We start from the raw sequence: 71,535 nt of genomic DNA on the forward strand, positions 1-71,535 counted from the left end.
CTAGTGAAGAGTTTGAACAACAAGGAAGACGGTGTAGAGTCTTATAATGTTTACAATATGTCTTTTATGTGAGTTTTGCTGCACCGGTTCATCCTTGTGTTTGTTTCAAATAGCCTTGCTAGCCTAAACCTTGTATCGAGAGGGAATACTTCTCATGCATCCAAAATCCTTGAGCCAACCACTATGCCGTTTGTGTCCACCATACCTACCTACTACATGGTATTTCTCCGCCATTCCAAAGTAAATTGCTTGAGTGCTACCTTTAAAATTTCTATCCTCTATCTTTGCAATATATAGCTCATGGGACAAATAGCCTAAAAACTATTGTGGTATTGAATATGTACTTATGCACTTTATCTCTTATTAAGTTGCTTGTTGAGCGATAACCATGTTCCTGGGGACGCCATCAACTACTCTTTGTTGAATATCATGTGAGTTGCTATGCATGTCCGTCTTGTCTGAAGTAAGGAAGATTTACCGCTAGAATGGTTAGAGCATGCATAATGTTAGAGAAGAACATTGGGCCGCTAACTAAAGCCATGATCCATGGTGGAAGTTTCAGTTTTGGACAAATATCCTCAATCTCATATGAGAAAATTAATAATTGTTGAATGCGTATGCATAAAAGAGGAGTTCATTATCTGTTATCTATGTTGTCCCGGTATGGATGTCTAAGTTGAGAATAATCAATAGCGAGAAATCCAATGCGAGCTTTCTCCTTAGACCTTTGTACAGGCGGCATAGAGGTACCCCTTTGTGACACTTGGTTAAAACATATGTATTGCGATGATAATCCAGGTAATCCGAGCTAATTAGGACAAGGTGCGGGCACTATTAGTATACTACGCATGAGGCTTGCAACTTGTAGGATATAATTTACATAACACATATGCTTTATTACTACCGTTGACAAAATTGTTTCTTGTTTTCAAAACCAAAGCTCTAGCACAAATATAGCAATCAATGCTTCCCTCTGCGAAGGGCCTTTCTTTTACTTTTATGTTGAGTCAGTTCACCTATTTCTCTCTATCTCAAGAAGCAAACACTTGTGTGAACTGTGCATTGATTCCTACATACTTGCATATTGCACTTGTTATATTACTCTATGTTGACAATATCCATGAGATATGCATGTTACAAGTTGAAAGCAACCGCTGAAACTTAATCTTCCTTTGTGTTGCTTCAATACCTTTACTTTGAATTATTGCTTTATGAGTTAACTCGTATGCAAGACTTATTGATGCTTGTCTTGAAGTACTATTCATGAAAAGTCTTTGCTATGTGATTCATTTGTTTACTCATGTCATTTACCATTGTTTGGATCGCTGCATTCATTACATATGCTTACAATAGTATGATCAAGGTTATGATGGCATGTCACTTCAGAAATTATCTTTGTTATCGTTTACCTGCTCGGGACGAGCAGAAACTAAGCTTGGGGATGCTGGTACGTCTCCGACGTATCGATAATTTCTTATGTTCCATGCCACATTATTGATGATATCTACATGTTTTATGCATACTTTATGTCATATTTATGCATTTTCTGGCACTAACCTATTAACGAGATGCCGAAGAGTCAGTTGCTGTTTTCTGCTGTTTTTGGTTTCAGAAATCCTAGTAAGGAAATATTCTCGGAATTGGACGAAATCAACGCCCAGGGGCCTATTTTCAGACGAAGCTTCCAGAAGACCGAAGATGATACGAAGTGGGGCCACGAGCTGGCGACACACTAGGGCGGCGCGGCCCAAGCCCTGGCCGCGCCGACCTAGCTTGTGGGGCCCTCGTGTGGCCCCCTGACCTATCTCCTCCGCCTACTTATAGCCTTCGTCGCGAAACCCCCAGTACCGAGAGCCACGATACGGAAAACCTTCCAGAGACGCCGCCGCCAATCCCATCTCGGGGGATTCAGGAGATCGCCTCCGGCACCATGCCGGAGAGGGGAATCATCTCCCGGAGGACTCTTCACCGCCATGGTCGCCTCCGGAGTGATGAGTGAGTAGTTCACCCCTGGACTATGGGTCCATAGCAGTAGCTAGATGGTCGTCTTCTCCTAATTGTGCTTCATTGTCGGATCTTGTGAGCTGCCTAACATGATCAAGATCATCTATCTGTAATGCTATATGTTGTGTTTGTTGGGATCCGATGGATAGAGAATACTATGCTATGTTGATTATCAATCTATTACCTATGTGTTGTTTATGATCTTGCATGCTCTCCGTTATTAGTAGAGGCTCTGGCCAAGTTTTTACTCTTAACTCCAAGAGGGAGTATTTATGCTCGATAGTGTGTTCATGCCTCCATTAAATCTGGGACAGTGACAGAAAGTTCTAAGGTTGTGGATGTGCTGTTGCCACTAGGGATAAAACATCGATGCTATATCCGAGGATGTAGTTATTGATTACATTACACACCATACTTAATGCAATTGTCTGTTGTTTTCAACTTAATACTGGAAGGGGTTCGAATGATAACCTGAAGGTGGACTTTTTAGGCATAGATGCATGCTGTGTAGCGGTCTATGTACTTTGTCGTAATGCCCAATTAAATCTCACAATATTCATCATATCATGTATGTGCATTGTCATGCCCTCTCTATTTGTCAATTGCCCAACTGTAATTTGTTCACCCAACATGCTATTTATCTTATGGGAGAGACACCACTAGTGAAATGTGGACCCCGGTCCATTCTTTTAATCGAATACAATCTACTGCAATTGTTCTACTGTTTTCTACAAACAATCATCATCCACACTATACATCTAATCATTTGTTACAGCAAGCTGATGTCTACGCCCCCTCCTTTTCCTGTAGACAGTGTTGGGCCTCCAAGAGCAGAGGTTTGTAGAACAGCAGCAAGTTTTCCCTTAAGTGGATCACCCAAGGTTTATCGAACTCAGGGAGGAAGAGGTCAAAGATATCCCTCTCATGCAACCCTGCAACCACAAAGCAAGAAGTCTCTTGTGTCCCCAACACACCTAATAGGTGCACTAGTTCAGCGAAGAGATAGTGAAATACAGGTGGTATAAATAAGTAGTAGCAACAGCACCAGAAAAGTGCTTTGCCCAGGACAGTAAACAAGCAGTAGTAACGCAGCAGTAGTAACGCAGTAAAACAGTAAACAAGCAGCGATAGCAGTATTTAGGAACAAGGCCTAGGGATCATACTTTCACTAGTGGACACTCTCAACATTGATCACATAACAGAATAGATAAATGCATACTCTACACTCTTTTGTTGGATGATGAACACCACTAATTGCGTAGGATTACACGAACCCTCAATGCCGGAGTTAACAAGCTCCACAATTCAATGTTCATATTTAAATAACCTTAGAGTGTAAGATAGATCAACACAACTAAACCAAGTACTAACGTAGCATGCACACTGTCACCTTCATGCTAAGAAAGGAGGCATAGATCACATCAACACTATCATAGCAATAGTTAACTTCATAATCTACAAGAGATCATAATCATAGCCTACGCCAAGTACTAACACGGATGCACACACTGTCACCATTACACCGTGCAGGAGGAATAGAACTACTTTAATAACATCACTAGAGTAGCACATAGATAAATTGTGATACAAAACACATTGCAATCATAAAGAGATATAAATAAGCACTTCACTATGCCATTCATAACAGTGAATAAGTATTCTGTGAAATATAGCCTAAGAGACCCACACGGTGCACACACTGTCACCTTTACACACGTGGGACAAGGAGTCTCCGGAGATCACATAAGTAAAATTCACTTGACTAGCATAACGACATCTAGATTACAAGCATCATCATATGAATCTCAATCATGTAAGGCAGCTCATGAGATTATTGTATTGAAGTACATAGGAGAGAGATGAACCACATAGCTACCGGTACAGCCCCGAGCCTCGATGGAGAACTACTCCCTCCTCATGGGAGACGGCAGCGGTGATGAAGATGGCGGTGGTGTCGATGGAGGAGCCTTCCGGGGGCACTTCCCCGTCCCGGCGGCGTGCCGGAACAGAGACTCCTGTCCCCCAGATCTTGGCTTCGCGATGGCGGCGGCTCTGGAAGGTTTCTCGTACCGTGGCTTTTTCGTATCGAGGTTTTAGGTCCAAGGGCTTTATATAGGCGAAGAGGCGGCGTGAGGAGGTCGAAGGGGCGATGACACTATAGGGGGGCGCGGGCCCCCCCTTGGCCGCGCCGGCCTAGGGTTTGGTGGGCCTGTGCCCCCTCCCTGGCGGTTCTCGTGTGTTCTGGATGCTTCCGGGCAAAATAGGAACCTGGGCGTTGATTTCGTCCGATTCCGAGAATATTTCGTTACTAGGATTTCTGAAACCAAAAACAGCAGAAACAAAGAATCGGCACTTCGGCATCTTGTTAATAGGTTAGTTCCAGAAAATGCACGAATATGACATAAAGTGTGCACAAAACATGTAGATATCATCAATAATGTGGCATGGAACATAAGAAATTATCGATACGTCGGAGACGTATCAGCATCCCTAAGCTTAGTTTCTGCTCGTCCCGAGCAGGTAAACGATAACAAAGATAATTTCTGGAGTGACATGCCATCATAACCTTGATCATACTATTTGTAAGCATATGTAGTGAATGCAGCGATCAAAACAATGGTAAATGACATGAGTAAACAAATGAATCATAAAGCAAAGACTTTTCATGAATAGTACTTCAAGACAAGCATCAATAAGTCTTGCATAAGAGTTAACTCGTAAAGCAATAATTCATAGTAGAAGCATTGAAGCAACACAATGGAAGATGAAGTTTCAGCGGTTGCTTTCAACTTGTAACATGTATATCTCATGGATATTGTCAACATAGAGTAATATAATAAGTGCAATATGCAAGTATGTAGGAATCAATGCACAGTTCACACAAGTGTTTGCTTCTTGAGGTGGAGAGAAATAGGTGAACTGACTCAACAATAAAAGTAAAAGAATGGTCCTTCAAAGAGGAAAGCATCGATTGCTATATTTGTGCTAGAGCTTTGGTTTTGAAAACAAGAAACAATTTTGTCAACGGTAGTAATAAAGCATATGTATCATGTAAATTATATCTTACAAGTTGCAAGCCTCATGCATAGTATACTAATAGTGCCCGCACCTTGTCCTAATTAGCTTGGACTACCGGGATCATCGCAATGCACATGTTTTAACCAAGTGTCACAAAGGGGTACCTCTATGCCGCCTGTACAAAGGTCTAAGGAGAAAGCTCGCATTGGATTTCTCGCTATTGATTATTCTCAACTTAGACATCCATACCGGGACAACATAGACAACAGATAATGGACTCCTCTTTTATACATAAGCATGTAACAACAATTAATTTTCTCATATGAGATTGAGGATATTGTCCAAAACTGAAACTTCCACCATGGATCATGGCTTTAGTTAGCGGCCCAATGTTCTTCTCTAACAATATGCATGCTTAACCATAAGGTGGTAGATCTCCCTTACTTCAGACAAGACGAACATGCATAGCAACTCACATGATATTCAACAAAGAATAGTTGATGGCGTCCCCAGTGAACATGGTTATCGCACAACAAGCAACTTAATAAGAGATAAAGTGCATAAGTACATATTCAATACCACAATAGTTTTTAAGCTATTTGTCCCATGAGCTATATATTGTAAAGGTGAAGAATGGAAATTTAAAGGTAGCACTCAAGCAATTTACTTTGGAATGGCGGAGAAATACCATGTAGTAGGTAGGTATGTTGGACACAAATGGCATAGTGGTTGGCTCAAGTATTTTGGATGCATGAGAAGTATTCCCTCTCGATACAAGGTTTAGGCTAGCAAGGCTATTTGAAACAAACACAAGGATGAAGCGGTGCAGCAAAACTCACATAAAAGACATATTGAAAACATTATAAGACTCTACACCGTCTTCTTTGTTGTTCAAACTCAATACTAGAAATTATCTAGACCTTAGAGAGACCAAATATGCAAACCAAATTTTAGCATGCTCTATGTATTTCTTCATTAATAGGTGCAAAGTATATGATGCAAGAGCTTAAACATGAGCACAACAATTGCCAAGTATCACATTATCCAAGACATTATAGCAATTTACTACATGTATCATTTTCCAATTCCAACCATATAACAATTTAACGAAGCAGAAACTTCGCCATGAATACTATGAGTAGAGCCTAAGGACATACTTGTCCATATGCTACAGCGGGGCGTGTCTCTCTCCCACAAAGTGAATGCTAAGATCCATTTTATTCAAACAAAACAAAAACAAAAACAAATCGACGCTCCAAGCAAAGCACATAAGATGTGATGGAATAAAAATATAGTTTCAGGGGAGGAACCTGATAATGTTGTCGATGAAGAATGGGATGCCTTGGGCATCCCCAAGCTTAGACGCTTGAGTCTTCTTAATATATGCAGGGGTGAACCACCGGGGCATCCCCAAGCTTAGAGCTTTCACTCTTCTTGATCATAGTATATCATCCTCCTCTCTTGACCCTTGAAAACTTCCTTCACACCAAACTTCTCACAAACTTCATTAGAGGGGTTAGTACATAATCAAAAACTCACATGTTCAGAGGTGACACAATCATTCTTAACACTTCTGGACATTGCTCAAAGCTACTGGAAGGTAATGGAACAAAGAAATCCACCCAACACAGCGAAAGAAGCAATGCGAAATAAAAGGCAGAATCTGTCAAAACAGAACAGTCCGTAAAGATGAATTTTTAATAAATACTTACGTTGCTCAGATCAGAAAACTCAAAACTAATGAAAGTTGCGTACATATCTGAGGAACACGCACGTAAATTGGCATATTTTTCTGAGTTACCTACAGAGAAAACAGCCCAGATTCGTGACAGATAGAAATCTGTTTCTGCGCAGAAATCCAAATCTAGTATCAACCTTCGATTAGAGGCTTCACTTGGCACAACGAAACACAAAACTAAGATAAGGAGAGGTTGCTACAGTAGTAAACAACTTCCAAGACACAAATATAAAACAAAGTACTGTAGCAAAATAACACATGGGTTATCTCCCAAGAAGTTCTTTCTTTTTAGCCGTTAAGATGGGCTCAGCAGTTTTAATGATGCACTCGCGAGAAGTAGTATTTGAAGCAAAAGAGAGCATCAAGAGGCAAATTCAAAACACATTTAAGTCTAACATGCTTCCTATGCATAGGAATCTTGTACATAAACAAGTTCATGAAGAGCAAAGTAACAAGCATAGGAAGATAAAACAAGTGTAGCTTCAAAAATTTCAGCACATAGAGAGGTATTTTAGTAACATGAAAATTTCCACAACCATATTTTCCTCTCTCATAATAACTTTCAGTAGTATCATGAGCAAACTCAACAATATAACTATCACATAAAGCATTCTTATCATGAGTCTCATGCATAAAATTATTACTCTCCACATAAGCATAGTCAATTTTATTAGTTGTAGCGGGAGCAAATTCAACAAAGTAGCTATCATTATTATTCTCATCATCAAATATAGGAGGCATATTGTAATCATAATCAAATTTATCCTCCATAACAGGTGGTACCAAAAGACTACTATCATTATAATAATCATAAATAGGAGGCAAAGTATCATCAAAGTAAATTTTCTCCTCAATTCTTGGGGGACTAAAAAGATCATGCTCATCAAAACCAGCTTCCCCAAGCTTAGAATTTTCCATATCATTAGCAACAATGGTGTTCAAAGTGTTCATATTAATATGTTCCATAGGTTTTTTAATTTTCGGATCAAACCATCCATGTCTTAAATCAGGAAATAGAGTAAAAAGCTCATTGTTGTCCATTATGCCTTACTAGTGTAAACAAGAAACAAAAAGATGCAATTGCAGGATCTAAAGGAAATAGCTTCGAGTACTTACAATCGCCGGAAAATAGCTTGGTAGCCGAGGTCCGGAGTGTGAGTACCTTTTACCTTTCCTCCCCGGCAACAGCGCCAGAAAATAGCTTGATGTCTACGCCCCCTCCTTTTCCTGTAGACAGTGTTGGGCCTCCAAGAGCAGAGGTTTGTAGAACAGCATCAAGTTTTCCCTTAAGTGGATCACCCAAGGTTTATCGTACTCAGGGAGGAAGAGGTCAAAGATATCCCTCTCATGCAACCCTGCAACCACAAAGCAAGAAGTCTCTTGTGTCCCCAACACACCTAATAGGTGCACTAGTTCGGCGAAGAGATAGTGAAATACAAGTGGTATAAATAAGTAGTAGCAACAGCACCAGAAAAGTGCTTTGCCCAGGACAGTAAACAAGCAGTAGTAACGCAGCAGTAGTAACGCAGTAAAATAGTAAACAAGCAGCGATAGCAGTATTTAGGAACAAGGCCTAGGGATCATACTTTCACTAGTGGACACTCTCAACATTGATCACATAACAGAATAGATAAATGCATACTCTACACTCTTTTGTTGGATGATGAACACCACTAATTGCGTAGGATTACACGAACCCTCAATGCCGGAGTTAACAAGCTCCACAATTCAATGTTCATATTTAAATAACCTTAGAGTGTAAGATAGATCAACACAACTAAACCAAGTACTAACGTAGCATGCACACTGTCACCTTCATGCTAAGAAAGGAGGCATAGATCACATCAACACTATCATAGCAATAGTTAACTTCATAATCTACAAGAGATCATAATCATAGCCTACGCCAAGTACTAACACGGATGCACACACTGTCACCATTACACCGTGCAGGAGGAATAGAACTACTTTAATAACATCACTAGAGTAGCACATAGATAAATTGTGATACAAAACACATTGCAATCATAAAGAGATATAAATAAGCACTTCACTATGCCATTCATAACAGTGAATACGTATTCTGTGAAATATAGCCTAAGAGACCCACACGGTGCACACACTGTCACCTTTACACACGTGGGACAAGGAGTCTCCGGAGATCACATAAGTAAAATTCACTTGACTAGCATAACGACATCTAGATTACAAGCATCATCATATGAATCTCAATCATGTAAGGCAGCTCATGAGATTATTGTATTGAAGTACATAGGAGAGAGATGAACCACATAGCTACCGGTACAGCCCCGAGCCTCGATGGAGAACTACTCCCTCCTCATGGGAGACAGCAGCGGTGATGAAGATGGCGGTGGTGTCGATGGAGGAGCCTTCCGGGGGCACTTCCCCGTCCCGGCGGCGTGCCGGAACAGAGACTCCTGTCCCCCAGATCTTGGCTTCGCGATGGCGGCGGCTCTGGAAGGTTTCTCGTACCGTGGCTTTTTCGTATCGAGGTTTTAGGTCCAGGGGCTTTATATAGGCGAAGAGGCGGCGTGAGGAGGTCGAAGGGGCGACGACACTATAGGGGGGCGCGGCCCCCCCTTGGCCGCGCCGGCCTAGGGTTTGGTGGGCCTGTGCCCCCTCCCTGGCGGTTCTCGTGTGTTCTGGATGCTTCCGGGCAAAATAGGAACCTGGGCGTTGATTTCGTCCGATTCCGAGAATATTTCGTTACTAGGATTTCTGAAACCAAAAACAGCAGAAACAAAGAATCGGCACTTCGGCATCTTGTTAATAGGTTAGTTCCAAAAAATGCACGAATATGACATAAAGTGTGCACAAAACATGTAGATATCATCAATAATGTGGCATGGAACATAAGAAATTATCGATACGTCGGAGACGTATCACAAGCCGGTGAGATTGACAACCTCACTGTTTCGTTGGGGCAAAGTACTTTGGTTGTGTTGTGCAGGTTCCACGTTGGCGCCGGAATCCCTGGTGTTGCGCCGCACTACATCTCGCCGCCATCAACCTTCAACGTGCTTCTTGGCTCCTACTGGTTCGATAAACCTTGGTTTCTTTCTGAGGGAAAACTTGCAGCTGTACGCATCACACCTTCCTCTTGGGGTTCCCAACGGACGCGTGCTGTACGCGTATCAACCTTTTCTAAATACTTGTGGAGCTGTTATAGATTGCAAGAAAAGAGAAAATTTTGACTAAATTTGCTGGTGAATCTTATGAGTTTAATTTCTCTAAATTTGCCAAAACTCCTTATAAAGCTGATTCGCCTAATAATGATTTTAGAGTTGAACAGTGTGCATCTATTGCTCTTGCTCCTAATAATCATTTGCAGCAACATTTGGAGAATAGTGAGAGTGAAGTTTTTAGGGAAGAAAGAAATGAGCTTGATGAAATTTTCCTTCGTCAACCTATTATTAAACATGATTTACCGGTAGAAGATCTAGGTACAACACCACCACCAAAGGAAGATCCTGTTTTTGATTTAAAACCATTGCCTGATAATCTTAAATATGCTCATATTGATGATAAGAAAATATATCCTGTTATTATTAGTTCTAAGCTTTCAGAGATTGAAGAAGAAAGGTTATTGGAAATATTGAAGAAACACCGAGGAGCTATTGGCTACACTCTTGATGACTTGAAGGGGATTTCTCCCTCTATTTGCCAACATGTCATTAATATGGAAGATGATGCAAAGCCTGTTGTTGAACATCAGCGTCGTCTAATTCTTAAGATGAAGGATGTGGTAAGAAATGAGGTATTAAAACTTCTTGAAGCTGGTATTATATATGCTATTGCTGATAGTAGATGGGTTAGTCCTGTGCATTGTGTTCCTAAGACAGGAGGAATGACTGTTGTGCCTAATGATAATGATGAGCTCATACCTCAAAGAGTAGTTGTAGAGCATAGAATGTGCATTGATTACCGAAAAGTTAATAAGGTTATTAAGAAAGATCATTACCCTTTACCTTTTATTGATCAAATGTTAGAAAGGTTGTCTAAAAATACTCATTTTTGCTTTCTTGATGGATATTCTGGGTTTTCACAAATTGCTGTTAAAACTAAGGATCAAGAGAAAACCACTTTCACTTGTCCCTATGGAACTTATGCTTATAGACGTATGCCTTTTGGTTTATGTAATGCTCCTGCTACTTTTTAAAGATGCATGTCTGCTATTTTTCATGGCTTTTGCGAGAATCTTGTGGAGGTATTCATGGATGATTTTTCTGTCTATGGGAATTCTTTTGATAATTGCTTGCGGAACCTCGATAAAGTTTTGCAGAGAAACTAACCTTGTTCTTAATTGGGAGAGATGCCACTTTATGGTTAATGAAGGAATTGTATTGGGACATAAAATTTCCGAGAGAGGAATTGAAGTTGATAGAGCTAAGGTTGAAGCAATTGAGAAGATGCCCTATCCTAGGGATGTTAAAGGTATTCGTAGTGTTCTTGGTCATGCTGGGTTTTATAGGAGGTTTATTAAAGATTTCTCGAAGATATCAAAACCTCTTACTAATCTTCTTCAAAAAGATGTACCTTTTGTTTTTGATGATGATTGTAAGGAAGCTTTTGAAACTCTAAAGAAAGCCTTAACAACTGCTCCTATAGTTGAACCTCCTGATTGGAACTTACCTTTTGAAATTATGTGTGATGCTAGTGATTTTGCTGTAGGCGTTGTTCTTGGACAACGAGTAGATAAAAAATTGAATGTTATTCATTATGCTAGTAAAACTCTTGATGCTGCTCAAAGAAATTATGCTACAACCGAAAAGGAATTGTTAGCTGTAGTCTTTGCTTGTGACAAGTTTAGATCTTATATTGTTGATTCAAAAGTTACAATTCATACTAATCATGTTGCAATTAGATACCTAATGCAAAAGAAAGATGCTAAGCCAAGGCTTATTAGATGGGTGCTTCTGTTGCAAGAATTTGATTTGCATATTGTAGATAGGAAAGGTGTTGATAATCCTGTTGCTGATAATTTGTCTAGATTGGAAAATATTGCTTATGATCCTGTTCCTGTTAATGATAGTTTTCCAAATGAACAGTTGGCTGTAATAAAGGTGAGCTCGTGAGATAGCCCTTGGTATGCTGATTATGCTAACTTTATTGTTTCCAAGTACTTGCCTCCAACCTTTTCAGCCCAGCAACGGAGGAAATTCTTTTATGACTTGAGGCATTATTTTTTGGATGACCCACACTTATATAAAGAAGGAGTGGATGGTATTCTGCGAAGATGTGTTCCCGAATATGAACAACAAGCTAGAGATATTGAGTAAATGCCATGGTAGTGCTTATGGAGGACATCACACCGGAGATAGAACCGCGCAAAAGGTTCTACAATCAGGTTTTTATTGGCCAACTCTCTTCAAGGATGCAAGGAAGTTTATTTTATCTTGTGATGAATGTCAGAGGGTTGGTAATATCTCCAGACGCAATGAAATGCCTATGAATTATACTCTTGTTATTGAACCATTTGATTGTTGGGGATTTGACTTCATGGGACCTTTTCCCTCTTCAGAAGGTAACACTCATATACTTGTCGCTGTTGATTATGTTACTAAATGGGTGGAAGCCATACCCACAAAAAGTGCTGATGGTGAGACCTCTCTAAGAATGCTTTTAGATATTATTTTTCCTAGATTTGGAATTCCTAGATATATTATGACTGATGGAGGTTCTCATTTTATTCATGGTGGTTTTAGAAAAACTCTTGCTAAATATGGTATTAATCATGGAATTGCTTCTGCTTATCATCCTCAAACTAGTGGGCAAGTAGAATTATCAAATAGAGAGATCAAATCTATCTTGCAAAAGACTGTTAATAAATCTAGAAAGAACTGGGCTAGTAAATTGAAGGAAGCACTATGGGCTTATAGAACTGCTTATAAAAATCCCATGAGTATGTCACCGTATAAAATGGTTTATGGAAAAGCTTGTCATTTACCTTTAGAACTAGAGCACAAAGCTTATTGGGTTGTAAGAGAACTAAATAAAGATCCTAAACTTGCCGGTAAGAAGAGATTGCTACAACTGAGTTCTCTAGATGAATGGAGAAGTGAAGCTTATGAAAATGCTAAACTCTTTAAAGAGAAAGTTAAGAAATGGCATGATAGAAGAATTATCAAAAGAGAATTTAATATTGGGGATAAAGTCCTATTGTATCGGTATCGTCTCAGATTCTTTGCAGGGAAATTACTCTCAAAATGGGAAGGACCATATGTCGTTGAGGAGGTATATCGTTCAGGAGCAATTAAAATTAGTTCTCTCCAAGGTGATGCCACACAAGTGGTGAATGGACAAAGACTCAAGCATTATATCTCAGGTGATTCTTATAATGAAGATGTTGATGTTATTCGAGTGGAAACTCCGGAAGCTTTCATCAAAGGACAAATTGACAGTCCGGCAGAATTCGACTTTGAATAGGTAATGATCGGTAATAAAAAGTTCGCGTTTTACTTTCCGAACAATGTTTTTGCTGTTTTTGGAAAATATGAAAAATTACGAGATAGAAACGGAGTGGAGGAGACGCACGAGGGCGTGCCCTCATAGGCCGGCGCGGCCCCAGCCTGGCCGCGCCGCCCTATGAGGTGGGTCCCTCGTGGCCCCTCTCCGACTCCGGTTCGACCTGGTATTTTCCTTGTGTCGTAAAAATTCCTGCTATATAATCCCCCGGACTCCTGGAGGTCCGTATATCGTTTTCTCGACGTGTTTTGTTTCGAGCTGTTTCTGCCAGGATCTGTTTTCAATCTAGAAGCACCATGGTCTCCAACAACAAGGGCAAGGGGCTTTCGGATGAAGATATTCAAGATCCCGAGTGGAAAGAGGTGGACGAGAGCGTCAAGGAAGAAGATGAAGAAGAAGTGGAGGAAGACTCGCGTGCGTACCCGCGTGCTGCCATCGCAAGCATCGAGGTGGTGGAAAACCCTTTCAGTGCCAAGAGGAGCGCAAGAATTCGCACCGGAGGAAGGGTTCCACGTCACTACCTAGCTCCAAAGACATCTTCTCCAGGCACTTACCATCCCTTCCGCAATCTAATTTGCAATAGTCAAATTGAAAGGACTCCCAAGGCAGCATTGCCTAGCAATTGGGATATAGATCGTTCTAACACTGCAGGAAGGATGAAGCCTGAAGCTGAAGAGTGGGGGAATAACTCCAAGAGTTGGGACTCGCCGTCGGACATACTTCTTAGCTGCGTCGAGCACAATTCGGAGATGATCCGCAACCTCATGTACAAGATTGATGAGTTTCAGGAGCTTGTTGAGAAGCTTGTCAAGAATGCATCACCACCACCGCCGAAGGAGTAATTCATCATCGGTATTGGCATCCCCTTGGTTTGTTCCAAGCTTGGGGGAGTGCCGCGGTATCACATCATCACTATCTTTTACTTATTACTATTAAGTAGTGGCATATCATGAGTAGGGAAGTTATCATATAAGATGGGTTGAGGTGTGGAAGTATCTCTCCTTTAGTTGGTTGTCTATGTATCCCTTGGTGTGAGTTATCGTTATGGAATATTAATGAGAAGTTTTATCATTTACATATTGCACATCTTATTTTAGTTTGCAATTTCTATTGTATGATTGATCTTGTTATTAGTATTGGTATCACTTTGGGAGCATTGAATAAATATATTTGGTTTTGGCAAACTTAGCATTGGTCAATAGCAACAACACTTCGAGGTTTAGTAGAAAAGAGAAATACATGTAGTTGTTTCGTTGTCTTTCTTTCTTGTTAGCTCTTAGCTTATTATTCTGAAGTTAAAATTGTTTGTGCTTACAAGGAAGATGCATGATTGTTTCTATCACATGTATATTTATTTGTTTCCCTCAAATCTTATGCTTGCTAATTAACCTTGCTAGCCAAAAACCTGTACTGAGAGGGAATACTTCTCATGCATCCAAACCTTAACCCAAACCTATGCCATTTGTGTCCACCATACGTACCTACTACATGGTATTTCCTGCCATTCCAAGTAAATACTTCGTGTGCTACCTTTAAATAATTCAAAATTTATCATCCCTTATTTGTGTCAATGTTTTATAGCTCATGAGGAAGTATGTGGTGTTTTATCTTTCAATCTTGTTGGGAAACTTTCAACAATGGACTAGTGGCTTTGTCCGCTTATCCAATAATTTTGCAAAAAGAGCTGGCAATGGGGTTCCCAGCCCCGATTAATTAACTTTCATAATTTTACAAATAGACACTCCTCCATGGTATGTGATTGTTGGAAGGCACCCGAGGATTCGGTTAGCCATGGCTTGAGAAAGCAAAGGTGGGGAGGAGTGTCATCTAAATAAAACTAAAATAAAAAGGTACTCCTTCATGGTATGAGATTGTTGGCAGGCACCCGAGGATTCGGTTAGCCGTGGTTTGTGAAAGCAAAGGTTGGAAGGAGTGTCAACCAAAAATAAAACTTTATGGGAGCCGCTCTTCGAGAGTTTGTCTGGCAAGGGGGTTATAGTACCCACTACCATTCGTTGACAACAACAAACACCTCTCAAAATTTTACTTTTATTCTCTTTATATGATTTCAAAACTGAAAAAGCTCTAGAACATGATTTAATCCCTGCTTCTCTCTGCGAAGGGCCTGTCTTTTACTTTATGTTGAGTCAGTAAACCTATTTCCCTCCATCTTAAGCAAGCTTTTGAGTTGTTATGATCAGACCATTTATATTGTGATTTACTTCATCATGCCTTTTACTCTTCCTTGTTTAGTACAAGTTTTATCTGAATGAATATAGCTTTGAAAGTTATCAATGATTATGAGAGATTATTATGATTGAGTATGCAAGTTGTGCCATATAAACTTTAACATGAGAGCGCTGCTCGATAGATAAGTACAATCTGTTAATTATTCTCTGACCAAGAACGAAGTTTGCCATCACCAATTATGATTTCTTATGCACTTTTATTTGTGATTACCTTCTACTTGTTCCAAGTTGAATTATATGAGGAAGTTGTTCACTAGAATGTCTTGTGTGAATTAATATGATGCTTCTTGTCCGTATTTTATTTATCGACTCTTCACTACATAAACATGTGGTCCTGTTTACCGAGTTCAGTTTCGCTTGGGGACAAGCGAAGTCTAAGCTTGGGGGGAGTTGATACGTCCATTTTGCATCACTATTTTATATCATAATTTACTGTTATTCATTGATATATTTCATATTTAGAGGTGATACTTATGTTATTTCATCTATTTTGCATGTTTCATGATTATTGGAGGATCGCGCACCGGAGTCAGGATTCTGCTGGAAAAAGCGCCGTCAGAATGCAGTATTTCGGAAGATCAACAATTGACGGAAATTATACGAAAAATCCTATTTTTCCAGAAGACGAAGAGAGCCAAAAGGGGGAGCCGAGGAGGGCCGCCATGGGCCCCCCTCATAGGCCGGCGCGGGCCCTGCCCTGGCCGCGCCGCCATGTGGGGAGGGGGCCCACAACCCCCTCTGGCCTCCTCTCCTTCGCGTACATCTTCGTCCCGAAAACCTAAACTCCAGAGGATAGTCGCGAAGAGTCACAGCCGCCTCTGCGGGGCGGAAAACACCAGAGAGAAAAGAGCTCTCCGGGAGGCTGAAATCTGCCGGGGAAATTCCCTCCCGGAGGGGGAAATCGACGCCATCGTCACCGTCATCGAGCTGGACATCATCTCCATCACCATCACCATCATCTCCATCATCATTACCGCCGTCTCCACCGCTGCACCTCGTCACCGCTGTAACAATTTGGGTTGGATCTTGATTGTTTGATAGGGGAAACTCTCCCGGTATTGATTTCTACTTGTTATTGATGCTATTGAGTGAAACCATTGAACCAAGGTTTATGTTCAGATTGTTACTCATCATCATATCACCTCTGATCATGTTCCATATGATCTCTCGTGAGTAGTTCGTTTAGTTCTTGAGGACATGGGTGAAGTCTAAATGTTAGTAGTGAATTATGGTTGAGTAATATTCAATGTTATGATATTTAAGTTGTGGTGTTATTCTTCTAGTGGTGTCATGTGAACGTCGACTACATGATACTTCACCTTTATGGGCCTAGGGGAATACATCTTGTACTCGTTTGCCAATTGTGGGGTTGCCGGAGTGACAGAAACCTAAACCCCCGTTGGTATATCGATGCAGGAGGGATAGCAGGATCTCAGAGTTTAAGGCTGTGGTTAGATTTATCTTAATTACTTTCTTGTAGTTGCGGATGCTTGCAAGGGGTATACTCACAAGTATGTATTAGTCCTAGGAAGGGCGGTGCATTAGCATAGGTTCACCCACACAACACTTATCAAAATAATGAAGATTAATTAGCTATATGAAGCGAAAGCACTAGACTAAATTCCCGTGTGTCCTCAAGAATGTTTGGTCATTATAAGTAAACAAACCGGCTTGTCCTTTGTGCTAAAAAGGATTGGGCCACTCGCTGCAATTATTTCTCTCGCACTTTACTTACTCGTACTTTATTCATCTGTTACATCAAAACCCCCTGAATACTTGTCTGTGAGCATCTACAGCGAATCCTTCATCGAAACTGCTTGTCAACACCTTCTGCTCCTCGTTGGGATCGACATTCTTACTTATCGAAAATACTACGATACACCCCCTATACTTGTGGGTCATCAACTGCCACATCATCTTTTTTGCATGCATGAAATACATGATACTACCTATAATACTCCCATTGTGAATAATCTAAGATCATCACTACCAGAGAAAAATGTTGTGACTGCTATGGAAGGAGGATACATGGGAGGCAAGAGTCTGGAACATCCGACTATTATTGCTTTTCGTGCATCAACGTAACTTTAACTGCAATGCCTCATGTAACAATTGTTTATATGGGGAGTAAAACCTCTGTCTCTGTATCAACTGATGCAAGTTTTAAGAATATCCAGTTTACATCTACTTTATACACCCCACACCAGCCTCCCATGTCCACGGCGTTGCCGGGAGAGCAAAGACGGGGAAGGTTTTCGACTCTCAAGAGGTAGAAGGGAAGAGAGAAGGTGGGAGGAAGAAATGAGCACTCCAAAAAAATTACACTTGAATGACACATAGATAATGAAGATAAATTATGAAATGACCGCCCCTCACCCAAATTACACAATTCAAGTGTACCGATTATTAAATGTCGCACCCAACATCCAATTAGACTAATATAAATTCTTAATAACAGTGTACTCCCTCCGTTCCAAAATATAAGACGTCTAAGGATTAGTTAAAAATCAATGTTTTTAAAGTTTGACCAAATTTATACATAAAAATATAAATATTTACAATACTAAATCATTATCAATAGTTTCACCCTAAAGTATATTTTCTTAATATGCCAATTTGATATTGTAGATGTAAATATTTTTTTCTAAATATTTGGTCAAAATTTGTAAGGTTTGACTTTTGATCAATTCTTAGAGATCTTACATTTTGGGACGGAGGGAGTATAATTTTGTTGTACTAAATGCTTAGCTATCAAAGACATGACAAATAAGATGGTGTAGTGACTCGTGGGCAAACTACAGCAATGTGGCTGATAATGAGAGTGGCCTAACCGCCTAAGCTTAAGTGCACATGCACCGGCAGGACCCTTTTGTTAATTACGAATTAATGTTTAATAAGAGCTATGATCCAAAGCTGCTTTTATAATGCTAGTCTGTACTGTCAACAACGCGTTTGCTGGCCCTATGATCCAACCGAGTTCGCATCAGGTCGGCTGTGGTCTGACTTTAGGAACGTAGTACCTCCGTCGTGCAAAACCGATCGTCGCTCACGCTGACAGCATCCGCACGGCGGCCGGCGGCGAGCACACAGTGACACAAGGCACACGCAGCGCGGTGGCGGGTGGGTGCGCCTGCCCCGGCGATGGGGTGAAGCGAAAGAAATCTACTCTGTCGACTGACGGGAAGTGACCGGAGCGGAAGCAAAGAAGCGGAGATCCGAGATTCCAACCCGAGCGGCGGCGACCCGCTCGCTCATGCCCACTGTTGTATCCGTTTCAGAGAAAACAAGGCGCATATTTTTAGTGAAAAGTTAAAGTATATTAAATTTGACTAAATCTTTACACAAAAATGACACTATTTACCAGTGAAAGAATACAATATGAAAATACATCTTATGGTGAATTTGTTGATACATAATCCTATTTGATATTGCAGATACTATTTTATTTTGTCTCTATACTTAGTCAAACTTAAGCAATGTTGACTTTGACTAAATCTATATGCCTTGTTTTATGGAATGGAGGTAGTATAAGGAGATGGCCAATTCGTAAAGACAAAAAAATTACATAACTCTTCTTATTAATTACCGAGCGCACCAAGAGGAAGAGATAAAATTCAAATGCATTAGTGGAGAGAGGACAAGGAATAAGATAGACCTTATACTAGTTCCTAACAAAATATAAAAACTCTTCGCCCTTATAATCCCAAACGGAGGGAGCACTTTCTTCTTTTGAAAAAAAATAACCTAAATTTATCTAGATACGAGTATATATAGATATTTCTTTTTGCAAAAAATTCACCGATCTATTAATAATCATCAACAATAGTACAAAAAATTCTAAAAGTAAGAAAATACAAATAGTTCACCGGACCACCTAACGATGACTACAAACACTAGCGCGGGCCAAATGCACGCCACCGTCTTCGTCTTTCTATCACCGGAGCCGGGCAAATATTATCGTAGTAGCGCTTGTTGTATGAGACAAATAGGAAATCGTCGTGCTAAGACCTCAAAGGATCAACACACGAGAGAAACCATTGCCAATTCCGACAAACTTAGATTGGAAAAGACGGGCTTGAAGCCACACTAACAAACAAATACGAAAACCGGGTTTCAAAAAAAAAAAACGAATACGAAAACCGACTGGGTCTAGAAGATCCGCCGGACACACAACTCCACGTGCCCACTGCCAGTGATAGGCGGGGCACCACCGGAGCAAGGATATGATGATAAGGATCTTATTCTAACTTCAGGATGTCGTCGATGTCTCCATACCCTCCCAAAGAAAACACATAAAAACCCTAAAACATGAAACAGAAAGCCTCCTACCGATGAGAGACCAGGGTATGTCGTACCTCCAAGGCTCAGGGACGGAGAGAAGGGGGACGAGGGGGGGGGGCTTAGCCACCCCCATGATTAGGATTTTATGAAGAATACTACTCACTAGAGCTCTAAATAAAGTTGAATCATATGTTGTAGGTGCCATTTCACGCGTCTGCGGGTTGTTAGGACTCTGAACATGCGTGTCACCGTCGATGGGTCGATCATGTACGTGGTGTTTCTCTCGTACAACGGCGGTGGGTGGCTGACAACGGGAACGCCTTCCCGGAGACGTTAGCTAGCTACCTCTTTGTCTTGCAGCTGCAAGGCGGAGTACGTGTTGTGTCAACCTTACGCGTGACAAGCACGTACACGGCATGGTGCAATGGCCCGTGCTGGCTGGTGTGGCGTAAAGATCAGTTGGGCGTGGTAGGTTAGCAGCTTGTTGTGTGCTTTGCGATCGTCAAATGTTGTTATCAGCTTCCGCGGGATGACTCGATCTAGTGTGTACGAGCGCTAGCTGATGACTTGTGAATAACAGTGTGTTTTCCACGATGATGCAGTACACTGACGCTGACGCATTTGTCTGTCATAAGAAAACGAGGATTGTTGCCTTTAAGTGATGATACCAGCTTCGTAAAGTAGAGCAAATGATTATAGAAAAAAAAGGTGCAGCAAATTTTACTTAAATACAGTATAGTATGATGAATTGCCCAGAATATTTGAACCAAAACGGTGATCAATGTACACCGAGAGAAAAATGAAAAAGGATAAACTCATGTGGATTTTTTGAGGGGGTTTTAGTGGGTTTTGTTTCTTTTCTCCTCTGGTTCCGGCAACATAGATTAAAACTCAATTGGCAACTTTAGGACAGAGTAGATTGATTTTCTTTCGGTGTTAGGGAGTTTATGATTTATTGGTTGAGTTTACAAAAAAAGAATCATGCATGTAGATATATGAACATTTTTACAGTTTGCAATAAGACCTTGTATGGAGGTTTAAAATCCTGTTTTCGCCGATTCGCGATGAGGTCGAAGCTGCTTTAAAATATTTTCCACTTACACTAAATAGTGCTAGCTATAGCTTCTTTTGGTGATAAGCCAAGTAGTGCATACAGAACAATGGAGCAATCTGTCATAGCATAGCTTTTAGGATATAGAAAAAGCTATAGCGATGAAATCACATCTACACATTTAGTATAGATACAAAATAATATAATATAGTATGTGTTCTTACATTTGAAAAATCTGATGAATTTTGCGAGGATATCAATGTCAAATAGAATGTGAAATAAGAAACGAAATGGGTGATTGCAACACCGCGTACACGAGTGGTGAAGCAAACAAATTATAAACACCATAAACCTAAGGCGTGAATGAGTGCGCTCGCATCACCTTTCCATCGGGCTGGATTCAAGAACCTAACGTGCCTCTTCCCCTGTTCGCATGAGATGGCGAGAAGGAGCAAAGCGGTGTCGTGCGGAGCAAGCAAACATCACGACTGAGTTCAGAGCCATATCTTGTCGTTGAGCCTAGGGCTACAATAGAGTAACTTGTCTCCAACCCCGAGCTTAGATGGATGCGAAGGGTGGACCGTCGGTGGATCCAGTTAGGACAACATGGGACGACGAGCCATGATGATAGCATTGCCAACCTAAGACAATGTAGGACCCATCGGTCACCGACCCCAGGTAAAACCAGGGGTGCATTAATTATTGTGAGTCCACGATAGAATAAGACAAATCGCAAGGTAACGACAATGCAATGTCGAAGAAAGAGGATGCATAAGATTTAGTTTCACATTAGGCAGGCGTATGTGCATTTGTCGTGCATGGCTTGTCGAAAACCCGCCAATTAAGGAGGGCAACATGCAATCCGGAGCATAAGCGGATTTTTTAAAAAAGGCGGGAATACATGCGCGACGATGGTAATTATGGTTGCAAGCGGGCGAACTTCGCGGTGCGGGTTGTTTTCCGAATAGTGCAAATTACCCGGATTTGATTTCCGTAGTACAATTTGTACTAATTACCGGGGTTCGCGGGATCTGGTGGATCCTCCTTTTGCAAACCCTAATGGTAGGTACTCCCTCAACTCTTCCTAGGGGCCGTTACTTATCACGGTAGTAATTCCGGAATGCATTGTCTGTTAACTCGCTATCGTACGTTGAGCTATTGTTGTTTGTTTCTATAGAGGAGTGACAAGAAGTGTACATATTTAACTAGGTAACTATAGTTGTTTATAAGCAAGTGTCATGAGCATGTGATAGAAGATTTCGGTATACAATTTACCAAAGAGATAGCCGTAGCCGCCCGGAGGCGGCACGCTGCGTATGTATACCATGAACAAATGGAGCTCCACCAGTTATCATCCGGGCGGATCAGCATAGAATAGGCTGCACCGGGGCGTGATGGGCGGGCCGATGGGCTTGACCTGAGCGTGATTTCGCAGCTCGCCCTCCTACATGTTGTGGGCGGCAGTTGGTTGGCGCCGGCACCCCTGCGCAGAACAGAACAGAGAGGAGAAGCAGAAGGCACGACGAAGCTTCGTTTCGTTTCGTTTCGTGCCGTATCGGCGAGTCAAAGCCAACTAGCCAAGCCACACTTCTCTCGTACGCACGCCCTGCCCTTGCCCTCGCTCGCTCTCGCTATCTTCTCTGCCTTTTTCTCTCTCTTAATTCATCCTCACACGCTTTGCCTTTACCCACGAAAAGACAACACCAACCCGGAGTGGGAGAGCAGCAGCAAGAAAAAAAAGGAGTCGAGAGACGAGAGAGTAGTTCGTTCCCCCTTTCGCCCCGTTCGGCCTGCGCCGAGATCCGCCCCCGCCGCCGCCCCGGCCCCGAGGTGAGCGCCCCCGCCCCCCGCTCGCCCGCCGCCGGTTACGCCTCCCTCCCTCCCTTCTCTCCTACGCCGCGAACTGGCCGCGGCCGTGGTCGGGAGCAGCGGGGCGGTTCTACTTTTGGTTGGTCTCTCTCTGGCGGTGGCCGAATTCGCCGCTCCTCCGCGACGTGCCGCGCGGTTTCTCGGCACGGCACGGCGCCGGGCGTTTTCGGGTAGTTTCATGGTCGTAGGGGTTTTTCGTGCCGCGCGCTCTCCGTCTCTGATTTCCCGGGGGGTCCTCGCGCGGCTGCAATGCGATTCCAGGCTCGAATTCCGCCACCCCCCGTGCGCCGGAATGCGGCCGTCCGAGGTTTTTTGGGGCGGGTTTTTTGGGTTGGAAATTGAGATCTCAAAAGCGCCCTTCCTAGGTTGCTTACCGATGGATAATCTCAACGCCCAGCATGGTTTTTATTTTTATTTTTTTGACTGGGCGGGTGGGTTTATGTGCCGTGTCCGAAAATAGCAGAAACCTGGGAAGGATTCTACTGACCATTCCCTCTCCCGCGCGCAGCCATGCGACGGCAACTTGCACGAACGATTCCGACTGGCGCGCGCTAATTTTCTATGTTTTTTCTACTTCAGATATAACAGGCATCCTTCTCCCAGCATCGGGTTCCACGGAGGAGAAGGAGGCACCGATTTGGACATCTGATCCATTCAGAGCGGACTTGACCGTTTCAAGACTTGGGGGGCGGCTGCTGCCGGACTGGTCAACAAAAGGGGCTCTATCTCTCTCTGCGGCTCTAGAGATGGTGCTGCCATTGTGAGCGGAGGATGGATTCCGCGAGGAGTTGGTTCCAGAAGTTCCAGCCGCGGGACAAGTCCAAGAGCCCCGCGGTGCCCGCCAGCCATGGCAAGGACCCCGGGAAGCCCCCCGTCGACGAGGCGCCTTCTAGCGCCACCAAGCAGAAGGTCGCCGCCGCCAAGCAGTACATCGAGAACCACTACAAGACGCAGATGAAGTCCCTGCAGGATAGGAAGGAGAGGTAGGCTGGCAACACTTGAATTCTTGGCACTACTTTTTCCCCTGTTTTAGCCGCGGATTTACGTACATGACTACGTACTCCATTGAGCTCTGTGCATCCTAAATACCACCATGCTGTCAAATAGGAAAGCTGCAAACACCCTTTTGTTTCTATTACCGTATCAAGGAGGATGCTCAATAACACACAAACACGCCATGTTTCGATAGGGATGGCAAACACCGAATTAGGTACAAGTTGTTGAGGCCTCTTGTCAGAGCCCAAAATAGGAATCCTATAAGATTAAGATTCTGACCCCAAGTTAGGCATTGCCTACGCTCACTATTATAAGATGTTTTAGATATTTCAATGTGGACTAGTTACAGACCGAGACGAGTGAACCTACTCACTGGAGCGCGTCTAGATACATGCATTTAAAAAAAAACTAAAACATCTTATAATAGCGAGCGAAGGGAATATGTAGCTTCGTGTGTGTCCTGAGTCCTAGAATCGCACTAACGGCTTAGCAAAACATTTAACTCAGTCCCATAATATTATATTCATGCATAGGTTTTCGGAATTTACAATTAATCTGAAGAACTTCGCTCAATGAGATTGATATGCTTATTTTCAATGCCGTGGTGTTGCCATCTGTTCCTCAGCTATTGGTTTTGACTCACTGTTAATTCATGAATTCTGAAAGTATGATAATCTCTGTTGAGCTGTTTGACTTGTTACTTTAGTTCCAAATTTGAACGTAGATGCCAACCAAAGGCGACGTAGGACAATGTCGATAACAGTCACTGATCCTAGGTAAAAGCAAAGGGGTGTATTAATCATTGTTAGTCCTCGACGGAAAACGACAATCGCAAGCCGCGACCATGTAGTATTGAAGAAAGAGGACGCATAAGCTTTAATTTCACTTTAGGCAAGCGTATGTGCATTTGTCCTACATGGCTTATCGGATAACCCGCCAATTAAGTAGGGTAACGTACACTCCGTAACATAACCTGATTTTAAAAATACAGGAATAAATGCAGGATGATGGTACTCCCTCAACTCTTTCTATAGGCCGTTGTCACTCGCTATCTTATCTGGTGTTATTTTATATATATATAATATAGACAAGTGCCACAATGCATTATCGGCGAGTCAAAGCCTCTGTAGAATAGGAAAACATCGAACACACTTTTTGTTTCTATTACCGAGCAGGATGCTCAGTAACACACAAACACACCATGTTCGGATTGGGATGGCAAACACCAAATTAGGTACAAGTTGTTGGGGCCTTGCCAGAGCCTAAAATAGGAAGCATATCGGATTAAGATTCTAACCCCAAGTTAGGCATTCCCTCCGTTCGCTATTATAAGATGTTTTAGATATTTTAATGTGGACTAGCTTTGGACCGAAATGAGTGAACCTACAAACTGAAGCATGTCTATGTACATGCATTTTTTTAAACCTAAAACATCTTATAATATAGTGAACGGAGGGAATATGTAGCTTGGTGTGCTTCCTGACTCCTAGAGTCGCACTAGCGGCTAGCAAAACGTTTAACTCAGTACCAGAATATTATATTCATGGATAGGTTTTCGGAATTTACAATTAATCTGAAGAACTTTGTTCAATGAGATTGATATGCTTATATTGAATGCCGTGGTCTTGCCATCTGTTCCCGGGCTATGATTTTGACACCATCACTGTTAATTTATGAATTCTGAAAGTATGATAACCTATGTCAAGTTGTTTGGCTTGTTTCTTTAGTTCCAAATTTGAACGTTTATATGCATCACTCCCCAAGGCTTGTTTTGGCACCGATTGTAACTTATTTCAATCTACTGCATGCTTTGGTGTGTATTTCACTGATATTTGAGGCCCATTCACTGGTATAACTTCGTCATTACCCCTTTCTGATTTCCTGGTCTACTTTTAGGCGCTGGATGTTGGAGAGGAAGTTACAGGATGCTGAAGTTCCTGCAGAAGAGCAGAATAACATTCTAAAGCATTTGGAGAAAAAGGAGACTGAATATATGCGTTTGCAGAGACACAAGATGGGGGTTGAAGATTTTGAACTTTTGACAATTATTGGAAGAGGTGCATTCGGAGAGGTACCTCTCACTTTCGTCTATATGTACTTGTTTGTTTAACCTCCTAATTACAAGGCCTGATTTCTTGGCCGTGTAATTCTGTCCGGTCAATGGCAGGTTCAGAAGATCAATGTTAGGGTTGACATTATTGCTCATACGAACTTTTCCATTTGACTATGATCCCATTTGTGATGGGAAACTTGTGCTGCTCGATGCCCCCTCTTCTATATTTGCCACCGAACACAGAAAATCATGTCTATTTTGTTTCTATATATAGTCAAACCAGGATTAAATGGTCTCCCAATGCAAGGTTTTTACCTTTCTTTGTTCGAGCTTCAGAATAATGTTCTTTTGTCAGTCCAGTTGACCTGTCTATTTTTTAGGCAACACTTGTATGCTGGGTTGGTGCTGTCTGTTCTGATATCTTAAATTTCTATAATCTTGACTTCTTCCTATTCTTCACGTCCTGTGTTGTTCTTTCCCCTGCTCCATTAAAATGGAAAATTGTATTCCCAGTTAGCGTGTTCGTGTAATAAAGCTAGGGACGAAAGCAGAGTGGAAGTTTCTGACTATTTGCGGAAAAACAGAAACAGAGAGGAAATACAGAAACAGAATTTTGCGGTACAGAAACGGAAATGGAAAATTTTAAACAGAAACAGGGGTGGTGTTTTCCTTTGGAACAGACACGGAAATGGGGTTTCCGTCTCCGGCAAATGCGGAGCTTTCTGTTTCAATGTGGCTACATGGTTGCGTTTGGCTCAGTCCAGCAGACCCTCGCCAATCTCCGCGAAACAGGACCAACCCAACCTATTCTACTACCTTATCCCGTAACCCCTTCGCCCTTCTCCTCTAGTCGAGCAGGCGCAGCCATGCAACCTAGGTTAGGAACACCAGACTGCCGCCACGGTGATGCCGTGTCGCCCACCCATCCTCAGATATATACATCCATGTCGGTACCGTATTTGGTCTGTATCTGTTTCCGTATTAGTTTCCGTGGTTTCTGTACTTGTTTCTGCTTCCGCCCAAAAAAAGTGGCAAGACTTGGTTACGTCTGTTTCTGCTCTGTTTACATCCGTAAATAAAGCAACCATCCCCAATTCGTTTTTTCTCTGAGGTTATCACTTTGTGCATCATGTTTAACGTCACTTCAAAATGTGATTATGCAGGTGCGTCTTTGTAGAGAGAAGACCTCTAAAAGTGTATATGCAATGAAAAAGCTTAAGAAATCTGAAATGCTTCGTAGGGGCCAGGTAATAACCATGTATGGTCTATCCGTGTTTTGTTTTCTTTTCCATTTCTGGTTTTGCTATCCTCTGAAATAGTGTTATTTATTTACACATCTCAGGTAGAACATGTCAAAGCCGAAAGAAACCTTCTTGCAGAAGTTGATAGTGCTTACATAGTCAAGCTTTATTATTCTTTTCAAGATGACGAGTTTCTGTATCTCATCATGGAGTACCTTCCTGGTGGAGACATGATGACTTTGCTTATGCGCAAGGACACATTGACAGAAGATGAAGCCAAATTTTACATTGCAGAAACTGTACTAGCAATAGAGTCCATTCACAAACACAATTACATTCACCGGTATTGTATAGCTGTTCTCTTGCTCTTTTAATATAATTCTTTGATTCCATAATCTAAGATCTATCTCTGTGTTCATTTTTTCAGGGATATCAAGCCAGATAACCTATTATTAGATCTCAGTGGTCACTTGAAACTTTCTGACTTTGGTTTGTGTAAACCTTTGGATAGTAGTAACTTTCCAAATTTGAATGACCCAGATTATACATCTGGAAAAGGTGCCAAGCCTTTACCTGATAACACCAATCGGCTAACTAACTCTTCTGCACCGAAGCGGACACAGCAGGAACAACTGTCACATTGGCAAAAGAACCGTCGAATGTTGGTAAGCGATACATTTTGGTTTAAATCAATTTATTGATGGTTGGCACACAATATAAACAATGTTATGGTCCTATGCCTATTCCGTTGAGCATGCTTGGCTTGATCCCTCATTTTGCCTCGTCAAAAAATTGGCAAGCCCATGAAATGTGACCCAGTTATTTTGGCTCCATGAGGGATGTTGGCAAGATTTCTTACCGAAATTTGGCAAGGCATTGAAGCAAACCAACCCTCTGCATCAATTGATGCATGCGGCGTTTTATTACCAAATTATGAAACGAGTATAATTATTACAACTTATTACAATTCATGGATCACTCAAAGTCTCCACGTGGATAAGCCACCTAAAAAAAGCAAGAAAACTTCTCAGACGCATCTTTATGTGAGGCGCCACTCAGACCGCCAGCCGCACCGGCTGTAGAAATCCCGTGCTACCGGTCGCCAAACGGTTGCACCCAGTATCCATGTCCAGTCGGTCCTCGGCCGGCTGGAGAAAGGACCACATATGGATCCAGTGCGTAACCAAAGGAATAACCTGCAGAAATGATGGAAAACTTCTTTGATTAAAAATGAAATCATTACGAACATTCCATATCGCCCATAGTAAAGCGCGCACGGCACCCCCCCTTTTGGCAACCCCATTTAACCAATTCCCAAACAAGTTAGTACTATTAGCCGGAGGATGTATATTAAAAGTCATGTAAATAATTCTCCAAAGGATCCTTGCAAATGGATGTGGAAAGAAAAGGTGGTGTATAGACATTGGTTGTCCTTAGTTAGAATCACTCCCTTATGGAGGACTGATAGACATTTTGGTGTTTTTTATCTGGGATTTTCATCTAGCTTTTAGCTTTTCCTTTCATATCTGCCTATGTATCTCTATGTTAACAAGTGAATATGCCCACGAGCATAGCTAACATCTTAGTTATACTTGGGGCATACAGGCGTATTCTACAGTGGGCACTCCCGATTACATTGCTCCAGAGGTTTTATTGAAGAAAGGATATGGAATGGAGTGTGACTGGTTAGATTTATGTCTCGTCTTAAGTTTCTGAACATTTGTTGCTCATTCCACATTCTTTATATATTTAATGGATTCTTTCTATCACGTTTTTTTTTTCTTCCTAGGTGGTCCCTTGGTGCTATCATGTATGAAATGTTAGTTGGTTATCCTCCATTTTATTCTGAGGATCCAATGTCAACCTGCAGAAAGGTGTGTGGCATAGGCTTCTTCATTGGTTACTGTGGATGTTTTTTGAAATTTGCTATCTTTTGCCTAAGTGGCGCTTACTAGGCTCACGCGAGGCTGTCTTAAGCCAAATTCATAACACATACGACACATTGGTGCGCCATGCCGCCATAGTAGTGTGAATTGCCTGTAATTATCCTGCGCAAGGTTGTGATGGTTGCAGCTGGGTCACTGGAGTCCCTAGTTCCCTACTATACAACTAATATGGAATTTTGATTGTTACGTTGCAAGCAGGACCACCCTGTGAAGTGATTGCTAGCAATTTTATGAAAACCTGTATTTGCTGACGATTTGAGCTAACTTGTGTAACTTTACAATCATGAACATGTAATCTAATCCGTTTTTACACTTTCTTTTTGTTCATGAAGATTGTGAACTGGAGAAGTCACCTGAAATTTCCTGAAGAGGCAAAGCTTTCTGCTGAAACCAAAGATCTCATCAGCAAACTTCTGTGTAATGTTGAGCAGAGACTTGGAACAAAAGGAGCCCATGAAATAAAAGTGTGTTATCTCCCCCTTCTTCTACACACAGTACACCGTCATTTCTCTCAGTTACTTGCGTAACTGATGTCATCATATCGTCCACTTCAGGCACATACATGGTTTAGAGGTGTCCAATGGGAAAAATTGTATCAGATGAAAGCTGCTTTCATACCAGAAGTTACAGGGGAGTTGGATACTCAGAACTTTGAGAAATTTGAGGAGGTAATATTCTGTTGCTCCACTTCTTATATATCTCTAGACAATATGCATTAATAATACTTCCTACTCCAGACACTCAGATGATTTTTGTGATACATGCCAGTTGATAACCAAAGTGACCTGGAGTTGTTTACCGTTTTTCTGTACCGGTCATCTGCTGTGCACTAACTGTTGGCATGGCTCACACATTATGCAGTGGCTAACATAAGGGATTCCAGAATGCTGTGCACTGTTTATTTCCAAGCATTTTGCATGGAAGCTGCTAATAATCTGTTTTATTTTGAACCTTCCTATTCCTATTGTCCCAGTCCCACTTTGTGCACCTGCTACTTTATGCACGGATGCTTTTTTCTGTCTTCTTCAATGGAAAGGGATGGGAGCGTGTTTGTTCCTCTGGTGCTTTCCTAATTGATTAAATTGCACATGAGGTACTTAACTTGCCATATTGCAGGTTAGTATCTCTTGGGGTACAAACAAATAAATCCAGTGATCTGACCGGACAATTAAATTCATTGCACTCTTAATGGCACAACTAGGCAATTTGAAGAATTCTGATGCAATTGGGCTCTTACTGGGTGCCACTTTTATTTTCATTATTTTCCATGATAAAATGCTGATGAGACTAGAGTTATGAATAGGTGACTGTACAGAACTATTTCAAAAGCTAGAGCTGTCACGCTTGCACTTACCTTTTTCTTCCCTATTCTGCAGACTGGAGCACAAGTTCAGAGTTCATCTAAGTCGGGTCCATGGAGAAAGGTAGGCTTGAGTTCACTATGAAATGCTATTATTTGCCCAGTTAGGAATAAAATTATATATTAGGACATTCCTAGTTATTGACGGTATATCTGCTGGGGTAATGTTCTACCCTCCGTCCACAAAAGATGTCCCAACTTTATCAAAATATGCATGTATCTAGACGTGTTTTAGTGTGTAGATACAGGCAAATTAGACAAAGTTGAGACATCATTTTGTGGACGGAAGGAGTATATATTTTCTTGAAGTGATGTTTGAATGGCATGGGCATGCATGGAGCATACCCAAATATCTATGTGCCTCGTTTCCTCCATTGCAGATAGGCCAAGTCTGTACCTTTACCAGTGTTGAATGTGCACACATGCATCTTAGCCATTAAAAAAATAACAATGCAACGGGAACATTAAGTACTCTATGCTGGGTTTCATTTTGGTACTGCCATTTTAATTTTTTAATTGAGGAATTTTTTTCTTTTACAGATGCTTCCATCCAAGGATGCAAATTTTGTTGGATATACATACAAGAACTTTGAAATTGTGAACGATGATGAAGTTGCAGGGATTGGTTAGTTTTCTTTTGCTGCACTATTACCTGTTACTTAGGCGTTATTATTTTATTTTCTTTAGTTTTACAATTGAATGATGTTTTATGTAACAGCCGAATTGAAGAAAAAGAGTTCCAAATCAAAACGGCCAACTATCAAGACATTGTTTGGTAACTACCATTAGCCAGTATTTTACATTGGTTCCCCACTTCACCCTTTCTCTTTTATGGTCCATTTACCTTTATTCACATATTGTAACAGAGAGCATGGATGAAGATGAACCTGTGCATGGGAGTTTCTTAAATATGTTGCCCCATAAGGAGGGGCAGCCTTCATCTCACTCAAGCGTTCCACCAGAACAATACCAACCTCGACGTAAATAGGATATGGAGGTTTTAAGAAAAGTAAAACATAGAAAAGTAAAACAAGAAAAAAAAACTGCTGCCTTTTGGTCTTGGTTACCCTGTTCAACTTTTGTAAATTCTAACCGATGCTTTGTTTAGTGAAATTGTTAAAAACAAAATCTATCCTGTTCTCTCCAAATAGTATGGTGTCTGATTTTGGCAGAGGTGCTTGTTGGGCTCGCTGTATTTGGTTTGACAGTCTCGGCGATGGGTCTCAGGCCATTACTGGCTACAGCATAAGTGTATAATTGTTACCAGCTCTGACGAGCATGTGTATTACAATTAAATTCACCTCTGCTTTTGTGAACCTTTCAAAGAGATTTATAGCGGATGGTAATGCTGACTGAAAGGGTTGTTGAGACCTTCACAGGCAACTATGGTTCGTGATGAAATATGTTCTAGCTTCGCCTTACTGGACTACTGTATTCGTGATGCCAGTTTCCTTTGACGCATCTATGTGCATTGCAAGTTTGGAGTACTTGTGTTATTTGCTGGCATTATTAGCTCAAAGTTCATGTGGAATGCTTGGAACAAATAGGCGATTTTGGACGAAAATAGAGCAATGATATTTCACACCGTTTCCCTAATTGCAGTTGGGGACATCGTGAGGAAAGCGGTTATGGTCTGATACCTGAATTTAGTAAGATTAAGCGTTCTCTTGCTCTAACGATTGACGGTAAAGTTGCTGAAAGCCTACTACCTCTATTTCAAGGAATAAGACGCCCTTATTTTACGAGCTTTTTGTTTGATCAAGAATTACTTCAAATAGATAAAGATTGTTTGTATGAAATTAGTATCATTAAAAAGTTCTTTTCAATACGAATCCAACGATACTAATTACATATAATATAATTAAGATTTTGTTGCTCAATTTTTATGGACAAAGTTCGTCTTGAAAAACACGTGCGCTTTATTCCTTGAAATGAAGGTAGTAGTTAGGTAGTTTCTTTTCTGAACAGGGGCAGTCCCGAAGGACCGAGAGGTTCATTTAGTCAAAGCAGTGGATTTGCATTTGTAAACATGGTCCTAAGAAAACTGAAAATTACAAATTGACCCTTACAAATTGCACAAACGACCCTAGATGAAAAACATGAAAATCGATTGAATGCTCCTTCTCCACCTGGTTTGCTGTAGTCAACCTCCACGCCGCTGGGGATATGGAGGAACTGCAACTCCAAACTTGGCCACCAAATCTGCAAAAAGCGGTCTTATTCATGGAGATCTCCGCACCACCCCCCCCCCCCCCCCCCCCGACTCCAACCGCCGGAGCACCATGAAGCAGAGGAGGAAAAGAAGGCAACACCCGATTTGATCGTAAAGATCTAACACCTCACTCCCGGCATGGACGCCAAGTGCCACACATGGCAATTTGCAGACCTAGATCTACTCTTATCTACTCCGATGCCTGTCGCACTCATTAGCTAGCTAGTTTAGGCAGGCATCTACGTTTTCCAGAGAAGGGCATCGTGATTTTGTAGGGTCTCAATTTCATTACTTACTTGGAGCCAGGATTGTATACAAATTGTTATCTCAATCGACAATATCATTAGTTGGCTAGTTTAGCCGGACATCAACATTTTCCAGAGAAGGGCGTCATGATTTTGTAGCGTCTCAATTTCATTACTGTGTGTAACCACCTGGAGCCAGGAGTGTATACAAATTGCTGTCTCAATCAACAATATCCTTGTTCAAAGGAAAAATCAACAATATCTTCTGGCTTCGTGTGGCATACCAGACACCTATTTGTGGGAAACTATGTGTACCACACAATATAAAATTATAAATAAATCGTGAGATAGATATGCAGTGCCATTTGAACTCTGACCACTAGTTTGCTGGAAATACCAAAAGAACGTTATTGTAAGCAACTTTCATATTGGGTCATCTAAACATTTTTTTTACTTTTTGCTAAAATTCACATATAGACTAAAAAACCATCACATTTTAGAGTATTGCAAATCTACAATGTTTATGTGTATGTATTGGGGGAAAATCACCAATTGTAATTTTCATTTAAAAATATGGGTGTAACTATTTCTCAGTCGACTCAGAACTAACTTCATTCTCAGTCAGATGATTTTATCAAATCTCATTATAACTCATGTTGCAACTCATAACTAGCACGAATCACGATGCAAATCTAATGTTGTAGAATTTGACTGAGCACGAAGTTTGAACTAGCAAATCCCTAAAAATATATCACCATTCGTGACTTATGTAAAAATCTCGAAGAGATTTAAAAATTCGATTAAAAACTGGGCTGGACTGAAGGACATGCCTACATACAGGCTACAGAGGTAACTGAAGCCAGCTGGCCTTGCAGGAAAAACCTTCTCCACGCGAGTCATCGTCATAGTCTCATTATTTTGAAACCCCACTAATTCCATCTGAAAAAAATCGCCTCGCCGCCGCCGCCGGGGAACATGGCGGAGCGGCGGTACACCGAGCAAGAGACGGCGCTCGAGATCAAATCCCTCCGCCGTATCGTCGCCGCCTACTTCAAGTACGCGAACCCCGGCCCTCATCCTCTCCCTAATCTGCCTTCAACGAACCCCCCGCTCAGGGCTCTTCACCCCGCCGCCGCTGCTCCTTGCCGCGAGATTTATCGGGCGTGTTGAACCGTAGCTACGTCATAGCGGGAGTTCCGCGTGCTGCTCCGAGCCGCCGTTCGATTGGGTGGACAGGAGTTCGCGGTGGAGCTCTGTTCCAGTTCACGGTCCTTCCGATTTGTTGGGTTTAGGAATGGTTGCCCCCCAGTTCGGGAATACTGGGTGCTGACCGGAGTTGATCTGGTGGTCGCTGGGGAATCAACTGGTCTCGATGGCTGGGGGCTAGGATTTGCTGCGTGCTACACTGTTTGGGTGTTTGCAAATAGCACCGCCCAATGTGCTTCGGTTAGGGTCAGGGTGGTTAGAGTGACTCAGTATGTTTATTGCTGATGAATTTGAGCGGATAGTGGATGAGAGTTGCGGGAATCATGTTAGCATGAAGGTTATGGATGTGAGTGGCCATTTTTTATCTGCTGTAGAGGGGGAAAATCAATTGTTAACCACGAATAATCTGGGCTCTCCAGGCACCCTCTCATTTGATTGTTGATGATTGAAGCCGTTAGAGGGTCTGGAAGATGGTCTAGTGGTATTTTCAGTGCTCAAAACGTGGCCATATTAATCAGAGCGTCGACCTAGCAAATTGAGTAACTGATATGGATACCTGGAGATGTAGTTGGTCAATTGGAATGTACTTAAAACATCATATTGGTGACATGCATTTTTTTCCCAGGTTTTGGTTTATTTTGATGTTTCATCATTGATGTTACACAATTACAGTATTCCCTGTTTTTAAATGATTAGTGACTTTGCACAAGATGATATCTATACAATATAAATACATGGAAACAGCCAGTCAAAATATTGCTATTTTGCTTCCCAGGTCTTAGGCCTTTTTTTCTTCTTCGAATATAAATATATTGATATTTTGCTTTTGTAATAGCTATCAAGATGCAGCAGAGAAAGATGTCAGGAGATATGAACGGTCATTCAAAATGCTTTCTCCTGCCCACAAGGTTTATTTTTCATAGTCATCCCACATTTAGCCTTCTTATTGATCTAGCCATCTAGGTTATGTAATGCTGTATGCCCCCTTATGTATTTCTCTGTGCAGGAACTTCTATTTCACCTTGGTCTGAAGTACCAAAGATTAAGATGGTAAGTAATATTATGTGCTTAATGCTGGATGTATCTCTCATGCTCTATATCATCTGAAACAGTTGCTTGTTAACTGTAATATATGATTGATTTGATTGTTCATATTAGGCATAGCAGATTCTGATGTATATATGCACAAACTGTGTCTAGATACATCCAAATCAGGGACAACTAATATGGAATGGAGGGAGATGTTCTACCTTCATGAGTTAGGACTCTTCTTTGACTCATTATGAAGAAACTACCTATACCCAGTGGCGGAGCCAGCGACCCCGGCAGCTTCCCTGGCTCCGCTGCGGTGTATCGTTAACAAGCAGTGCATACTTGCATGTTGAAGTTAGCATTTGCTGGGCAAAACTTCAATCACGCGGACACACGCCAGCATTGCCCAGGCTCTAATTGTCGGCTAGCTCCGCCACTGCCTACACCATTTTCAATTTAGTTTTCTCCATGCTTGTTAAACATTTATCCTTTTTTCTGAAGTTGCAGCATTTGTGCATTACAATATTTTTAAAACATGTGTGCTATATTTTTAAGATGTGGTAACTTTATCTAGTGGGGTTAGTTAAACGAAGAGCCCTCACATTTTTTACCATGGGGGTAGCCATGGCTCCTGCACCATGTGTAGCACTATTTGTACAGAAGCCTTTGTGCGTACATTGTGCTGTTCAGTGATGACTGAAACAACTTTTTGACTACTGTATTTTGATGCATTATTACTTCACAGGTGTATATCCATGAATGCATCTTTTGTCATGAATATGCTTGAGGTATGGTCTATTTGAGAATACTTTTGTTGAAAACTGCAATGCACACGGCGGTATTCTTAGAAAAGAAATAAAAACTGCAGGCATTTGATCCTCCTTTCGACATGAGTCAGAATGAAGATGGTGATTGCCATGATTGTGCGGAGCACATGCATGGAAATAATCATGCGGATTGTGCTCATTCTAGTGAGAGGTCTGATTTCTCAAAAAGTGTTGTCACCACAAATAATTCCGCATTGCACGCCCAACATGATTGCCCCAGGGAAGATGCGAAGAGTAATGAATGTTGTGGAGAAGCTGGGAATAAAAAGGCAAGTCCTCAGTCTCAATCCGTTTATTTCGGTAAACATACCCTGTTTAGATGTAATTATGTAAAGTTTCCTTTGGAGCTATTCAGAATACCATTGTTTCTGAAAAAACGTAGGTTTTAATACTTTGATGTGTTTGGATCTAACAAATACCATAGTTTAACATACCATGTTATTCCAGATACCGTGGTATATTTTTTTTTAAAGAAAAATGTACCCCAAACCTCCTTTTTTCTAAACATGCTGAATTGCTGGTCTCTCCTATATGTTGTGTCCTTCTTATGAATCATGTGTATAGTAGCAGGCTATCACCCTCCATCTGTATGTGCACACACAGCTTGAAAAACATTCTCGTCTATCTCCATGGAATGCATATACCACTAGCTTTCACGTACAGAGTAGATAGGGAAATGTTAGTTAGAGTACCTTGTCACAAGGAGGTTAGCTTTGCCGCTTTCACATAGAAGATATAAAATGCGTGTGGCTAGTTATAGCTTAGTTATCAGTTGGATGACGTCATCAAATCTTAGTTGCAACCCATGTTGCAACTCATGACTAGCACAAATCATGAAGCAAATCTAATGGTCTGGAGCATTTTCTTAGTTGCATACTTGCATCCGCACTTGCAACTGAAAAATGTCAGTTGCAACCCCACTTGCAACTGAAAAAACTCATATGCATGAATCACGATGCAGTTGGATGGTGTAGGACTTGACTGAGCACTAACTAGCTGAGAACTAGCAAAACCGATATAAAATTGATAGTGTGTTGGTAAACAAGCTAATGACCTAACTTTTGCCTGCTTCCCCATGAGAAATAATTTCAATTATTACTCCAATGGCTAACTACCTAACAACATTCAAAATGAATACATGAAACTCCGTCTAATAATCGATGTTCTAGGTTTTTCCCAAGTCAAACTTTTGGTCAAACTTACTTAGGACAAACCTGGAACATCAGTTATTTTGGGAGTACTGGAATTGCCAAACATCCCTTGTTTTTTGTCAGTACTTCAGATTACAGTATTTTTCGTAAACTGTGGTATTTCGTTCCTACAATTGTTAATATTGTACTCCCTCCATTCCGTAATATGAGATGTTATATGACGTTTCGGCAATCTAACTTAGCTTGCCAAAACGTCTTGTATTAGGGAACAGAGGAAGTAGTTGACAGGAACTGTGTTTTTTCAATACTTTGCATCCAAACATAAACACGATAATGATTGTTTTCACGTAGAACGTTAGAAGTCTGTTACTATATTTTAGATACAACAGTGGTGGTATGTCGCTGAATTATCCTTATGTTGCATGTATAGTCTGACTGATTTATATCGAACAGGATGAGAAAGTTCACATAGTGGGTTGCTCCCAACATGCTGTCCCCAACTTGGGGACATCCCAGGGTGTGGATAAATCATGTAATGGTGGTGAAGACGCAAGTGCAGCTGCTAACTATCACGATGCAGATTGCTTTGCATCTTCTACTGATGAAAATGTAAGCTCCCCTTGCAAGATGTAAGCTTCTGTTTTTATTCCAAATACAACAACATCAAAGCCTTTTTCCCAAGCAAGTTGGGGTAGGCACTGTTTTTATTCCAAATAATTCCCAAATACATAATTCAGAACTTAGCTTTGATTTCCACATGAATTTTATTTTGACATGCCTAAACGACTAGTGCATGAACATGTCATGCTTGTTATGCTCTCATTGAAAACTTGTACTCCCTCTGGCCCAAATTAGTTAGCGCTAACTAATTTGGGCCAGAGGGAGTAATATATTTCAGGAGACGTCAGTCGATATATTACCACTAAGCTTTACTCAGAAAATCCCGATAGTTCTGAACTTCTGATCATGATAATTGATAAATTTAGAACTAGTCTCTAATTTGTTTATAAAGAATCTTTTATAAAACTTGGCATGTGATGAAAATTTTCATACTCAAGCTAGGTCAGGAGCTTAGATTGCAAAAATATGCCTGGCAAAGAGTAAACAAGGTATTGTAACTGGTACTCTTTATTCCAGGTATCATTCCTCTAGGGATTTGTTGCATAGTCACCGAAAAGTGGAACCGCTTCATATGTTACAAAAAAATAGGACATTCACCTGCGTTTTTGGATTTCTACAGAAAAACGCTTTATATCGTGTTTATTTACCTCTAAGGTGCTTATCCAAATTTCAAAGTTCCACTTGACAAATGGCGACCAATTTAAAGCCAAATTGGAACCTGCAGCTTAGCCATGGTGATTGAGCATTGGCGCCACGCCATAGCCTCCCACCAGAATTTAAGGATTGGACATAGGCAATTGTCACAAAGTTTAGGACAGGATACCGCACAACATTTCACGGCCCACTTTAAGTATATCGAGCACTGATTCCTAGTCTGGAATATAATCTTTTGGCACCTTCTACTTGTATATAATAATGTGTTCAAATAAGCGTGGATTATAACAACCCCGTTTTCGTTATTTCAGGCAACTCCAGGGCACAACATGCCTCCAGATTTTCACTTGGATGTTCCTCCAGTTGATGTTGACAAAGTAATGGTTCTTATCATTTACATTCCCCTGATAGGCTGATAGTGATAGTACAATGCTAATGCTAGGCAATAATGTATACTGGTTGACAACCCAAGAAGTTGCACCGAGGCTGACATCTTCCCTGAGATGTGATATCAGTGCTTTTCATTTATATATTTTCCATGCCTTAAATTTTAATCCATTAGTCTTGCTATATTTTTGCTGAAGTTGTCTGCATGCACGTGTTCAGGTGTTGGTTCCTTTGCCTGCATTTACATTTTTTTGTTTGAATTTGTGTAATTTCTCTCTTCGAGATTTTCTGCATTTATTTCTTCTATCATTCAGTTTATTCTTATTTATGTAGGTAAGATGCATCATAAGAAATATTGTGAGAGACTGGGCCCAGGAGGTAATTTTCTGTGGTTGTAGATTGTTTCATGATGTGCTTGAAGTAGAGTTTCTGTTTTCTTGTACTGGTCTAATTTTCATTTTTTTTACATTTTTTTTGTTCAGGGTCAGATTGAACGTGATGAGTGCTATAAACCAATTCTTGAGGAACTTAATCGTCTTTTTCCTGACCGGAGCAGGTAAACAAGCACTGTCCCTTGTTTCAGTAATTAAGAGCTACCGTACATCTGTTTATCATTTGCTGTAAGCAGTAAGCTTGTAACATGTAAGATTAATAATTGATCTCGATTTTAATAGTGACAATAACTTTTTGTCGGTCTGCATCTTGTTTTGTGTTTGTATTCACTAGTTTACTTGCATTGCAGTTTGTGCTGGGTTTTCTAGTGGAAACTGACTAGTCCTTTGAGATGGTATTGATTTCCCAGTAATGTTAGGAAATTGTTAGGAAACTGACTAGTCCTTTGAGATGGTATTGTCAGCCATCTCACAACCCTGTGAGTTTGAGCCTTCCTTTGTTTCTCTATGTGTTCAACCAATCATTTTTATGAGTTGGGCGCAAAGAACAAATTGATAAAGTTGATGCAGATTCGTGCTTTGTCTTCATACCTTTGAATGTTTGATTACAGGCATACTGGTATTACTATTTATGGGCATATTCCCCTAAGGTTCAGCTATATTTGGCCCATCACCTGCTCTTGTAGTCGCTATGGATGGTAGATCGAAGCATTTCCGTTGACATTACAAATGAGCAGAATCTTTTTCCTGATTTATTTCTAGTTTTCCATCATTGATTGTATGTTTTGAAATTCACAGGCCTCCATCATGTTTAGTCCCTGGTGCTGGGCTTGGGAGATTGGCTCTGGAGATTTCTTCGCTGGGTACTATATAGTGATGTTCGATTGAAGTTTAGCTAATGAAATATTTTTATTTAAATTCTGTATTTTTTTCCCTTGAACAGGTTTTGTAAGCCAGGGAAATGAGTTCTCATATTACATGATGATCTGTTCAAATTTCATTTTAAACCAGTATGTAACTCTGTTATAAATATTTATATGCGATAAAGCACCTTACTTTATCAAGTTGTGTTCATAATGCTATTATCCTACATATTTCTATCAGCACTCAAGAGGCCAATGAATGTACTATTTATCCTTGGATACACAGCAACTGCAATTCTCTCTCAGACAATGATCAACTCCGGCCTGTCTCATTTCCTGATATTCACCCCTCAAGGTATAGTACACCAAGTTTTTCACATTTTATTATCAGTGTCAGCACCTCTACAATGTAATACTTTTCCATGCTTCATTCCGTGTTCATTTGGTGCAAGCTGTGTAAATGTATTCCTGTTGGATGCATTTGAACCCTATAATATTCTCATGGGACAGAGTACAGTTATGTTGATTACATTTGTAGGTAATTTGTGTTATAGGGTTTTGTATGTAAAACAGAATCAGATTATGGAATAGTAGTGCATTATAGGTCCTTAAACTATTTCTATTGTCTCATATCATCCCTGGAACTTTGAAGATTGCCTTCCGGGATCCACAGGATGATTTTCAAAGTTTGAGAACCTATGTGAGACCAGGGAAACAGTTTGAGGACCTATAATGCACTTTACTCATTTCAGAATGTCCAGTACCCTATTAAAAGTTCTTGCAAAACCTACAGAACAATTGGACATTTGGATATAGTACAAAATTTACATTTGGCACTAAAATGTGCATACTTACCTTCAACTCTAATAATCTAAGCTTCGTTTTATTTTAGAATCGAGTTTACTACTTGAGCTTGTTTCAGTCAGCTGGCATTATGTATACTGTAGGTAAAAGCTGAAATTTATTTCTATTGAGTGTGGACTTCACTTGAACAGGGATACACTGATTCTTATCTGCTTGTATGGTTCATGTTGGCATATTTAGCTCACATTGTCTCCTTTTTTCTATTTACAGTGCTGGGATAACCGAAGGGTTTTCTATGTGCGCTGGAGATTTTGTGGAGGTCTACAGTGAAAAAAGCCAAGAATGTAAGATCACTCACTTCTCCTACACATGGGATTTTTACTAAACAAAGCAGGAGTCAAGATGATTTAAAATTTCTCGGGCCTTTTGACTTATGAGTTATGATGCAAATATTTGAGCCGATTGCGGTGCACATATTTGTTACCTGCACTATTGGGACTTAACTTTCTTCCATGGATCAAGAAAGCTTCTAGTTTTAAGTGCATTATTGATGAAAAATTGTATCCTTACATGATTTTCGAAACTAAAGACGTATGTGCTGTTTCAGAATCAGCTTAACTGTGTTTTCTGCTTTCTACAATCCTAGCACGTGCCCCTTGAGTAGTTTCTGTCCAGAAGTGGGCATGCAACTGCAGGAGGCTGAAATTAGGTGGTTAGATTGTTAGAAGCAGTGTGGTTACCTATTTACTGAAAGATGGACACTCCTGCATTAGGATCAGTCCATCCCCTCATCTTGTCTAAGCATATAAACATGTTAATAATTGCACAGCAGCATCTTGCCAGAAGGAATTTATTCTTGTGGTATCCTAAAATGAGATTAAAGTTTGTGCTGATTTTGTTTGTCAGGTTGTCTGATTTTTAAATTATGGTCAGCAAAGGAAAGGATGATTTATTCTACTGGGTGAAAGAACCAGATCATAATCTGCTGTGTTCTTGTTACTAGTACATGTGAAGTATGCTTTTGTGGGAAGCATATTTAATATTTTTTTATTCTGCACCTTGTTTGTTTTGGTTTCCACTCACATAATAAATAAATTGCATTACGAGTTGTGCATAAACGGATAGAAAAATCTCAAAACAATATTTTACTAGTGAACAATGATGAGGAAATCTTTAAGCGGTAACTGCTTGGTTAGCTGGGAAGTAGAGAGTAATCGGCTGATTAACTGATTTAGTCGATCGACACTAAATGACCAGTTAACTAGGACCAGACCAACATATAACAAATTTGTTTTTGTGTAAATCCCTTGATCCTTGGAGACGGGCTCGAGCTCCTGGAGCAGGGGATGTCAGCAGAGAGCAGCTCCAGGTGGTGGAGCTTGTGCTCAGGGAGGGTGGCTATGTGGAGAGCAAGCGATGGTGGGCGAGGACTGGGAGCTGGCGCCAAGAATCTGCGCAGCGGCAGGGAACACCGGTTAATTGGGAATCTCTTGGTTTATCGGCGTGTCTGATCCGACTAATCGCCCTGGCCAACTAGCTCAATGTACAGATGTATTCGACATGGTGACCCTACGAGCAGCGATTAACTGACTGAATAAAAGTTGTGTCTGCCGATATTTTGAACATTGCACAGTGTAGTGGGTGTCTGGGTGGTTGCAAAACAAGCCTTACTTTGCTTTGCATTTAACCCTAGTAACTTTGATAGCACTGAAGCACAACCCATTCAAAATCATGTAGGCTATTAATGCATGCTATTACTTTACTCATGGATGAAATTAAGTCGAAGTCTTTTTTTGGAGTTCAATATTCTTGCATTTCTCTGTTCACTGTTTCACTTTGTAGTATATGTACTTGCGTAATGGTTAAATTCTGTCTTGGCATTCTTACAATTTTATCTGTTCTTCCAGCTGCATGGGATGCTGTTGTAACTTGCTTCTTCCTGGATACGGCACACAATATTGTTGAATACATTGAAATTATATCAAAACTTCTCAAGGATGGTGGGGTGAGGTCTCTTGTTCTAAGATTCTAATTATAATAGCTTGTTCTTCATGAGAACAAGTACTGCCTGTGTTATTTTGTGAGCTGATTTGTAGGGAAGTTCATTATTTAGTAAAGTTGTTTCTCCAGTGCCATTATATCTGTTTCTCTATCTACTGTAAGCACTAAGTAATTGTGTCAATTTGAATCAACAGGTCTGGGTAAACATGGGTCCACTTCTGTATCACTTTGCTGATTCCTATGGACCAGATGATGTAATTACTCATTTGTTGACCCTCATTAGTTTTAGTTATACTGACTGAAGGTGGCATCAGGCCTGGGTGGCATTATCATTGACTTGATATAATTTGTCTCCTTGCACTCAGGATATGTCTATCGAACTAAGTTTGGAAGACGTGAAAAGGGTGGCTTACCATTATGGATTTGTGCTGGAGGTGAGGGCTTATGCACTATAAATGGAGTCTCACCGTTTCCACTTATTTTATTGACACTATCATTTGCAGGTGGAGAAAATGATAGATACCACTTACACAGCAAATATGGCATCAATGATGCAGGTAAACTTATATTAATCCCATTTGAATTCAGTTTATGTGTGGCAACCAATCTTATTTGTACTACGTTGAGCTGCAGAATCGATACCGCGCAGCATTTTGGACAATGAGGAAGGATGCATCTCGATCAAAAGCAAAAAAGTGCCAGTGAGGTGGAGATCCTTCAGTGTGATTCGCATCCAAGTTGTTTAAATCTAGAGGAAGATGGAGCTGTGGTCAGTCAATTGGGGATATTTATCCAGAGGCTGGAAGCCTCCTAGGTAGGACAAATAAAGAGGATCGTTTCGTGCCACCATTTCATAGCATGATACTCAAACCTTATAGCCAATCGTGAATCCTGTGATAGAATCTGTGTGCCATTACTTAGCAAGTGGTGATGTACCGATGACTATACCCCGGGGCCATCTGCGTGCTATAAGAAGAAAAAGAGATGTAACTGTATTTTTTCTTTTATAGCAAGAGATGTACTGTATTGTTTGTACAACGGTGGCATAATGTCTGGACTGCGTTGTTTTTGTCCGCCATCCTCATTCGACTGCTGTGGCTACCATGTTTACATGTTAACAGAGGATATGAAACCCCATTCTTGTGGTAGTTCATGAGAAGATCCAAGTCCGCTTAGCCGGCTGGAAGTCTCCTTGTCCGCCGTTCGCTTCCACGAAGCTTAGACTGGGAGTGAGCCGTGGCGGGAGAAGTCAGTCTCCAGGGACATCAGCGCCTATTTGTTTCAGCACACTCTGGGAGCCGTATGAGCCAAATATGAACACATGTAATGGAGGCAAGCGTTGATTGTCTTTTTTTTTTTAAGAAAAAAACGTTGGGCATCACGCAGAGACAGTCACAATGTATACATGCGAGCGACACGCTTCGCTATGCTCGTCCAAAAGCTCTCTCTCTGCTCGACCTCGTGCCGTTGGTGACCGTCAAAAAATGTCAAAAACCGCCGTTGCCGGGGATCGAACCCGGGTCACCCGCGTGACAGGCGGGAATACTTACCACTATACTACAACGACTTGGATGGAGACAAAACGAAAAGAAGGTTTATGTTAGCCATATCTGTGCCGTGCGCGGTGTCCAGCATAATTTTCTCGTGCTTTAATAAGGAGTACTACACGGCACGCTTCGAGCATCAGCGCTCAGAGAAGAAAGGACACTTTTTTGATACTTACTAGAATCGATGTTTTGCTAAACTTAAACTAAAACCCTGACGTTTATTACAGATTGGAGGGAGTACCTTCTTCAGCTTTTATGAGAAGTGAAATCACGGTTTGTCTGTAAAACCAAAAGTATAATATAAGATTGAAATAGTCTTGAGACATTTATGATGCATGTAATTTTAACACAATCAATCAATCAATCAATCTATCTATCCATCCATCCATCCATCCATCCATCTATCCATCCATCCATCCATCTATCTATCTATCTATCTATCTATCTATCTATTAGTTAGATCTAAAATTTAGGATTTTACGTTTTACGTAATATATACGTACCCATATTATTTTAGGCATATAAAACTATCACGTTAGTGTACCCATGTTTATTACTTGGTAGAAAAACAGGGTTGATTTGGTGGCTTATCTCACGTTGAAAGGCAAGGACCTGAGTCCCTCTCACGCACGAGTTCTTAAAAATTCACGTGACTATATTTATGTGCACGGTGTGCACACCTCCACCTCTACTTCTATAAAATAAAACTTGATCATATTTATATCCTTACAAAATTATAATCATGTTACTGTGTGTCAGTCAAATATTCGTCGACCAGTGTGGCTGGTCAGTGGATAGTGGACACCATGATCCAGGCTGAGTCGCCCACTTATTAACCAAAACTACACACATCAATTTGATCCTCATCTCTCTCAAAAAGTTAATTCTCATTATTATAATTGTTCACCATTAGATCAATAATTTATGGTTACAATTTAGAAAATTGACTTACTATTAATCTCTTTTAATTGGTCCAGGGCTATAGATCTAAATTGATGTGACATAGCTATCCTTTGATGCCAACTTAATCATCCTATGTTTGGAAGCACCGTTATTGTTGTTGCTGATAGTATCATCGTGTTATACCTTCAATCCCTTCTTGGTTCTTTGAAGATGCGCTAGCACCGCTTCATCCTTTGGCGATGATGTTGCACTGCAAAGATGGTCCACTAGCTCATTCCATCGACATCATCTCTGCTTCTTCATACGGCGAGCTTTTGTGCCACCATAGACAATAAGGGGCCACCGTGACGCAAGTCGAAACAAAGTAACATGTACATATTTCTCCTTACACCACTTCATCAATTGTACAATTAAACATACATATTTGTTGATTTCTTGAGTCACTACCTTCAATCCCTTCTTGGCTCTTTGAAGATGCGCTAGCACCGCTTCATCCTTTGGCGATGATGTTGCACTGCAAAGATGGTCCACTAGCTCATTCCATCGACATCCTCTCTGCTTCTTCATACGGTGAGCTTTTGTGCCACCATAGACAATAAGGGGCCACCGTGACGCAAGTCCAAACAAAGTAACATGTACATATTTCTCCTTACACCACTTCATCCATTGTACAATTAAACATACATATTTGTTGATTTCTTGAGTCACTTGTAACGTTTAACTTCTTTTGATGATAGTTTCATTGCGTGATCCCGTCAACCCCTTATTGGCGCTTTGGAGATGCGTTAGGACCACTGCATGCTCGCGATGATGTTGCACCGCAAAGATGACCCGCTAGCTCATGCCATCAACCTCCTCTTTGCTTCATCATAATGTAGGCTTATGTGCCACCACGGAAAATATGGGGTCACTAATGATGCGTCAAAGTCTAGATAAAGTAACACATACATATTTCAACTTGCATAACTACATCCATTTTACAATTAAAAAACATATTTTTCCATATCAACCTATGTGAGACTTTAATTATGTTTATCATAGCATTTCTAATAGTCGCACAATTTTGTTTTGTTTCTTATCTCATAGATGGAAATAATGTGATATCCACATAACTATGTATTTATTCATCGAACACTTTCAACCAACTAAAGATGATGCCCTCGCATTTGCGAGAGCCTCCTTGCTAGTTGCATTAAAATAAAAAGACCACTTATTCAATCTCTTAGGCTTGTTCCTTTCCAAAGTTTTTCGAATGATATTGAAGTCGCCACCAAAAAGAAAGGGTAAGAACTACACCCTAATACTTGAACGAACTTAGCTAGGAATTCACCTTTATCCTTATACTTAGAGGCACAATAGACATTAAGAAGATTCCATTTTAAACCAGAAATCTTATCACATAGAACCATCCTAGTAAAGAATTTACTAGCATTACAAATATGAACATCAAGTTTTTCTTCGTTGACTCCCATAAGGAGTCCACCCGACGCACCACTAGACGGTTGGCACACCAAAAAAAACTTTTCTACCACTAACTCTATTTAACCATTCATCGGTAAATGAATCTTTTTTAGTTTCTCGGATACATACAAAATCTAAATCACACTCAGAGATATTCCCTTTTAGGGAATCTCCCTTTTCAGGTTCATTTAAACCTCTACCACTCCAGAAGAGACCATATATTATAAAATAAACATATTTGAACGCTCGGTCCTCGGCGCGCATTGGAAGCCTAAATTTAAGTTGGGAATGTATCCGTCTACGAGTGCGGGTTTTCGTCGGACCGTTAGATGAGTTTTCCATGTCCTCGTGTTCACATGAAATAAAATTTACCATCCTGATCCATTTACGTTGGGCTCAATGTTTCGGAGCGAATCAGATAGTGACTGGTTACAGATAGGATTCTCGCCTCTACCATAAGGGCATGTACAATGGTCTAAACGGATGGTGTCTCTAATAGCACCCCATATCATATATAGACAATAGTATAGACATTGTCTACAGTGGTATGTCTGTAAGCTATCTATTTTTAGCCATAACCATGTGTGAGTATAAGTTATAGACACCCTTCATAGAACAATAAAAATGCTGTCTGTAAGCCGTCTGTAAGAAGATTACAGACTGTCTATAACTTTACAGACAGCCTTCCTCTCTCTCCTTATTCTCTTTCCCCCACATCACCAAAATCACCTATAACCACCCCTGAATCATCACCATTGTACATGCCCTAAGTTTGTGCATTTATCATAACGGATCGAACTGTTTACACCAGCGGTTTCGAGGTAAAGACATTTCGAGGATTCTTTCTTGTTTCCCACCTTGAAAATAGGGATGAGCAGCTGTTATCATGAAAACAGAATCCTCTCTCTCGGCTTCAGTTGTTAAATGTTAAGGAACATGGTTCTATTAGCAGCATAGATGCACAGCCAGATCCGGTGTGACACAATCTGCATGGTAGAGATGGCCCTGCGGGCACAAGGAGGACACGGAAGACGCCTTGTAGACGTGCTTCAGCACCGGCAATGCAGATGCCTAAGCAGCACCGCCAATGCCCAACAAGAAGGTATCCTCGGCAAGGCGAAGACAATGTCACCACTCACCAGAAATTGTTGGCATGCTCGGGCATCCACACGCCCGAAGCAAGACAGGGAAAATAACAGGCACGCGTGCATCACGCAACATCCGCCTTCAGTGTTGCAACATCTACATCACTGTCAATTTAACCTTCCTCAAAGAGGCCGAGCATCGGTTTTCTCATAAACATAATCTTGAGCTTCAGTTGTTAACTCAACACTCCTGCCTGACCCAGTCCAAAAACACAGGACCTCTTCAGGTTTTTTGTTCACAGATTCAGGGACATGGTTCTGTGAACAGCATAAATGCACAACATGTCGCCTGGAATACGTTAGTAACCCCAAACCAACTGATGTAAACCTTAATCTAGGTCAACATTTTCCCCTATGCCAATCTAAGCAACTTTGGATTTGGAATACAATCTAAGCAACTTCGGTAAAAGAACGTCTCTAAGCAAGTGAAGAACTCCTCTCTTCCATGTATAAACTTTATGCAATCAGCACAGAAATGAGCAGTATATATATGAATAGATACTGTGAAACCGTTGTGTATATAAGGTATGAAATAACTTATGTGGTGCTCCACTGGAACATAAACCACAAGAAGTTTCTTGTGCAAGTATAGCCAACACCGGCCATTATTCAGTGCGATTGTGCTTGTGCATGGACCACAAGTAGCTTATTTTGAACATCAGAAGAGTCTGAGATAATACATGCTTAGAAGCACTACATACACGACAGCTAATGGGCAACTTTCGCCAATGCAGGAAACAAAGAAAGGAAAGAGTATCTCACTCCACAATTGCGAAAACCAATTCTTCAACATCCACAATCGAAGGGGTCGGTAGAATCCAAATCATCGAGATGCATGGTACCTGAAACTTCATGGTGACAGCCTGCTGTAAAGCAAAGCCGAGCACCTCTAGATGCCCTCTTCTCCATCTGGAGTATCTCATGTTGTTCTGCGAAAAAGTGCTCGTTGTAATTGCAGGATTCGACCTCGAGCGTCATTGACTTAAGCACTCTAGCGTTCAGCAGGAAGAATGTGGCGAAGTTAACTTGGAAGTAGGTTTTGCAATAACATCTAAGCACTATTGTCCTCAAACGGATGTCAAGAGATGTGAGAAGATTCCAGTCTTTACAGTTTGGTGGCTTTTGTTGTCGCTTTTGTTCGCATGACTCATTTATCTGAAAAGAGGCAAAGACAAGGGAAATCAACCACTCTAGGATAGCAAGTAAATCAAAAGAGCTGCTAAAAACACTGAACACTAAATACTCTATGAACTGTCAATGAAGAATTACCTCCTTCGCATACAACTTTTCCAAGCACGGAAAGCATCTCATCAAGTCCATAACTATATCCTGATCAAAAAATGGCATATGGATGGCCAAGATCTTGACAGTGCGCACCACCGTTGTCAGGCTATTAATGCGCGACCCCTTCATCAAACATGGAACACAATATTAAAGCACGACTAAGTAGAGTCCATATGTAACAAAAATGCAGCTTATGAGAGAAGCCTTGTGGGAAAGGCAATAAGTAGAAAAGAAAAACATAGCTACCTGGATGACTGTGGAGCCAAACACGATTTTGGATCCGCTATATTCTTCAGGAATGCAGCCCAGTGTTTCAAGTTTAGGCGCGGAGATAACCATAGTTTGCATCGTCTCATTCATTTCAGGATAGAGCAGCCTTTCAAGCGACGGGGCATCCTCGATGATGAGTTCCTCTGAGCTAGAACAAAAGCCAATGCTTCTAAGGGTAGGGGAGTTGATCCGGTGACAACGAACGCCCGAAATGGTACTAAGCAGCAAGCACTCCAGGCCAGGACAACCCACAGAGATAATGGTGTGCAGTGAGACCTCCGAGATTTTGACATGTACGAGTGCAAGCCTCCTGAGCTGTTTGAAGCGAAGCGTTTCCACGTCGTCATCCGTGAGATAGCAGTTGCTGATAACTGCAACGCGGAGAGTGGACGAGAACCGGAAGATGGACTCCGGCGGCGGTAGCAGCAATTTTAGTACCAGATCCGGAGCGCGATACCTTCTGCCGTAGAAGTAGAACTCGAGCTCCTGGAGGTTGTCGAGGGCGGGGGACAGGAGCCAGGCGTCCACGGCATCGGCTCGGCACTGGATGTGGCTACCGGGGAGGCAGAGGCGGCGGCCGGAACCCAGGTGGGCGGCGAGGATGTCGCTCACGCGGACACATCGCGACGAGGAGGTTGGGAGGCCACGGAAGTCAAGGTTGAGAGGGGCGTGGCGCCAGAGGTGGCGCCACTTGGACGAGAGAACCTGGGTACGGGCGCCTTCCTTGAGAGGGAGGAGGGAGATGATCTCACCGAGGATGTGGTCGGAGACGCTGCTGATGCGGTCCAGCAATTGTTCTTCATCTTTCTCCGCTCCGGGCGGCCGTTCTTGGCTCTTCTCCACGACCATGGGTTCCAGATCTGTCGCTTCTGCAGTGGCCGCCGCCGGCATCGGCGGCGGTGCCTCTTCGTGGATCCCAGGTGCAGCTAGGTTCATACGCTTGGCCCTAGGACCGTCCGACCCCATCTCCATTGCAAGCCCTAGCGCCGCCGCCGCTCTGCGCTGTGGGCGGTGGAAAGTGGAAGAGGAGTGACGGAGTGAGGCTGCCCTGCGCTGCGCACTACTATATCTATATGGCAGAGTCTTTTTGGGTCAGAATCAGGTGGCCTCGATTGATGCGTGTCCTGTCGGCCGTCTGGGCAAAGAGGTCCACAAGATTTTGTCCTTGATTCTAGACTGAACTTTCTACAGACACCTGGTCGGAAGCCGTCAGGTCCGGCATTCCTTCTCATTTGAGAAAAAAAAGAATCAACAATTTCTTTTTCGGTGAAAGGGCCAGGAATGGAGGATAGGCTGCTAGTGTGTGAGGGGTAGAAATTCCATTGCGGGTGAAAGGATAGTCCGACAAGTTGTTTGCAGTAATTGGTCAGAATTTCTATTTTGTGTTCCTGGGATGTGAATTCGGATCCATTAATTTCTAGGATGGCAATTTTGTTATTTTGAAGTCGCTAGAGGCGACACCGGTGGAAACATATGGAATTCTTGTCTCCATCTATTGCATATTTAACTTCGCTTCTCAATTTTTTAAAAAGCAACTGGTACACGGATCACGCGTCGTAGGGCTTTGATGACCAATCGACGAAGGGTGAGTTCTGGTCGAGCTAGGAATCTGGATTCTTCAATGTGACGAAGGAAAGAAATTACGAGTTTTGCATTTGATTCATGACCGCGTTGCGCCATCTGGCCACAACACCATGGTCGAAACACAAGGAGCTTTTGAGCGCGGCAACGGCCCTGGAGGCGGCGTTTGAATTTTATTGGGCCAAGGCCCACATTTATTGGATTAGCGGGTCACAAGCAAGATTGAGGGCCCATGAATTTTCAAAAAAGAAAAGGTGGCGGGACGGGGGATGTGAGTGGAGATCGAGACGATAAGCTAAGGGGGCGTCGTCGGATACAAACCGGGTTAAGGACGAGACGACCAAGTTTGGGAAGATTTGATTCCACGAGTTGTTTACGAACACACGATCGATTCTTTGCAAAGTGGATTCCTCTCAACTACTTAACCAAGTGAAAAGGGGATCGATGAGCGGTAGTTCAATAAGAGCAGGTTATTAATTATTTCGCTAAAAGCGTTAGCCTTGTCCTGTGAGAACGAGGGGTTGTTTATAGTCGAATTGTGACCTCGTTAGTTTGAAATCTGTAATATCACTTCTTTTTTTTTTTTGCACAACTCATGTTTTTTTTCTAGTTTAACTCCTGGTCGAATCTAAATCTTGAGCGCATGCACATTTTAGCTTTCTGTTTTTCTAAACAAATTGTCTTTCTACAATTTCTCCTTCCGTTAAGTCGAACGGCCACCCATTCTCAAGATTTAAATTTGACCAAGAATTATAATAGAAAAAGAACATGAGCTGTGCAAAAAAGGGGATATTGCAGATTTTAACCCAACGAGGTCACACTTCGACGATAAACAACTTCTCTCCCCGATAGGACGAGGCTGGCGCTTTTAATGAAACAATTAATAACTTTGCCCTTATGGAACTACCCCCTCACCGATCCCCTTTTCACATGGTCAAGCAATCGAGAGGAATCCATTCTACAATGAACCGACCATGTGTTCATAAACAACTCATGCAATCAAATCTTCCCAAACTCATCCGTCTTGTCCTCAACCCGGTCTGTATCCGATCATGCCCCCCTTATTGTCTCCATCTTCAATCACATCCCCCGTCCCGCCACCTTTCGATTCAAAAATTCATGGGCCCTCAATCCTGTTTTGGGCCTCGGCCCGAAAAATTCAAACGGCGCTTCTGAGCTCATTGCCGCGCTCAAACGCTCATGCCTTCCGCTTCGACCATGGCGTTGTGTCCAGCTGGCGCAACACGACCGCGAATCAAATGCAAAACTCGTATTTCCTTGCTTGATGAAATTGAATAATCCAGAGTCCCCAACTCGAACAGAACTCACCCTTCATCGACTGGCCATCAAAGCCCTACTACGTGTGATTCGTGAACGAGTTGCTTTTTGGAAAGAGAGAAGCAAAATTAAATATGCAATAGTTGTAGACGAGAATTCCAAATATTTTCACATTGTCACCTCTAACTACTTAAAATAAATGCCATCCTAGAAATTCATGGATCTGAATCCACATCTCATTAACATAAAATGGAAATTTGGACCAATTACTACAAACATCTTCTCGGACTATCCTTTCACAGGCAATATATGGGATTTCTCATTCTCTGAACTATAGCCCTCACACGCTAGCGGGCCTATCCTCCATTGCTGATCCTTTCACCGAAAAAGAAACTGTTGATGCTTTTCTTTTCCCAAATGAATAGGGATGCTCTCAGCCCCGGACCTGACGCCTTCCGACCAGGTGTCTACAGAAAGTTCTAGTGTACAATCAAGGACAAAATCCTGGACCTCTTTTGCCCAGACGGCCGACACAACAAGCATCAACCGAGCCCACCTAACACCGATCCCCAAAAAGCACCGCTATATAGAGTAGTACGCAGCGCAGGGCAGCCTCACTCCATCCCTCCTCTTCCACTTTCAGACGCTGCCCACAGGCCACAGCGCAGAGCGGCGGTGCTAGGGCTGGCCATGGAGATGGGGTCGGACGGTCCTAGGGCCAAGCGTATGCACCTAGCTGCACCGGGGATCCACGAAGAGGCACCACCGCCGCCGGCGGCGACTGCAGAAGCAACAGATCTGGAACCCAAGGTCGTGGAGCAGAAGAGCGGAGAACCACCGCCCAGAGCGGAGAAAGATGAAGAACAATTGCTGGACCGCATCAGCAGCGTCTCCGACCATATCCTCGGTGAGATCATCTCCCTCCTCCCTCTCAAGGAAGGCGCCCGTACCCAGGTTCTCTCGTCCAAGTGGCGCCATCTCTGGCGCCACGCCCCTCTCAATCTCGACTTCCGTGGCCTTCCCGCCTCCGACAACGTGTTGTCGACGTCGCGATGTGTCCTCGTGAGCGAAATCCTCGCCGCCCACCTGGGCTCCGGCCGCCGCCTCTGCCTCCCCGGTAGCCACATCCAGTGCCGAGCCGATGCGCTGGACGCCTGGCTCCGCTCCCCCGCCCTCGACAACCTCCAGGAGCTCGAGTTCTACTTCTACGGCAGAAGGTACTGCGCTCCGGATCTGGTGGTAAACCTGCTGCTACCGCCGCCGGCGTCCATCTTCCGGTTCTCGTCCACTCTCCGGGTTGCAATTATCAGCAACTGCTATCTCACGGACGACGCCGTCGAAACGCTTCGCTTCAAACAGCTCAGGAGGCTCGCGCTCGTACATGTCAAGATCTCGGAGGTCTCACTGCACAAGATTATCTCTGTGAGCTGTCCTGGCCTGGAGTGCTTGCTGCTTAGTACCATTTCGGGCGTCCGCTGTCACCGGATAAACTCCCCTACCCTTAGAAGCATTGGCATTTGTTCTAGCTCAGATGAACTCATCATCGAGGACGCCCCGTCGCTTGAAAGGCTGCTCTATCCTGAAATGAATAAGCGGATGAAAACTACGGTTATCTGCGCGCCTAAACTTGAGACTCTGGGCTGCATTCCTGAAAAATATACCAAATCCAGAATCGTGTTTGGCTCCACAGTTATCCAGGTAGCTATGCTATTTTTCTTTTGCCTTTTCCACAAGGCTTCTCATAAGCAACATTTTTGTTACATATGGACTGTACTTAGTCATGGTTTAATACTGTGTTCCATGTTTGATGAAGGTGGGGTTGCGCATTGATAACCTGGCAACGGTGGTGCGCACTGTCAAGATCTTGGCCATCCATATGACATTTTCTGACCAGGATATGGTTATTGACTTCATGAGATTCTTTCCATGCTTGGAAAAGTTGTATGCCAAGGAGGTGATTCTTCATTGACAGTTCATATAGTATTTAGTGTTCAATGTTTTGAGATTCCATTTTGATTTACTTGCTGTCGTAGAGTGGTTGATTTTCCTTGTCTATGCCTCTTTTCAGACGAATGCGCCATGCGAACAAAAGAGACGGAACCGTAAAAATTGGAATCTTCTCACATCTCTCGATATCCGTTTGAGGACAATAGTGCTGAGATGTTACCGCAGAACCCACTTCCAAGTTAACTTCGCCGCATTCTTCGTGCTGAACGCGAGAATGCTTAAGTCAATGAGGCTCGAGGTCGAATCATGCAATTACAACGAGCACTTTTTCGCAGAACAACATGAGATTCTGCAGATGGAGAAGAGGGCATCTAGACATGCTCGGCTTTGCTTTGCAACATACTGTCACCATGAAGTTTCAGGTACCATGCATCTCGATGATTTGGACTCTACCGACCCCTTCGCTTGTGGATGTTGAAGAATTGGTTTTCGCGATTGTGGAGCGAGATACTCTTGCCTTTCTTGTTTCCTGTTTTGGCGAAAGTTGCCCATTAGCTGTCGTGTGTGTAGTGTTTCTAAGCATGTATTATATCAGACTCTTCTGATGTTCAAAATAAGCTACTTGTGGTCCGTGCACAATCGCACTGAATATTTCAGGAATAAACAGACAATGGCCGGTGTTGGCTGTACTTACACAAGAAACTTCTTGTGGTTCTTATTTTGATGTTCCAGCAGAGCATCACTCAAGTTATTTCATACCTTATAGACTCGACGGTTTAGTCATATCTGCTCATTTCGGTGCTGCTTGCAGAAAGTTTACACATGGAAGAGAGGAGTTCTTCTCTTGCTCTCAACAGAGACGTGCTTTTACCGAAGTTGCTTAGATTGTATTCCGAAACCGATCGACTGATTGGCATAGGGGAAAATGTTGACCTAGTGTAAGGTTTATATTAGTTGGTTTGGGGTTACTAACGTACCCCAGGAGGCCGGGAGATATGTTGTGCATTTGTGCTGTTGAAAGAACCATGTCCTTGAATCTGTGAACACGAAATCGGAAATCGGATTGTCAGGCTGAAGCTGTAGGACTGTTGAGTTAACAACTGAAGCTTCAGATTATGTTTGTGTGAGAACCGCTGCTCAGCCTATTTGATGACGGTGAAATTGACAATAATGATGTAGATGTTGCAACATTGAGCGTGGATGTTGGATGATGCAGACATACCTGTCCTTTTCTTCCCATGAAAGGACCATCACGCCCCCAATTTCATTTCCATGAAATCTGGTTAACCACCGTCTAGGCTTCGGCCTGTGGATAGATGTTCCTGCACGCCAACAACTTCTGGTGACATTCTCTGGCGCCTCAGCAGGGATTTCTTCTTGTTGCGCGCTGGCGGTGCTGCTTAGGCATATCTGCATTGCCGGTGCTGAAGCACGTCGGAGTTGGCGGCTTCGACATCTCTGCACCATCTACAAGGCATCTTCCTTGTCCTCCTTGTGCCCGCAGGAGCCATCTCCACCATGCAGATTATACCACACCGGACCTGGCTGTGCATCTATGTTGTTAATTTAACCATGTTCCTGAATCTGTAAACTACTGCTGTGTTTTGAAGCTGATGATTCTGTTTTCCTGAGAACCGCTGCCCAGCGCTATTTCAAGGTGGGAAACAATAAGGAATCCTAGACATGTCTTTACTTCGAAACCACTGGTGTAAACGGTCCGATCCGTTATGGTAAAGGCACCGAGGGCATTTTTAGCGGACCGAGATGGTACAGTTTGATTCACACGGACACAAGGACAGGGAGAACTCATCCCAGCGTCGGCGGACCTAGGATTTTATCAATGGTATGCCGCACAATAAAATTTAACGGCCATTTCGATTGAATATATTTATCAATTCAACAAGCAATTTTAGAATTTGCATCTAATGCGATGTAAAAGCAATAAATAATATGCAACCAAGAATTAACTTGGAAAGTCGTATAAATTACAATTCCTTGATGCAGGTTCGTGGAAGAGAGACGCAATGTCTCCCTTTCTCTTCATAACCGAACAGTTTGAAAAAAGGCAAATAGGGCAATGTATAACATGTTTAGCAAAACTTAGTGATGATATGAATCAATAATTAATAGATAATTTTAGTGCATCCCGAGCAGTGACGGACGCAGGAAAAAATGGATGGGTGGGCACACTTCAAAAAAAATCACACTAGCCATGTGCGATAAAAAATAACAAATGATTACTTTAGATACTCAATTGATTCACAATATTGTAGCTCAATTCATAGTGACATTCTCTATTTCAAGCAATTATATCTCAATTAATAAACAAGTGGAGTGTGGATTTAGCTATTCTAGTCTGTATTTTATATTGAAATTCTCAAACAACTATCTCTAAAAATAAAATCAACTCATAGCAACACACATCCATATTTTCTAATACTTTCAATATAGGCAAACACTTTTTGAACCTAAACAATTTTCTTTCAAGACATGATCTTTTTTATTATCCATGAAACACTTTTTGAAGCGTAATTTTTTTTAAACATCCATGTATTTGTCAAAGTGTGAACAATTTTTTTCAAGCCATGTAACTTTTTTAACAACATGAAACTTCTTTTTAACATCCGCAAACCATTTTTTGAACTGTAAACTATGTTTCCAATACTCCGTCAAACAGTTTTAGAAAAATGTTTTTTTAACCTGAACCTTTTTAACATCCATGTAATAAATACATCAATAAATAAATAGGTCCGCGGACCATTTTTTCGCAAGACATGAACCTTTTTCTTTTTGTAATCTGAAACTTTTTTAACGTGAATGAAGCCCTTTTTTAATAACCATATTCATTATGTGAAGGCTGAAAAACAAATATTTAAACGGGAATAATGAATTAACCTGAGAAGAGCCAACAACTGCGGTCGAATAAACTGATTCCGTCAAGTAAAAAAATCATTCCAGGGGTTTGTATCGGTACATTTTTGTCTAGATCGTATTGGCACCTAGCAGACTGAGAGCCAATTTTTCACAAAAAATCGGCTGGGCAGCTAGCTTGTGCACACGACTAGCTAGACGTAAAAATGAGTTCATCTGCTCGTCGCTTGCTCGTCTACACGAGAAACAGAGAGGGATCTCTGCCATATTCTAGCCAGTCTGAATTCAGTATTATGTCTGAGTTGTAGTAGGTAGAAGAAAATTCTCAAATAAACTGCGTGGGCCACGGCCCCCTTGGCCCACCCGCTGGGTACGCCCATGATCCCGAGTGTGGATGGGGCGTACCAACATCCATTATCGTGGCTTTGTGGGATCCCGGCGGTGATGGACGAACTGGCTTGTTTGCGCTTTGCAGAGTATATCGGCCTAAGCGGCAACAAACATAGAACTTGCGTTTAGGTCCTTGATCCGGTGTTCCACGGGGCCGATATGCAGACAGATTGGTTCATCGTGAAGCTAAGAGCATCTCCAGTCGTCTCCCTGACGAGCCTCCCGGCAGCTCTTTTTTACATCCCGGTGTTATTTGGTCCAGCCTCGCTCCGGGCTTCTCGTTTTCATCCGGATATGGCCTTTAATTCATCCGGAGAGCCCATGTCATCCCCGGCCGGGAACTCCGCACGAGAGATAAACGCCGAATCGTCGAGCGTACCCGCGGTGTCAGCGACAGAACTGATAGTTCCCTCCATTTATTTCGTTTTCCCTCCAAAATGTGTCGCATAGAACCATTTTTCCCGCCGAATTTCGGAGGAGCTACCGCCATTCTCCCCCACAGTTGCAGCTCCTCCTCTTCCCTTCTAGCACCATGCCACCGAAGAAGCTCGCCGCCGATGGCGCGCCGATGGAGCGCCGAAGGCGAGGAAGCCGCGGGCACCAAAAGAGAAGCCGTCGGGCATGACAAATGCCGCGTGGGCGGCGGATATGGAGCGGCGGCGGAACGAAACTTGCGGCAGGGCGGAGAGGGAGAAGAAGCTTAACACGAAGAAGGTGGCGGCGGCGGACGAATAGGCAAGGCTGGTCTCCATGAACTTCTCCCAGCCGCGCGTCGGCCAATTCCCCGGGCCATGGACGACCCAAGGTACGATCGCATCTCCTTCCACCTTCTCGCCGGTGTCACCGGCCACAGCCATGTTCCAGGACACCTACGCCGCCGGCATGGCGGGGATTACGCCGTCACCGCGGGAGTACGGTGGTCCGATGTATGAGGGCATCTCACCTGCCTTGCACCATGGGGCGCTCTCCTTCTCCAACCCCGGGATGCCGCCACCGAATGAAGGAGTGATGCACGAGATGATCACGTCGGGCTCCATGGCCACCGCGTCGAGCCCGGGTTTCTTCACACAAGAGGAAGCAAGGGAGGCGGAAGCCGTCGCTTCGCGGGGTGACGAGGCGAGGGCCGACCTCGACCAGAACGTCGACGAAGAAGAGGAACAGGCTGACCTCGACCAGAACATCGACGAAGAGGACGCGCCTGAACCCACGACGGCGGTGACCAAGGGGATTAAGAGAAGGAAGAAGAACTTGACGCCGGCCGAGCCGCGAATCAAATGGACGGGCAAAGAAGAGGAGTCCCTCGCCGAAGCTTGGAAGACCGTTTCCATGAATGGCATCACCGGCGCCAACCAAAACTTCGAGATGTACTGGCAGTGGGTCAAGTTGGCGTTCGACGAGCGCAAAATCGTTGATTCATACTTCGACAAGACGGTGATGACATGCGACGACAAGGCAATGGGCACCCATTGGGGGTCATTCAGGCGGCGTGCAACAAATGGCACGGTATACAGGAGGAGATCGACGAACGCCCGGTGAGCGGCGCCAACTTTGAAGACAAGGTATGCTCACTCGCCGTGGCTCCTCGGTCGACCCTGGATCGCCGATCTTGATTCGTCGGCCTGTATTTTGCAAATGCGGCGGGCATTCGACATGTACAACGACGACACCGAGGGCCAGAAGTTCAAGTACCTCAACGTCTTCGCCCGCATCGAGAAGTGCGAGAAGTGGAAGGAGGTGCGTAAGAATCTCGCGAATAACAAAGGCGAGCAGTACAACCCCGACGATCCAGCCCCTGCCGCGTCGGCCGACCGGCCCGAGCTCGGCCAGAAGAAACTAAAAGAGCTGAAGAAGGCGGGCAATCCAGCCGAAAGTTTGCATGCTTCCTTCGACAAGTGCTGGGCCGATGTGAGGGCGCACACCGCCGGGAGGGACGAACAGCACGCCGTGCGGTGGAATGAGATGCTCGCCAACCAGGGTGTCCGGATAGCCTTGCTGAAGGAAACCTCCGCGGCGAAGAAGAGGAACACCGACCTAGCGTTCCTGATCGGCGGAAACGACGACAAGATGGATGAGGAGACGAGGGCTTGGTACGACGCCCATGGGCAAGACATCCTCCGGCCCTCGTCGGCTGCTTCGTCCTCCGCTGAGACGTCTACTCCCGCCGCTGCGACACCCGCCGCCGATGCTTCGCCGGCCGATGCCGCGCCAGACAAGGCTTGAGATGGTACCGCCGATGAGCCTGTTATTGTGGTGACCCGGCATACCACTGCATGGTGTAGTATGCAAGTCTGATATAACACCAATGAAACACCGTTCCACTAGTATTATATCGCTCAGAGTGGTACAACAGAAACATATGCGGGTCCAAGGTATGTCTATAGAATTACAACACCGACTCTGTTACATAAGATCATCATAGCCTCCTACTTTACAATGAGGTAAAACTGCAAATAACTCCAGAGGAACGACTCGTAGTCTAATCTTATCACGAACTCTATTTGTAGAGTATTTGACTAGCTATAGAGGCTATGAATAGATTCTAGCTAAGTAGGAGCTAGGTATAGGAAGCTAGTTCCTTTCTACTGCTAATCTAGGTTTACTCCTTGATGGATGACGTATCTGACTCCGCTGACAGGGTCCTGTCTCGTAAAGTAGTTGTTGGCTCCTTGGCCTTCAAGTTGCACTTTAGATCCTCCTTCGATGCCTCCATATCTAAGCAGGGGATTTAAGAGTGGGATGAGTACGAGCGTACTCAACAAATTCATTATAGGAAAGAGGTGTTTAATGCACTAGCTACGGCATTAGACCAGAGAGTCTAATACCAATGCAGGTTTTCATAACCATTTCTTCAAAAGGTTGCTTTTATTCAGAAGAACTATGTCCGTCAGCCTTCACCGGTTTACTAGAACTTCATGGAGCTCCTTTCCGGCCGCGTTCGCAGTTCCATATCCCGGAACAGGGAGTGACAGGTCACGGTTCTTTACACTCTGCAGAGGTGTGTTGCTTTACCCATAAGAGATCTTAACCTTGGTGCCAACCGAGCTTAAGTTCTCGTCCACACTTCCTTTGGTGTGAGGCCCGGTATAAGGTCTAGCCAATCATGTTCCTCCGCTACCTCGCACACCCACCCTTTGTTGCATACCCCGACCCTGGGTCCTCGTCGGTCCTCTTATACCAATTAAGGATGGACCCCGACCACGACAACAGTTTGGGACTCGTTAACCAAACTCCTTCGCCGGTAGCTGCAACCCATCATAGACCACTTACCGTGGGGAATTAGAATGGGATCCCCACCCCACCGCTTGCCCAACCTGGGTCAAGTGTCTACGGTAAGCGCATCCGTTGATGTACGAGAGGTGGAAACACTTTTGACTACTCCGTCCCACTCCGGATCTTATGGTTAACACGGGTATTACGGCACAAGAATCACTGGCGACATTTGTTGTTTAATCCTAGATGGATATAAACCCTTGCAATGGAACCTCCACCATATCAACACAATCCATGGTTCCATTGCCCACCACATAGTCATATTCATAGTTATGAAAATAGTGGTTTTGGTTTTTATGCAATAGTGATAATCATAGTACTTTGCAAGTAATTTGATAAAGATACTCAATTGACATGAGCAAGTGATGAACTTGCCTTTCTTGACTGCAAGATTATGCAGACAAGGTCTTCGATACGTAGTAACTCCAAATTCTGAAATAGCATCATCGTCCGGTAAGGACGATGTTTAAAAGATTGGCAAGGATGCAGTAATGCATAAGTATGAGATGCAATCGCGCTAAGCGTGACCTAACCCCGATGATTTAGGATCAGTGAGTTGTAATGATTGGTTTAGGGTGTGTTGTACTTTTAGAGTGATTCACAAACAAGGTTCTTATTCAGGTGTGATTACTTGATATTATAAACAGGTAGGTAATAAAGCACAGTAATCAATTGAGCACTCAAAGAATGATAATTGAAATAATGTTAATAAGTAAAGAATAGTGGTCAGTTTTAGTACTATATGGCATGGTTAATGATTACTTATTATATAATTTAAAAGAATAACTTTTGAAGAACATGTTCTTAAATAAAGAACAAGTATGATAATTAGGTGTGTGGGGTTCTATGGTTTTCTAGGGTTCTAATTGATTGCTGGAGTAAGTAGTAGATGGATCACAATATTGTTGGATTCATCAATACCTAAGGCTGGTAAGGCTGGGTTAAGCCTAGGCATCCTAAGAAAGTATTTATACATGGTTGCTATCAAGGTTGATTCATCTGGCTGGTGATTGCTAGCTAGGGTTGATAGTTTCTTATAAGCAGGGTTGGTGATGATTCCTTATTTTCTTCAAAAGAATAACTTTTGAAGAACATACTTCTTAAGTAATAAGAAGTATAGCAATTAGGGTTGAGGTAGTTTGGGTTTTACTATTGGTTTTGTTAAGTAATGAATAATTGGCTCCTAAGTAGGATGGTGTATAAGTATCCAACATTAGTAGGGTTTAGTGGAACAGGGTTCTGTAATGTAAAATTGTAGGTATAGTTGCTATTAGGGTTCATCACAATGGTGTGATGCTAAATAAGAATGAATAAAGATGATAGCTTTGGTAATAGGATCTAGGGTTTACACTTGGTTGACCCTACTGGATTGTTTAGGTCTGATGATGATGAATACATGGGATACCCATATATTAGTGGTAGGTCTTCTATATTTTAAGTGACCAAGACAGGTATTTATTTGCTACTAGGGTTCTATGCTTTGAAGAATGTACCATGATCACATGCTCTAACCTAGGGTTTAGGTTAGAAGCAATTTAGGGTTCACATGTAATAATGGGACTAGGGTTCCAATTTGGATTAGGGTTTAAGGATTACTCATAAATGATGAGGTTATCACTTTATTTATAATGGAACTAGGTCTTCCTATTTACCCTATAATTCTTGGCTTAATAACTTCATTGTTAAACTTGAAGTTATTAATAACTTTGAAATAAAATTAATGTTTAATTTGGCATTTTATTATTTTTAATGAATTAATAATTAAGTTAATTATTAATTTAGGGTTTAAATCCTCCTATTAAGGATTTAAGAAATTATAAGCAAAGGAAAATTAGTTTTAATATTTTCCTGATTTGCTTACTGGTTTTTATTAATTTTAAAAGTTTTTCTTAATTATTGAATTTTAATTAAATTTGGAATAAAAACTAAAGGCTTAATTAACAAGTATTAATAATTGAATTTTTATTAAAATTAAAAATTTCATATTATATTTTTATTGGATAGAGTTTTCTTTTCTAAGAATTTTGATATCTTATTTATATTTTTCTGAATTATAATGAATTTTCTAGATTTATTTTGAGTTGCTGGTCTTATTGAAATTTGAAATGAAACGAAACCGCTAAACGCACTCGCCCATCTGCTACACAGGGTCACTGGCAGGTGGGCCTAGACCACGTTGGCTGCCACATGGCTTTGACCGTGGTCAAAATCGCCACGGTGGCCAGGGAAGGTTCTGGCCGGCGGCCAGTGGCGAGGATCGCCGGCGGTACGGTGCTTCCCCGGGCAAACAACCTACACCACAAGACTTAGCGCGTTGAGGCGAACCTGCAGGTGCCAACGCCGCCCCGAATTGGTCGCCGGAGCAAGCGTCGACGGCGAGGCCGAGCGGCGGCGGACACGGTCACACGGCGAGAGGCAAGCTACGGGCGATGAATTAACGCAATAGGGAGTCCAGGAGGTGCGTGAGCTCACCGTGGTTGTGTTGAGCTTGACGGCGTGACCGGAGGTGGTCTCAATCGACGGTGATCGTCGGTTTGCTGGCGGTGACCGGCGAAAGGGAACGAGCTCCCACCGGCGACTGGGGCTTCTCGATTCGATTCCTTGTGCAGGAGTAACGAGTCGACGACGGTGGTCACAGTGGTGGTCACGGCTTGACCTGGGGAGGTCTCCATCGCCGGCGGTTGGAGTTGGCCGGAGGTTAGGGTTTCGGCAAGGGAGAGAAATTAAGCAGGGAAGAAGAAGAACTCGAGGCTGGTTCTGTGCGGGGCTTTTATACAGCGCTGTGGAGGTCGCCACGCCATGCTGCCGAGGAAGGAGAGGACGCCAGCGCGAGGAGACGCTGAGCACGTTGTCGTCTTGTCCTCCATGCCGAAGGAGAGGATGAGGACGATCCCCCTCTCGTTGATATTTCAACGAAGGGGTATGGGCTGTTGTTGGGCTGGTGTTTGGGACGATGCTGCTGGGCTTCTAGTGGGCTGCTCGGCCAGGTAAGGTCCAGGTGAGGCCCTTCTTCTTTTTCTCTTTTTCTGTTTTCATTTTCTGTTTTATAATTCAATTTCAATTGCTTTTCTATGTTGCAGGTATTTCTTAATTGAATAATACAAGGAATAGTGCAATGGTTATTACACCATTCACCCAATTGAAGAAAGCATTTTATATTTGCTTAATAATTCACATATGTGGGCTTATTTAATATAGTAAGTAAACATGAGTTGGTGTTCTCATTTTAATTTCTTTTTCTGTATGAATCAAATCTATTTGGAGTTTAATAGAGTTGATAATCTCAACTCAAAGTATTTTAGAGTTAGTTATTAGGAGTTGGTTTCTAACTGAGAGGTTAGTTGTTCACATATGATTTTATGTGAGCATTAATGCTATTAAGGTTTTATGATTTCCATTACAACCCCCCCTTGTAAATTAACACTATAATTATCATTGAAAGGATCTAGAGTAGGTATTGTTCCCACATGGTTGTTCTTGGTTACCAAGTTAAATAGTTGATCACTACACATATGGTTTTAACCATATAGTGTAGCACAAGGTTTTTCTTATTTTAAAGAATTGAAGCAGAAGATTTATTTGATGTGTAAATCTAAGGCTCAATTGCCTTTTACCTGATGACACGTGGGTTGAATCTTGATTGTGGTTCAGGTTTTATTTGTGATCACCCAAGTGATACCCAAACTAGGGTTTAGATTTAATTCTAGGTTATAGAGATGAGATGACACCATATTGCATGTGCTAGGGTTAATCTCCCCTAACCATGATAATATGATTACTTGCTTAATTCTTCATGTGCTCCTTAAATTACTCTGGACTTGAGAATTAGTTTTGTCTTCTCCCAATTAACTTCTATTGATATCATCAATTTATCATTAAAGTAGCTAGAGTTGTTATAGCTCTTTTTATAGTTAACTTTGGTCATATGGATATATGGTTTCTCACCATATAAAGTATAGAGTTTTACTCTAAGGTTTTCTTATGTTTCTTAAATGAAGAATATGTGGAATGTAGATATGGTAGAATTCTACTTATGATCACCAATTGAATCACAAGTTAAAATTGGAATATAAGCCTAGGGTTACTTACTAGTTACCTCCCTATGATTTCATATGGTGAATGAGATCTACTTATCCTATTAGGGTTTATTCTCAATACCTCAAGTTTTTTAGGGTTTATGATCATCACTTATTTAATAATGATCAAGGTTTGGCTTCCTAAGGATCTCTCATTAAATAGGTTTCTCACTTCCATGATCAAGCATTGTCTTGATCAACTAGGGTATAATACTTCTAATTTACCTTCTTGAATGGGACTACTATGGTTGCCTCTAAAGTTTATATCCCAGGAGAATGTCTGAGATATTATGTTAAGGTTCTACTTAATCAATGATGATATAATCATCAAGTGTATGGATAGTTATCTCCCTCATATTCAATTGTTTCCTTAACTACTTAAGTGTAACACCATAGCTTGGGGCTTTCTTACAAAGGAATGGTTTATCCTAGAGTTTATGGTGTACTCACCATATCTCAATAGGTATCTAGTCTAAACTCCACTTGGCTATCTTGGTTGAATTAATCTCCTCCTTACTTTATCAATTCATGGATATGTTATTATTCCATGTGATACTAGGTTGTCTCACCACTCCAAGATGTAATGGTTAATCTCCTAATACTTTTAGTTCACAGGTTGTCCTTTATTCTTAATTAGGTAAAGCTAGGATTGATATGCATGGACTCTCTCATTTGGAAAGGACTTCAATGCTAACCTAAGGTTATTCTCCAAAGATAATGATGTGGTCACCAAAATCTATGGTTAACATAAATGGGTTCTCTCTCTAGGAAATGTCTTCAATAATATCCTAGGGTTTCTCCTAAAGATGATGATTTGAATACTTGTTTGTATATCCAAGGTTTAGCTCAAGGTTTGTTATTGCTTCTCTAATAAATACTATAGAACTCTCACCTCTCTAAGTTTGATGTGTAATAACTTAGAATGGAGAAGGATATCTATTTCTGGAGTGGATCTTCTTGTTATAACTCCAATGTTGAAGTGGAATGAATACCATGAGATTATCATGGTAGGATCATGGATTAGTTTTAAGACATGGAGAAGATAAGTAGAGAATGGTTTCTCCATTTATTGTTACTTGATTTCCAATTAAATGGATGTTCATATGTTATGGCAAGGATTACCATGTTGTAATCTTTTGTATGATCAAGCAATTGATCATTTGAGTAAAGTGTTGTTGTGTTGAATAACAATTCCATTTGATCTAACCCCTTAGATCAAATCACCTCTACCCAAAACAAGATTTTAACAAAGTCACATTGAGGTTTATAGCGCTTGACTTGATGAGCTACTTCAATTCCACCAAGGTCAAGTGAAACTTCAGTTACTGTGACTGTTTTACTTTAAAGCGCGAAAATTCCCCAGATTTTCTATGCATGAATGCAATGCACACATCTGTTTCCTCTATTTTTGTAACCCCATTACCTGGGATATTACAGTTATCCTCTAGCTTCTGTTTCGATTGTCGGAATGTGCCTGATCCGAGCGTCGAACTTTGGCGATGCTTTTGTGTAACGCGGGAAGATGATTTTTTGAAACTATCACCGCTGATGGGCGAATACCGGGGTGCGATTGAGAAAATATTCCCCATGCCCTTTTTACATCCAATCTGGCATTTGTTATTTCCATATTTTCGTCCAGAAGGTCAAACGGCTGGAGATGCTCTAAAGCGGCGATCGACGATCCGGTCATGCTCATGGACGACTGGACTGGACCTGAACGGGTGTGGCGGCGTGGCCGGCTGGTCGTAGGGCGTGTCTGGCGACCTGGCGTCGGCTGGACCTAGCTAGCAGGGCACGGGCGTGGCGTCGGCAGCTAGAGACCTGGCGCCTCTATTCGCTGATCGATAGAGGAGGAGACGAGTGGAGACTGCGGGCGGGGTTGTGGGATCGAGCCAAGCAGTTGGACTCAATCGCTAGTGCCTATCCCAGCCCTAAGAGTATCTCCAGTCGCCGTTTTTCAGAGCGCGTCGGATCGAGCATTTGGGGATGTGTTTTGTTCGTGCCATGTTTGGGGGATGTCGCTCCCCAGCCGCGTGCCCCAAACGCCGCCCCAAACATTAAAATACTTTTTTTTGTTTTTTGTATTTTTATTTCAATAAAGAGAAGAAATATTCCACAAACTAATACATAATTGGGAACGTGGTTTACATGAAGATATAGTTTGGAACATGATTTTTCCACAAATTAATACATAGTTTGAACCATGGTTGACAAAAATATAAAAGATTGCAAAAAAACTAAACCTAACTAGGCAGGGCATCGAAGGTTTCGTGTGTTCGCTAACAAGAAAGAACAGCCAAGGGCACACCCAGTCACCCAAACTGGAAAATCCAGCTGGTGAGTGTGCCCCTGTTGGTTCTCCCGACGAAGAACATCCAGAAACCTTCGTGCATTTTTTCGCTACGAAGAAACAACACTCTTCAGTCGTCGTCCTCCTCGGCGCTGTCGTCGTGGTAGTTCCAGCGGCAACGCGTCTCGTCGAACACCTTGACGCTCACATCCCCACTAGTAGGAAAAGCCTCATCAGTGGCGCACCAAAAATGGATTATGTGGCGCATGGAAGGTGCGCCACAGAAACTTCGCCAAAGAAATAAGATTTATGTGGCGCATCAGCCCATGCGCCACAGAATTAAGGTTTCTGTGGCGCACGGGTGCTTAGGTGCGCCACAGAAAAGTGTGCGCCACAGAATTGATTTTTAGTGCGCCACAGAAATTGCTTGTATTATACACGATTTCGTGCTGCCTACTATACACATGCAGTTTATAGACAACAATATACAGGTTATATACAACAACATACAGAAATATGCAGATATAATATAAATAGCATGTCCATTGCACATTGATACGCGTACAGCACGCGTCCGTTGGGAACCCCAAGAGGAAGGTGTGATGCGTATAGCAGCAAGTTTTCCCTCAGTAAGAAACCAAGGTTTTGTTGGCGTCCGAAACCCACCGGCGAGCAACGGCTGGCAACACGAAGAGCCGGGAACAACTCAGAGCTGCGGCTGGCCCTGGTCCCTCGCGCGACGGCCCGCAAAGACTCTGCACACACGTCCGATGCTGGTGCAAGGGCGTGCCACCTGACCTATACCTGGTCAGGAAGGTGATGGATTTGCTTCGCTTAGGTTTCCTGCATGGCATACACGTAAACATTAAATACGAGCCTCGATCGGGTCTCAGGTTTTCCCGTGAATCGGCTCAAGGAGCCGATCCACCCATGATTCGTAAAGGGTTTACGATAGCATGGTGGTCCTGCTTGATCAACATAAAGCTAAAACGATCTACAACGATTTAGGGTTTTCACCGCATAATCGGAACATCCTACTCGTGATTGAGCCTAGCAGTCACGCACGGTGTCAATAAACCAACCCTATATAAGGCCTAAAAATCAACATGAAGTTGATCCCCGGAACATCTTATCTAGGGTTAGCAAACTGCACCCTACGTGCCACCGGATCCTTCAACCCGTTTGCAAGGCCTAACTATGCAGATATTAAACTAATCCTTGAAGAACAAGGAACAATCATAACGGATCGGATCTACTAAATAATGATCAAGCAAGGTGCCGCCCTTACACCTAAGAAAGGTGTAAGGCCGGCTAGACGTCTAAGGGTTGCATGAACGAAAGCATGTAGCAAGGTAAAACGATGCTAACCCTAACACATCTATGATAACTACGTTGCTCGCCATCAAAAAGGCTTCAGCACGAGCAACGCATGAACAACGAATAAACGTATACTGCCTAGATCGCAAGATGCGATCTAGGCAGCATGATGCTTACCCGGAAGAAACCCTCAAAACAAGGGGTCGGCGATGCGCCAAGATTGGTTTGTGATGAACGTGATTGTTGTTTCTCTCGATAACCCTAGATACATATTTATAGTCCGTAGACTTTCTAACGTGGGAATAATCCCAACCGTGCACGAGTCAAGTTTTATCTAACCGACACGTATCCTACTATATTTACAGATACAAGGGCAAACTGCCCAATCTTCGTGTATAAGGCCGGTTCACGTATTTCTTCTATGTATATTCTTCAAGCCCATCTTGATCGCGGCCCACCTCCGACTCGGTCAATTTCTGGTGATAACACATGCCCCCCTGGTTTTGGAATTGATAATTCCAAAATCACTCTGTCTTTTCTTCGTCGGGTCATGTCGTAGCAGAGCAGAACCATCGTAGTATCCTTCATCACGATGCCTTGCCTTCTCAACTTCTCCGCGTGACTTGGTAGTTTTTTTTTTCTTTGGGTACCACCTCCTCGGAAACTGCTGTGGCATTGAATCTCCACCATATCCCCTTTATTTAACCGCTCTGAACAGTTCACTTCTTCATCCCCTTCGCATTAGCACTCCAAAAGCCCTCCTCTACCACCATGTCTTCTTCCTCCTCTGCCTCGTCGGGTCTTTCCACCCAGTCCTCCCGCGAGCCGACGCCGGAGTGGGACCCAAGGAAGGCCCACGAGGCCCACATTCGCCGCGCCATAGAAGACGGGGATGAGTCCAGTCACGACTTCTCTGTCTGGTCTGAGGACGACCAATCCTCGACCGACGGAGAAAGTGACCTCCGCTTCCTTGCTGACGGGGAAACGGAAGAGGAGAGCGACGACAATCGCTTCTCCTGGGACGACTTCTCCTCCTTCGAGGAGGAGGAGGAGGAGGAAGAGGAGGAGGACGACACCTCCTCCGATGAACCGCCGGCCAAGCGCTTCTGCCCCTGGCCGGGGAACCTCAGCGACTTCGACAGCGACGACGATGCTGACGAGGAGGACGAGGACAACGAGGGCCCTGCTGGCGGCTGCGGCAGCAGCGACGACGAGTCAGCCGGGAGTAGCGCCGATAGCGGCGACGATGGCGACGACGAGGGCAGCGACGACCCATAGATAGGACCCTTAGTATAGGATTAGCAGTAGTAAACGGGGCAATGTATCCCCTGGTACTTCCTTTTGAGAGCGCTCAGCTTTTTATGTAAGGAATCCCGTTATCAATGAAGAATTTCCTTTAATTTGATTCTGTCGATTTCCTTTATGCTAATTTAGCCGATTTCCCCTCATACTGCCTTTGCCGATTGTCAACTTAATCAATGCCCAATGAGCCGATGGTAACGCATCGGTCCCTCGCAATCTATCCTTCAACTCTTCGACTGGCGACTCTGAGAGCTGGTGTATAAATGTGGGAGACCCATGCCTTCAGGAGAGCCCTAGGACCATTGCTGAAACAACTTGACGCTGAAGCTGATACTCTGCAGAACAGGTGCCACCTGCTCGCAAATCTCCCCGCGATAGTTTCCAGTGATGCTTTATAACCCTGCTCTATTTCTTTGCAGCAACAAGATGGCCCAGAGCCTGTCAATGATGATGGATCCCCTTTCAGATTCCTTTCAACAGCTCTGGTGGTCTTCTCCTGCAACAATTCACCGCTTCTGAAGAAGGTTATTATGCAGAGCCAGCCGACAACACTCCAATCGGCTCTAAAAACAGAAGGTCTACCAGATCAGCTGCCCCCCGAGCCTCAGTTAAGGCGAGCACAGCGGCGAGGACGCACAGTTCAGTCGAAGGGCCTCGAACTTAGTCAATTCTGAGACAGTCACCACGCAGAGCCAGCCAGACTTGCCACCATCGGCTTCAAGAAAAGGTCAGCCCCTGAACCTGCCGTTTCCCAAACTCCCACCAAAAAAGGGCAGGGCAGCTCCATCCTCTCCTCGGCTCATGTTGCATGCTGACCCCTTGTCGTTCTTATCGGCTAACCTCTTCCTCTGCAACTGATGACACCTCTAACATCGCTGAACTGGCGACCTTGCACAAAGGGTTGGAGGTCCTCGAAGAGAAGGTTCGGGCAACAGCTCATTGAAGCTGAGGAAGCTCTCATCGTTCACTCCCTCGAGGAAGCAGAAGGCCTCGGGGCTGAACTGAAGACCGACTTGGTCGAAAAAACGCGTCTTGAACACGCGGCTGGTAGATCCTGTGTAAATTGTACTAGAGTCGATGGCTGTGCTTCGGCTGTTCATCATGAGAAATTTTTTTTTACTGGCCGATTTTTCTATCGGCCACTCAAATTTCACTGCCCATGTATCTCACATGTTCCTCTGATTATGTGCCCCCCGAGCCGAATACGTCGGGTTCTGCGCAGATATTGGCTCTGCAGTTATCCAAGGCACTCTATTTGAACGTCGGCTCTGTTAGGACCAATGTTGACTTCTTCCAGCTCATCAGCCGACGTAAATCCGTTGCCCGTTCGATCGATGTTGAACACAGGCAGAACGTATGGTGAGGATAATTTTGGCCGATTGCTGGAATCGGCCTCCATGTCGATTAAATCGCTCAATGAAGGTTTTGCAATGTTCGTGCTTCACTATGACTACGTGACATGCTTGAGACAAGATCATTACTTTTCATTTTTTGGGGGCCGATCACAAGGATCGGCCTGCCCATGTACCTTCATAGACTTTGCTCCTGTTACACGGTCAGGCCAGTGGATAAGACCAACCTCACCCCATTTTTTGACACGTCGATGTACTCGCAGTCGTCCAAAGTGATGCCTGAGAGTGGCTCTTGGCCTTCCGTCTCCCAAACGTTCATGCCAGCCGTTGAAACCTCGGCTGTATCGTCTGCATGGACGACTTCTACTTCATCTCCATCCCACTGTATTAAGCATTGGTGCATCGTAGATGGAATGCAACAGTTGGCGTGGATCCAATCTCTCCCTAGCGGGACAGCGTAAGTGCTCTTCTTGCCGACAATGAAGAACGTCGTAGGGATGGTTTTCCTTCCTACGGTCAGATCCACGTTCAGAACACCTTGTGCATCAGATGCTTGGCCGTTGA

General features: G+C 42.7%; 4 protein-coding genes and 1 non-coding gene across 5 annotated transcripts; 3 read left to right on the forward strand and 2 right to left on the reverse strand.

The window, feature by feature from the left end:
* Positions 1-22,512: 22,512 nt before the first annotated feature.
* On the forward strand, positions 22,513-31,650 carry LOC127327223 (uncharacterized). Its single transcript, XM_051353996.2, has 14 exons — positions 22,513-22,657; positions 23,276-23,679; positions 25,589-25,763; positions 26,909-26,992; positions 27,088-27,329; positions 27,414-27,651; positions 28,592-28,671; positions 28,776-28,860; positions 29,265-29,396; positions 29,487-29,600; positions 30,309-30,356; positions 30,833-30,917; positions 31,011-31,067; positions 31,159-31,650. The coding sequence occupies exons 2-14, from the start codon at positions 23,468-23,470 to the stop codon at positions 31,278-31,280; spliced, it is 1,674 nt and encodes a 557-aa protein (XP_051209956.1). The 5' UTR covers positions 22,513-22,657; positions 23,276-23,467; the 3' UTR covers positions 31,281-31,650.
* Positions 31,651-33,629: 1,979 nt separating this feature from the next.
* LOC127327222 (uncharacterized) lies at positions 33,630-43,756 on the forward strand. The gene is made up of 18 exons (XM_051353995.2): positions 33,630-33,804; positions 34,791-34,863; positions 34,962-35,005; positions 35,733-35,775; positions 35,856-36,083; positions 37,419-37,574; positions 38,552-38,617; positions 38,961-39,005; positions 39,110-39,183; positions 39,818-39,882; positions 39,963-40,029; positions 40,124-40,237; positions 40,957-41,030; positions 42,594-42,691; positions 42,882-42,941; positions 43,053-43,121; positions 43,191-43,244; positions 43,321-43,756. The coding sequence occupies exons 1-18, from the start codon at positions 33,725-33,727 to the stop codon at positions 43,390-43,392; spliced, it is 1,482 nt and encodes a 493-aa protein (XP_051209955.1). The 5' UTR covers positions 33,630-33,724; the 3' UTR covers positions 43,393-43,756.
* Positions 43,757-44,182: 426 nt separating this feature from the next.
* Positions 44,183-44,254, reverse strand: TRNAD-GUC (transfer RNA aspartic acid (anticodon GUC)). Its single transcript has one exon. It is a non-coding gene; the product is annotated as a tRNA-Asp (tRNA).
* Positions 44,255-48,232: 3,978 nt separating this feature from the next.
* LOC127327221 (putative FBD-associated F-box protein At3g50710) lies at positions 48,233-50,339 on the reverse strand. The gene is made up of 3 exons (XM_051353992.2): positions 49,274-50,339; positions 49,013-49,150; positions 48,233-48,898 (listed from the first exon to the last, which is right to left on the reverse strand). The coding sequence occupies exons 1-3, from the start codon at positions 50,267-50,269 to the stop codon at positions 48,530-48,532; spliced, it is 1,503 nt and encodes a 500-aa protein (XP_051209952.1). The 5' UTR covers positions 50,270-50,339; the 3' UTR covers positions 48,233-48,529.
* Positions 50,340-52,786: 2,447 nt separating this feature from the next.
* LOC127327219 (F-box protein At4g22280) lies at positions 52,787-54,842 on the forward strand. Its single transcript, XM_051353990.2, has 3 exons — positions 52,787-53,854; positions 53,970-54,110; positions 54,225-54,842. Exons 1-3 carry the CDS (start codon positions 52,847-52,849, stop codon positions 54,579-54,581), a joined length of 1,506 nt encoding a protein of 501 aa, XP_051209950.1. The 5' UTR covers positions 52,787-52,846; the 3' UTR covers positions 54,582-54,842.
* Positions 54,843-71,535: the final 16,693 nt, after the last annotated feature.

Source organism: Lolium perenne, chromosome 1 (assembly GCF_019359855.2).
Source record: "Lolium perenne isolate Kyuss_39 chromosome 1, Kyuss_2.0, whole genome shotgun sequence".
NCBI classification, from domain to species: domain Eukaryota; kingdom Viridiplantae; phylum Streptophyta; class Magnoliopsida; order Poales; family Poaceae; genus Lolium; species Lolium perenne.

What these genes read in the sequence shown, in the direction of transcription:
- LOC127327223 (XM_051353996.2), top strand. Translation starts at nt 23,468, where the DNA reads ATGGATTCCGCGAGGAGTTGGTTCCAGAAGTTCCAGCCGCGGGACAAG. An exon ending in TATGGAATGGAGTGTGACTG is followed by an intron (nt 28,672 to 28,775) that starts GTTAGATTTATG and finishes TTTTCTTCCTAG; the next exon opens with GTGGTCCCTTGGTGCTATCA. An exon ending in ACTTTGAGAAATTTGAGGAG is followed by an intron (nt 29,601 to 30,308) that starts GTAATATTCTGT and finishes CCTATTCTGCAG; the next exon opens with ACTGGAGCACAAGTTCAGAG.
- LOC127327222 (XM_051353995.2), top strand. Translation starts at nt 33,725, where the DNA reads ATGGCGGAGCGGCGGTACACCGAGCAAGAGACGGCGCTCGAGATCAAA. An exon ending in TTGTCATGAATATGCTTGAG is followed by an intron (nt 35,776 to 35,855) that starts GTATGGTCTATT and finishes TAAAAACTGCAG; the next exon opens with GCATTTGATCCTCCTTTCGA. An exon ending in CTTTTTCCTGACCGGAGCAG is followed by an intron (nt 39,184 to 39,817) that starts GTAAACAAGCAC and finishes TGAAATTCACAG; the next exon opens with GCCTCCATCATGTTTAGTCC.
- LOC127327221 (XM_051353992.2), bottom strand. Translation starts at nt 50,269, where the DNA reads ATGGAGATGGGGTCGGACGGTCCTAGGGCCAAGCGTATGAACCTAGCT. An exon ending in TTGGCTCCACAGTCATCCAG is followed by an intron (nt 49,151 to 49,273) that starts GTAGCTATGTTT and finishes TGTTTGATGAAG; the next exon opens with GGGTCGCGCATTAATAGCCT. An exon ending in AAAAGTTGTATGCGAAGGAG is followed by an intron (nt 48,899 to 49,012) that starts GTAATTCTTCAT and finishes GCCTCTTTTCAG; the next exon opens with ATAAATGAGTCATGCGAACA.
- LOC127327219 (XM_051353990.2), top strand. Translation starts at nt 52,847, where the DNA reads ATGGAGATGGGGTCGGACGGTCCTAGGGCCAAGCGTATGCACCTAGCT. An exon ending in TTGGCTCCACAGTTATCCAG is followed by an intron (nt 53,855 to 53,969) that starts GTAGCTATGCTA and finishes TGTTTGATGAAG; the next exon opens with GTGGGGTTGCGCATTGATAA. An exon ending in AAAAGTTGTATGCCAAGGAG is followed by an intron (nt 54,111 to 54,224) that starts GTGATTCTTCAT and finishes GCCTCTTTTCAG; the next exon opens with ACGAATGCGCCATGCGAACA.